At 50.2% G+C, this 71,486-nt stretch overlaps 2 protein-coding genes, 1 long non-coding RNA gene and 1 other non-coding gene across 5 annotated transcripts; 1 reads left to right on the top strand and 3 right to left on the bottom strand.

Annotated features, from left to right (window-relative positions):
* Positions 1 to 34,570: 34,570 nt before the first annotated feature.
* Positions 34,571 to 45,077, bottom strand: LOC133357812 (uncharacterized). 2 transcript variants are annotated; one of them, XM_061575949.1, is made up of 4 exons: positions 44,780 to 45,077; positions 38,849 to 39,367; positions 37,150 to 37,425; positions 34,571 to 36,651 (listed from the first exon to the last, which is right to left on the bottom strand). In XM_061575949.1, exon 4 carries the CDS (start codon positions 36,600 to 36,602, stop codon positions 35,388 to 35,390), a length of 1,215 nt encoding a protein of 404 aa, XP_061431933.1. In that variant the 5' UTR covers positions 36,603 to 36,651; positions 37,150 to 37,425; positions 38,849 to 39,367; positions 44,780 to 45,077; the 3' UTR covers positions 34,571 to 35,387. Both variants share the same exon structure in this region, with proteins under 2 accessions (XP_061431933.1, XP_061431934.1).
* Positions 44,505 to 62,566, top strand: LOC133357813 (dual specificity tyrosine-phosphorylation-regulated kinase 4-like). The gene is made up of 11 exons (XM_061575952.1): positions 44,505 to 44,630; positions 49,424 to 49,526; positions 51,757 to 51,905; positions 52,116 to 52,249; positions 52,499 to 52,645; positions 53,149 to 53,287; positions 54,184 to 54,265; positions 55,029 to 55,201; positions 55,996 to 56,056; positions 57,050 to 57,167; positions 60,733 to 62,566. Exons 1-11 carry the CDS (start codon positions 44,586 to 44,588, stop codon positions 61,199 to 61,201), a joined length of 1,620 nt encoding a protein of 539 aa, XP_061431936.1. The 5' UTR covers positions 44,505 to 44,585; the 3' UTR covers positions 61,202 to 62,566.
* Positions 47,688 to 47,760, bottom strand: TRNAR-CCU (transfer RNA arginine (anticodon CCU)). The gene has a single exon. It is a non-coding gene; the product is annotated as a tRNA-Arg (tRNA).
* LOC133357815 (uncharacterized) lies at positions 56,519 to 57,621 on the bottom strand. The gene is made up of 3 exons (XR_009756996.1): positions 57,540 to 57,621; positions 57,028 to 57,215; positions 56,519 to 56,567 (listed from the first exon to the last, which is right to left on the bottom strand). It is a non-coding gene; the product is annotated as an uncharacterized LOC133357815 (long non-coding RNA).
* Positions 62,567 to 71,486: the final 8,920 nt, after the last annotated feature.

The following is a 71,486-nucleotide window of genomic DNA, read 5'->3' as shown; positions in this document are numbered from 1 at the left end:
GTTTGAGTCTATGGGTCTCTGTGTGGGTGTATGGGTCTATGTGTGGGTGTATGGGTCTATGTGTGAGGTTATGGGTCTCTGTGTGAGTCTATGGGTATCTGTGTGAGTCTATGGGTGTCTGTGTGAGGCTGTGTGTCTGTGTGATATTTCATGGGTCTATTTGCAAGTATATTGTCCCAGTGAGTATTTGGGTTTCTGTGTGAGTCAATGGGTGTCTGTGTGAGGCTGTGTGTCTGTGTGTGAGTCTATGGGTCTTAGTGCAAGTATATTGTCTTTGTGTGAGTTTATGGGTCTCTGTGAGTCTATGGGTCTCTATGTGATTATATGGGTCTTTGTGCAAGTATATTGTCCCTGTGTGAATCTATGAGTCGATGTATGTCTGTGTCTCTGTGTGATTCAATGGGTCTTTGTGAAAGTATATTGTTTCTGTGTGAGTCTATAGGTCTCTGTGTGAGGCTGTGTGTCTGTGTATGATTCTATGGGTCTTTGTGCAAGTATATTGTCCCTTTGTGAGTCTATTGTCTCTGTGTGAGTTAATGTCCCTGTGCTATTCTATGGGTCTTTTTGTAAGTATATTGTCCCTGTGTGTGTCCATGGGTCTGTGTGTGTATTTGTGTCTCTGTGTTATTCAATGAGTTTTTGTGATAGTATATTGTTTCTGTGTGAGTATATGGGTCTTTGTGTGAGTCAATGGGTGTCTGTGTGAGGCTGTGTGGTTGTGTGAGATTCTATGGGTCTATTTGCAAGTATATTGTCCCTGTGCGAGGCATTGGGTTTCTGTGTGAGTCAATGGGTGTCTGTGTGAGGCTGTGTCTGTGTGTGATTCTATGGGTCTTAGTGCAAGTATATTGTCTGTGTGTTTCGATGGGTATTTGTGTGAGTCAATGGGTGTCTGTGTCTCTGTGCGAGTCTGTGTCTCTGTGTTTGCCAATGTCTTCCTGTGATTCTATGGGTCTTTGGGCAAGTATAGTCTTTGTGTAAGCTATGGGTCTCTGTGTGAGTCTATGGGTCTCTGTGTGTGTCTATGGGTATGTGATGCCGCCGCCACGAAGCCGTTCGGCAGGCGCCCAATCCCCGACCTCGCCACCACCAAGCAACGGAGCCGACCCCGCGTCCCCCCCACCTCACCTCACATGAACACACCCGCACGCATTTTCCCCCACCCATAGAGCTGGAAGGGGAGATCACCTGATCGGCCGGTTTTTATCCGAGAAACCCTTATCGGGATTAACTCTCACGGTTTCCGGCGATCAGGGAATTGGACGACCTCCCCCGTGCTACGTTGCGCCGCGGCGCTGCGACTGGCCTTAGTGTGGTCGCGGCGTGGGGCATTCGGCCACCGCAGTTGAGGCGCATTTCCCCCCACACACACCCCCACGGGTCGACGAGACAAGCAGGGGAAGGACGGGATAGCATGAGTAGCAGGACCGCAGGGGCTCTTGCGCATAGTCACGGAAGGTTGGGATGGTTGCGCTTGAGCGCGCAGGCCCCATTGTTAGGGAGGGTAAGGGATTAATTGGGATTTACGCCGCGCACGCCGCACACTGATTAGCATATCAAAAGCGCCGTGGAGGCGCCGCGGAGCCGCCGTGCGCATGCAAGAGGTGCGCGAGCCATTGTTTGGAGTTTGCGCCGCGCGGGTAGGACATTGATTGGCGTGTCAGGGGCGCCGCGGAGCCGCCGTGCGCGTGCAGGAGGTGCGCGAGCGATTAATTAGAGTTTACGCCACGCGGACAGAGGATTAATTAGCATATGCGCCGCTCATGAGCGGAGAGCCTTCGGGAGTACGGGACAGAGAATAAAAGGGATCGCAGCAAGGGAGAGGCTCTCACTTCTCTTCAAGAGGCACGCGTGCAAGTCGGCTCCCAGCTCTGCCCTCCGGACGTCCGCGTGACGTGTCGCGACGGCATAGAGGAAAAGCCACACGACGCCGAATACTTTTAACAGTGAGTAAGAAGGTGAATTAGAATCATAGCAGATAAATCGGGAATAGGTATAAAGGTATCAGCGTAGGCCAGCCTCGTCGACTCACTGATTTAACATCTAATTCGCAGGTAGCAGATAATAAATCATTAATAGCGAAGCGTGGTCTCGCGTGATCTTGTTGAGCAGTGTGTCACGTGGGGAGCTGCGTGTGTGTGCGTGCGTCCACCCCGTGTGCGATACAGGTGCGCGATCATAACGCGAGTAGTCAGGGGTGAGCGTAGTGCTGCGGCTCGCCTCGGGGGAGCGCTGCGCAGAGTGGCGCGAGAGTGGGTGTCGCGTGTGTTCACTCCGTGTGTGATACAGGTGCGCGATCATAACGCGAGTAGTCAGGGGTGAGGGAGTGCCGCGGGGAGCTGTATGCGTGAGTGCGCATACGTTCGTTACGTGTCGGATACGGATGCGCATTGGTAACGTGGTTATTCGACGTGGAGGCGAGTGCCGCACAGGGCTATAGACGGGCACACGCTCGCAGCGTGCGAGAGCTGTACGTAGCGGTGTAAAGAGGGGAGTGTGCCGTCTGATTGATGATGCTGTGCGCACGTATGCTCGCAGCGTGGGAGCGCGGCGCGAGGCTGTAACAGTAGGGGCGTCGTGTTCGAATGCCGGCGAAACCGTAGCGGGTAAATAAGGAGGTGGGGTAACGTAAATGGAATAGGGGATGCAGGCGGGAGGGACCCCGGGGGCCAACGGCCCCCACATAATGGTGTCAGAAACGGGACGATCCCCCGCACCCCCAAGGGAAAGAGGCCCCCCAACCCAGATTAAAATCAAATGCACATTTACGGGCAAAGGAATTCCATCATGGAAATCGTTTGCCCGCAGCATCAGGGGGGCTAAAAAGGTTAATGGGTGGACAGATGAGGAGGCGTTGCAGCAGTTAGAACTACATTTAGACGGAAAGCTGACTTTGTGGAAGCTTTGCCCGCAAGCGCTCAAACTCATTGGGAGGAACTAATGTGCCAACTCGAAGAGCGCTTCGGCAAGTATGATGAGGAGGAGGCGCAGGCGGCATTAGAGGCACGCCGCCGCCAACCCGGCGAAGATTTACGAGATTACGCCGAGGACGTACGCATGTTGACCCAGCTCGCGTACCTGGAGTATGAGTCAAAAATAATTGAGGGCCTCGCCGCCGGGAAGGTCCAGCGATATTTGGCACAAACCCGTGGTGGCAGCCAAATGTCGACGGTGCACGCCTCTCCTTTGACACCCTCGTCAAGCGTGCGCGCAAATGCGAGAAACTCTCGGGTGAGCGCACGCAGCCTCGAGGGAGGGGACGAGAGTGCGCCGTAGCGAGCCTACTCTCCGACGAGGAGGAAGAGCTCGCCATCGCATTAAGGGGACGGGCAAGGGAGCCCCAGAGACCCAGCGAAACAACTCCAGGGTGGGTAGCTGGGTTACAGACCGGCATGGGAGACATTGCTGGCTAGGTACACCAAATGGACGGTAAGATAACCCAAGCACGCGAGAAGCAAATAAAATGTGAAGGCCCTCCAGTCTGAGATGGGGGAACTACACTCCACAGTAGGGGGGCTGACCGGGAAGGTATCCCAATTAGAGTCCGAGTTGGAACAACTGCGTACAGGGAGAGGGAGCGGGCATGGGACCCACTACGGAGCCGCCACCCCTCCCCGGACGTGTTATGTGTGCGATCGGCGAGGGCATCTCAGGAGGGACTGTCCTCAGGTCGCCCGAGCTAGACAAGAGCTAAGGTCAAACACTAAGGCCCCCCTAGAGAGGGGACCACCAGGGGGTGAAATCGACGTAGCCCCGACACAAATAAGCTGTGAGAATAATGGCGAGCGAGTGATCTCCACACAGGTTCCAGCAACAATGCCCACAGAAACGGTGACTCCTGGCGACTGGCTACGGGAACTGGTGGCGGGGATCACGGGGGCCACGTCGCTGGTGGAAGGGGAGGTAAACGGAATGCGTACCCGAATCCTGCTGGACACGGGGGCGGTGGCCTCGCTCGTGAGCGCAGCGCACTGCAGCGCGATCGGGGTCGACGTGCGTCACCTGCAGGCCCCAGACCGCGCGCTGCACACGGCGAGCGGAGCCGGAATGGGGTTGCTGGGGAGAGCCACCTAGAGGTCCGCATAGGCAGCCAGGTGTGCACCCAGGAGTTCTACGTGTCGAGTGCGTTGTGTCACGAGTGTATTGCAGGTACCGATCTCTTAGAAAAGCTGGGACTCAACGTGCAACCCCGCCAGCGATGCGCCACCATGGAGAGCAACGGCGAGCGGATTCCATTCCTGGGACGAGAACCAACGCGCCCCCGCTTCGCACCTGTGGCCGCTATCCTGGCGATGGCAGTCACCATCGGGCCGCTCACCGAGATGCTGGTGCCGGTGGCAACATCCCCACTGACCCGCGCTCGACCATCAGGGGAGTAATGCTAACTCCTCACCCGGAGTTGGCAAAACAGTATGGGGTCGTGGGATCCGCCCACGTTGGTAAACGCAGATGGGGACCGATTGTTTATGCGGATGTTTAACCCGCACAATACCCCAGTGATACTGCGACGGCGCACCCCGATCGCCACTGTACACCCCCTGCACGCACGCCACTCTGACGAATCGGTGTTCGCACTCTGGGCTGAGGACCCCGGTCGTCCTGAGGGGGACCAGGACCTGGCCTGGCGGTCGGCCCGACTCCCCGAGCCGAGGTCGTCCCCCTGCTCGATGCGTTACATGTGCCATGGGTGGATTTACCTAAGGGAGAGGCCGATCGGCTGCGCGAGTTACTGCGGGAGTATGCCGACGTGTTCAGTGAACACGACTCGGACGTGGGTCGGACCGACCTTGTTAAGCACCAAATTGACACCGGTGCAGCCCGACCCATCAAACTCCCTGCGTACCGAGTGGGCGCACCAGAACGCACCCAGATCAAGAGGCGGTTAGGGACATGCTTCGCGATAACATAATTCAGCCGTCGGCGAGCCCCTGGTCAGCCCCGGTGGTACTAGTAACAAAAAGGATGGGTCAACCCGGTTCTGCGTCGATTACCGTAAACTGAACGCAGTCACGCTCGGCGACGCCTTCCCCATACCCCGCATCGACGACACTTTTGACAGCCTCGCCGGAGCGCGATATTTTTCCACCCTCGATCTCGCGTCCGGGTACTGGCAGGTGGAGATGGCGGAGGAGGATCGGCCGAAAACGCCTTCACCACCCCGATGGGACTATTCGAGTTTCGAGTACTCCCGTTCGGACTCACCAATGCGCCCGCGACGTTCCAGCGGCTGATGGAGTTGGTGATGCGGGGCTTGCAATGGGAACAGTGCCTGATTTACCTGGATGACATGATAGTGTTCAGTAGATCTTTGTCTGAGCATTGGTCCAGGTTACGAGAGGTGTTCCAGCGACTGCGAGCGGCTCATCTCAAGCTCAAGCCACGTAAGTGTTACATCGCACAACGCGAGGTGGGGTACCTCGGGCATCGCGTCAGCGAAGCAGGCGTGCGCACCGATCCGGAGAAGGTACGTGCCATAGTGGAGTGGCCACGGCCAAGGAATCTGACGGAGATCAGATAATTTTTGGGGCTCGCCACCTATTATCGTCGATTTGTAAAGGGATTCAGCGAGATTGCACGCCCCCTCACCCAACTCACCTCCCCTAAGCACCCCTATCAGTGGATGGGGGCCTGCCAGACGGCCTTCACCACTCTCAAAGACCACCTCACCCACGCCCCCATCCTCGCTTTCCCCGATTTTACCACCGATTTTATTTTGGACACCGACGCCTGCAGCAGCGGGCTGGGCGCGGTGTTGTCACAGGTACAGGATGGGACGGAACGAGTCATCGCGTACGCCAGCCGGACCTTGAGTGGGGCCGAGCTGAACTATTGCGTGACCCGCCAAGAGTTGTACGCCGTGATTTTCGCATGTAAGCAGTTCCGGCCGTATTTGTACGGCAGGAGATGTCGCGTACGCACTGACCATTATGCTCTGCAGTTCCTTGTTACATTCAAGGAGCCGCGGGGGCAGATGGCCCGGTGGTTGGCGCAGTTGCAGGAGTACAACCTGCAAATCGGCCCGGACGCATGCAAACGCGGACGCCTTGTCGAGCGGCCCACGGTGTACGCCGAGACAAGGGCGGAGGAGGCCTGCCCGTGTTTCACGGGGGGACGCTGCCGGCAGGCAACGGACCCCCGAGAGGCCGCGGCCACTGACCCCCCCCCAGCGAGAGAGGAGTGCAGTGTGCGCCACAGAGACCCTCACAGGTGGCACTGAGGATCCCGTCGACCGCCCGGCAAGCGCGGGACCCGCGGCTCGGGACCCGATCTGACGGATCCAGGAGGACGTCGGCTGCGCCTTCCCGGGCCTGAACGACGAGCAGCTGAGACCGACCCAGCAGCGAGATCCCGATCTGGCGGCAGTGGAGGCGGCACTGCGGGAGGAAAAGAGCGCCCTACCAGGACCCTGGAGCTGGTTTGTATGCCCGGTTGTGTGTGCAGAACGGAGTCGTACGGGAGTTAACCGAGGCCGGCCAGCCGGGGTGCATCTGTGTTCCTGCCCAGGTGCGACTCCGCTGCTACGGCTGTGCATGACCACCCACTCGGGGCCACGATGGGGAACGACGCACTCGAGAGACCCTGCGTCGCCAGTATCTCTGGCCAAATTGGCACAAGACGTGGCGGCCTGGGTACAGGGCTGCCGCGCCTGTCAGCAGTGCGGGCCGAAACCGGCACGATACCAGGTACCCCTAAGGCCGTTCCGCGTCAGCCCGCACGAATCAGCTGGTCGGGATCGATCTACAGGGGCCATTCCCTAGCGATCCCATCGAGGCAACCGGTATATCCTAGTCGCAGTAGAGTATTTCACCCGCTACCAACCGACCGTAGCAGTGGCCATCCCTGATAAACTGGCCTTGGTGGTGGCCCGGGCTTCGTGGAAACATTACGTACTTAAGCACGGGATCCCAGAACGAGTCCTCACCGACCAGGGTAGCGAGTTCGAGGCCGAGCTGTTCCAGGCACTGTGCCGAGGAATTCGGAATCCAGAAGGACCGAACCACAGCGTACCACCCCCAAGCGAACGGTATGGTAGAGCGCATTGAATCAGACCCTAGCGGGGAAAACTCAAACGTATGGCGGCCGCAAATCAACGGGATTGGGACGAACACCTCCCCTACGCCCTTTTCGCCCTTTTCGCCTACGCCACCACCGTACACACGTCGACGGGACAAACCCCGTTTTTAATGATGTTCGGCCGGAGGAGGAGGCCGCCGCAGGAGCTACAGAGGACGGAACCACCCGCCCCGAGGCCAGCCACCAGGTCCGGACGGATCCCCCGGACCCCGCAACGTTTCCTCGTGGGCGCGGCCCAAGCAAGGTGCTCCAGTCAACCCGGGACGGGGACTGGCACCTCGGGGGGCTATGTGATGCCAGCCGCACGAAGCCGTTCGGCAGGCGCCCAATCCACCGACCTCGCCACCACCAAGCAACGGAGCCGACCCCGCGTCCCCCCCACCTCACCTCACATGAACACACCCGCACGCATTTCCCCCACCCATAGAGCTGGAAGGGGAGATCACCTGATCTGGCCGGTTTTTTTATCCGAGAAACCCTTATCGGGATTAACTCTCACGGTTTCCGGCGATCAGGGAATTGGACGAACTCCCCCGTGCTACGTTGCGCCGCGGCGCTGCGACTGGCCTTAGTGTGGTCGCGGCGTGGGGCATTCGGGCCACCGCGGTTGAGGGGCATTTCCCCCCACACACCCCCCACGGGTCAACGAGACAAGCAGGGGAAGGACGGGATAGCATGAGTAAGCAGGACCGCAGGGGCTCTTGCGCATAGTCACGGAAGGTTGGGATGGTTGCGCGTGAGCGCGCAGGCCCCATTGTTAGGGAGGGAAAGGGGATTAATTGGGATTTACGCCGTGCACGCCGCACACTGATTAGCATATCAAAAGCGCCGTGGAGGCGCCGCGGAGCCGCCGTGCGCGTGCAGGAGGTGCGCGAGCGAATTGTTTAGAGTTTACGCCGCGCGGGACAGAGGATGAATTAGCATATGCGCCGCTCATGAGCGGAGAGCCTTCGGGAGTACGGGACAGAGGATAAAAGGGGATCGCAGCAAGGGAGAGGCTCTCACTTCTCTTCAGAGCACGCGTGCAAGTCGGCTCCCAGCTCTGCCCTCCGGACGTCCGCGTGACGTGTCGCGACGGCATAGAGGAAAAGCCACAGGACGCCGAATACTTCTAACAGTGCGTAAGAAGGTGATTTAGAATCATAGCAGATCAATCGGGAATAGGTATAAAGGATCAGCGTAGGCCAGCCTCGTCGACATCACTGATTACATCTAATTTCGCAGGTAGCAGATAATAAATCATTAATAGCGAAGCGGGGTCTCGCGTGATCTTGTTGAGCAGTGGTTTCGCGTGGGGGAGCTGCGTGTGTGTGAGTGTGTAGTGTGGTATGTGACGTGCGCCGGCAAGTGATGGATCACGGGCGCGGGGTTGGGCAACGGATGTGGGCGTGGCATGGACGCGCGCGCCGGTGGTGAGGCGCGCTCACACAAGCTGGAAAAGAGGATCGTAGCGAGTGTGCAGGTGATTGGTCCAGATAAGTGGGTACTCTCAGCGACGTCCGCAGGAGGGGTATAAAGGGGGACGCGCGAGAGCACTCGTGGTCAGTGTTAACCAGTTGAAGACCGAAGACGGGGTGGAGGAGGTAGGGCCCTGTGTGGCTCGGAGCCGAGACTGGGGGGACCGTAGTCCGACGCCCGTGTGGGTCGGGACGGTGGTACCCAGAGCCGAGACGGGCACCCCGGCTGGGTGTGTCCCGGAAGGCTACAGGGCGTAAGAGCCCGTGTCAGTACAGCTGAGTGGGTGTTGGTCACCCGTGTAGCTGAGTGGGTGTTAGTCACCCGTGTAGCTGAGTGGGTGTCCGTGTAGCTGAGTGGGTGACCGTGTAGCTGAGTGGGTGTTGGTCACCCGTGTAGCTGAGTGGGTGTCCGTGTAGCTGAGTGGGTGTCCGTGTAGCTGAGTGGGTGTTGGTCACCCGTGTAGCTAAGTGGGTGTTGGTCACCCGTGTAACGAAGTTGTAGCTGAGTGGGTGTCCGTCACCCGTGTAGCTAAGTGGGTGTTGGTCACCCGTGTAACGAGTAGGGTGTTAGTCATCCGTGTAACTACAATTTGGCGAAATAAAGAGTGTGCTACCCGTGAAGTCGTCTCCTGCCGAGTTACTACTTTACAACTGGCGTCAGAAGTAACCTGTCTTCAAGGAGAATGGACACAAGGAAGACTTCTCGTTCCCACGTGCAAGACCGGGGAGACGACGACGTACCGGTGACACCACCCTCGGGAGGAGGAGGACGAGGAGTTGCCGCCGATGCAGCACTTCGCGGAATGGCCGATGCTCCGCCCGCCTCCGACACCAGCCTGCAGGACGCACACTCACCGCCTGGCGGAGTTGCTGCTCGCCGCCGCTGCGATCTTGGCGGAGATCTCCGTTCCAGTGGCCGGTGGAACGCCTGCGGGGTTGGAAGAGGCGGCGCGACTGGAGGGTTCCCGCCATAAGGCGTTTCGCGCCAAAAGTTTGGGAGTGGCGCCATTTTTGAGGGGTCCGCCTCCGGTTGGCGGGAAACGCGGACACCACGTGGCCAGAGGTCTCCACACAGCGCAGCCCGCGTCATCGGCGAGCGCCGGAGCTCTCCATTTTGCGCCTGCAGAGGGAGCCGACATTTTCTACAACCACAGCGGCGCGCGGGAAAATCGTTTCCAACGACGACGACGACGATCGAGTTCTCCAGCAACGATTGCCCGCGCTGTCGGTGTTCAAGGCGGACGGGGGCGACTGGGGAGCCTTCCAGCGACGGTTTCATCGCGCATCAAGAAATGTCGGGGTGGTCCGACACCACTGCCCTGCGCGCGCTGCCAGCGATGCTCGACGACGACGCGCTTGCGGCCTTCACGTCTGCCCCGAGGTCGTCCCGCTCAACGCTCCAGGCCGCGCTGCACCTGTTGGCCAAGGTGTTCGGGCCGCCCTCGACCTGTCGCCACCAGTTCTACGATCGGCGGAAGGTGGTTGGAGAAACAACGCTCGCCTATCGCACGGCGCTGCTCGCCCTGGCGGATTCAGCTTTTCCCCGCATGGACAAGGAGGGGAAGGACGCCATGGTGACGGAGCAGCTGCTGGCGCTGGCTCACGGATTGGGAGTTCCCATTAATACGGCGGACGAGATGGACATCTGCTCCCTGGGGATTGCCACGAGTATCCACGCTTACGAGGTCCTACAGCGGAAGCCGACGGTCGTCCTGCGCATCGGTGGAGAACGGGGCAACCGGCCGCCACGATCATCGGACCTCAGCCTGCTGTGCCTCGGGAGGAGGCCTTCGCTGGTTCGAGGCCGGGGGAGTGGAGACCGGGAGGTCGTTCGCCCACACGCTCCTCCCGCAAGCTGGAGCAACCGAAACCTACGACGTCCCTCGTCGTCTGCTACAACTGCGGCCTTCGGGGCCACGTCGCGGCCGGGTGCCGGGCCCCGCGTCAACGCACCGCGGGACCACGTCCGGACGACGACCAGGGACTCAAGACATCCCAACTGAACCCGGCAAGTCGCGGCACCTCACACGTTCGGTCCACACGCACGGCACGTTCGGGTCGCCGCTTAGCGGTGGGGGGACCGTGTATGGGCGCCGGGGGTTCGGTTCGGCGAGAGGGGTCCGCGTACGGCCCGAAGGCAGTCGAGTGGTCCGAATTGGCCCACAGGATTGTGGCTGCGTCGGCCGGGTCGTCCGTGGTAACGGGGTACATTGACGGGGTTGAGGTCCGGGTGCTCGTGGACACGGGTGCATCGGCCACTATTATTTCGGACCTTATTTATAATATTCTTCCCGTACAATGTCGACCACTTCTGCCGGTGGACGTACCATTTTACGCGGCAAACGGGGGATCTTTGGGAATCATCGGCCAGATTCGGGCGAATATTTGTATTGGCGACATTAAATTGGCGGGTCCTATTTTTGTATCATCATCGTTGGCCGTTCCTTGTTTACTAGGCACGGACTTTCTGTCTAAAATGCCCATAAAAATTCTCATAGACCAGGCCTGCATTGAGCTTCCGTCGGGTCGGCGGGGTTGAGTTTTGAAGAGTCCAAATAAGATACGCACGGCTTGTGCGACGGTGCAGGCGCTGGCAACCCGGACTGTACGGGTGCCCCCGGGATCGCAAATGTTGGTACCCCTTCGGTTGAGAAAACCCCTTGGGGCGGATGCGGGGGCGCAGGGAGTTCTATTGGGGCCGTCTAACAGGGCTAAAGGGGACCTCGGCTTAGCGGTGGCCCAGACCATGGTGAGGGGGGACAGTGAGCCGTTCGTTGTGGTCCTGAATACGGGGTCGCGGCCGGCCGTGATTACGCAGGGAACGGTGCTCGTTCACGCCGCGCGCTACCCGTCGAGGAACAGCTCGTTGCTCACGCCGATTCACATGTCGATACGCATCCCCAAAGTGAGGAGGGGACGGAGTGGTTGGACGCGTTGTGTGCCGGGTCCAGTACCTTGTCCAGTGTGCAGTTGGGTGCATTGAGGGCTTGCTGCTCGAGTTCGCTGACGTGTTTAGCAGGCACAAGTACGACATTGGCTGCACAGACCTGTTGCGCCACCACATAGAGACTGGGGACGCGGCCCCTATTCGACAGAATCCCTTCCGGCTCAGTCCAGCCGAGAAGGAGCATGTGCAGTCGGCAGTAAATGACATGTTGGCGGCCGACATCATTGCGCCCTCTTCCAGTCCGTGGGGTGCTCCTATCGTCTTGGTTAAAAAACAGGATGGATCCCTGCGGTTCTGTGTTGATTTCCGCCGCCTAAACAAAATATCAATGGCCGATGCGTATCCGCTCCCCAGGATGGATGAGTCGCTGGATGCCTTGGCAGGAGCACAGTTTTTTTCGACGCTCGATTTGCTTTCGGGATTTTGGCAATTGCCCCTCGATGACGAATCAAAACCTAAAACCGCTTTCCGGACACCGGGAGGCCTATTTGAGTTCAACCGATTGCCCATGGGTTTACATTCCGCTCCTGCCACGTTCCAGAGGCTCATGGAATTGGTTTTGTCAGGCCTTCAATGGACACCTGTTTGATTTACCTCGATGATATCATCGTTTTCAGCCGAACTTTTGAGGAGCACCTCCAGCGACTGAGGGCAGTGTTTCTCAGGATGCGTTCCGCGAAGCTTAAATTTAAACCGGCTAAATGTTTTTTGCTTCGGGAATCGGTCAGGTATTTGGGCCATATCGTTAGCCGTTCGGGGATCTCGACGGACCCTGCTAAGACGCAATGCGTCGGCTCATGGCCAACACCGACCTCTGTTACTGAAGTCCGCAGCTTCATAGGATTTGCCTCCTATTACCGTCGTTTTGTCAAACAGTTTGCCACCATAGCCAGGCCCCTGCACGCCTTGACGGCTAAAGGGGTGCGGTTTCACTGGGGGCCGGAGGAGGAGGCCGCGTTCTGCTCCCTTCGTGACGCCTTGGTGCAGGCTCCCCCCTTGTGTTACCCCGATTTCACGCAACCGTTTGTGCTCGACACGGATGCCAGTAACACGGGTATCGGGGGAGTGCTCTCACAGGTGGTCGGGGGGGTTGAACGGGTGGTCGCCTACGGTAGCAGGGTTCTGTCCCCCGCGGAACAACGCTACTGCGTGACACGGCGTGAATTGCTGGCGATTGTGTTTTTTATACAGCAATTCAGGCCGTATCTGTATGGCCGTCACTTTACGGTTCGCACGGACCATGCGGCTCTCCAATACGCTATGCGGGTGGCGCAGCCATCCGGCCAATTGTCCCGATGGTTGGAGGTCCTTCAGGACTACCAATTCACGACGATTTACCGCAAGGGGTTGCGCCACTCGAATGCGGATGCATTGTCACGGTTGCCGACGCGTACGGAATGCGCATGTCAGTTGGGATCGGCGCGGTGTAAACCCTCTGTCGCTGTCCCCGCGGAAGTGGTGCTAGCCGCCACGGATACTACGGGGGTCGACGCCCCCACGGGGAGGGACTCGCTGTTAGCATTGCCTCTCATCGAGTGGGGCCGTCTGCAAATGGCCGACAGCTCCCTACTCGCGCTACGTCGGAAGGTTAACGTTCCCGAGGGCGGGGAAACGCGGGTCGGTTCCTGGGTGTGCAGACAGGGCCTCTTGATGAAGTGGGACTCCATGTCCCGGCGTCACATGCTTGTGGTGCCGGTTGCTGTACGGGGGAAGGTCGTCCTGGCTGCCCATGAACGACTCATGCATCTGGGGTTTCACAAAACGCTCGCCCTCATTCAGCGAGACTACTATTGGCCTGGGATGGGCAGTGACGTGGCGAACATTCTTAAGGGGTGTGTAGGGTGCGCTAAAAGAAAACCGCCACCAATAGCGGCTAATCCACCGCTTCAATCCATTCAAGTTTCGCGCACGAACGAATTGGTCGCGCTAGACATCTTGGGGCCCTTTCCCACTACACCTCGGGGAAATAAGTTCCTGCTGGTTGGCGTAGAGTACTTCACCCGCTGGCCCATGGCGTGGCCACTCGCCAACCAGTCGGCTGCGGCAGTGGCGGACGCCTTTGTCCAAGGTTATGTTTTGGACAAAGGCGCCCCCGAACGCTTGCTGACGGATCAAGGGAAAAACTTTTCGAGTTTTTTGTTGCGCGAGGTGTGCGACCTGTTGGGTACAAAAAAAGTACGTACCTCCCCGTACCACCCGCAGACTGACGGTATGGTTGAACGTCTGAACAGGACGATTACGTCTATGCTGTGCCAACAGGTATGCGACGACCAGGTGGATTGGGACTTACAGGTACCGGGGGTACTAGCGGCCTATCGGATGGCACCCCATGCGGCGACGGGGTTTTCTCCATTTTTTCTGATGTATGGGCGGGAGGCTGATCCGGCCATGGACGTCCAACTGGGGATTTCACAGCCACGTGCTAAATCAAAATTGGCAGACCACATTAAGTTTAACATTGCCAAATTGGCTGAGGCGCGAGAGGCTGCGAGATTGAATTCATGCTCTCGGCAGATCGCGAACGAGCGATTGCATGAACGGAAGGTGCATACGCACAATTGGGAACCGGGCGATAAGGCCTGGCTGCATTGTCCACACGCACCGTTGGCTACGTCCCCCAAACTGTTGAGACCATGGAGGGGACCGGTGGAAATTGTGCGGGTTGCACGACCCCAGAGTATACAGATTAAATGGGGAAAACGCCGTGGTACGTGCACCCCTCCCGACTGAAACCCTACGCGGCGCCGCGTGACCCCGGGTTGTGCCGTGACGACCGAGCGTGTGATGTGACCGTCGACTCGGGGAGGGATGTGTCGCAGGTTGATCCTCACGTGTCTCCACCTGACCCACCCCCAGGTGTCTCGGACCTGACGGCTGTTGACCGTCGGGAACCGGAACCCCGCGGCTCGCGCGGAGCCCCGATGCCTGGCCCATGCCTTCCTGAACGGCCGGCGCCGCCGGATGGCCAACTGCGTCCTGTGCCGTACGACGGTCCGGCAAGGCGGACTCGGGCAAGGACGCAACACTTTTCATGAAAAAAAAAAAGAAAAAATGTTTTTCTTTTTTTTGTTAAAGCCCGACTTCGTTGCCGGCTTCCCCCTCTGCCGGGGTAATGTCCCGTTCAAGGGACGCTCGGACATTGGGACGCTGCATGAGTCGGAGAGAAAAGAAGAGAAAATGATTAAAGAAATTTTTTTATTGTTACTCTTTCCGCATACACAGTATCGTTGCCATTCGCCGGATTGTGCATGTTGTTCTTGTTGCGGGTGTGGCGGTTGCTGGGTTTTGCGGATTGCGGTGTTCATGTTGTGTTGTTAGGGTTTGTGTTATGTTACGGGGCACACGTGGGGGTGAAGGGGTGTTGTATGTTTTATTAGCAGCCGGGTCGGCTGCGAGCTATGTGGTAGGGGGTGATGTAGTGGTGGTATTGACGTGCGCCGGCAGTGATGGATCACGGGGCGCGGGGTTGGGCACGCGATGTGGGCGTGGCATGGACGCGCGCGCCGGTGGTGAGGCGCGCTCACACAAGCTGGGAAAAGAGGATCGTAGCGAGTGTGCAGTGATTGGTCAGATAAGTGGGTACTCTCAGCGACGTCCGCAGGAGGGGTATAAAGGGGGACGCGCGAGAGCACTCGTGGTCAGTGTTAACCAGTTGAAGACCGAAGACGGGGTGGAGGAGGTAGGGGCCCTGTGTGGCTCGGAGCCGAGACTGGGGGGACCGTAGTCCGACGCCCGTGTGGGTCGGGACGGTGGTACCCAGAGCCGAGACGGGCACCCCGGCTGGGTGTGTCCCGGAAGGCTACAGGGCGTAAGAGCCCGTGTCAGTACAGCTGAGTGGGTGTTGGTCACCCGTGTAGCTGAGTGGGTGTTAGTCACCCGTGTAGCTGAGTGGGTGTTGGTCACCCGTGTAGCTGAGTGGGTGTTAGTCACCCGTGTAGCTGAGTGGGTGTTGGTCACCCGTGTAGCTGAGTGGGTGTTAGTCACCCGTGTAGCTGAGTGGGTGTTGGTCACCCGTGTAGCTGAGTGGGTGTTGGTCACCCGTGTAGCTAAGTGGGTGTTGGTCACCCGTGTAACGAAGTTGTAGCTGAGTGGGTGTCCGTCACCCGTGTAGCTAAGTGGGTGTTGGTCACCCGTGTAACGAAGTAGGGTGTTAGTCATCCGTGTAACTACAAGTTGGCGAAAATAAAGAGTGTGCTACCCGTGAAGTCGTCTCCTGCCGAGTTACTACTTTACATGTGCGTCCACCCCGTGTGCGATACAGGTGCGCGATCATAACGCGAGTAGTCAGGGGTGAGGGAGTGCCGCGGGGAGCTGTATGCGTGAGTGCGCATACGTTCGTTACGTGTCGGATACGGATGCGCATTGGTAACGTGGTTATTCGACGTGGAGGCGAGTGCCGCACAGGGCTATAGACGGGCACACGCTCGCAGCGTGCGAGAGCTGTACGTAGCGGTGTAAAGAGGGGGAGTGTGCCGTCTGATTGATGATGCTGTGCGCACGTATGCTCGCAGCGTGGGAGCGCGGCGCGAGGCTGTAACAGTAGGGGCGTCGTGTTCGAATGCCGGCGAAACCGTAGCGGGTAAATAAGGAGGTGGGGTAACGTAAATGGAATAGGGGATGCAGGCGGGAGGGACCCCGGGGGCCAACGGCCCCCACAGGTATATGTTTGAGTCTATGGGTCTCTGTGTGGGTGTATGGGTCTATGTGTGGGTGTATGGGTCTATGTGTGAGGTTATGGGTCTCTGTGTGAGTCTATGGGTATCTGTGTGAGTCTATGGGTGTCTGTGTGAGGCTGTGTGTCTGTGTGATATTTTGTGGGTCTATTTGCAAGTATATTGTCCCAGTGAGTGAGTATTTGGGTTTCTGTGTGAGTCAATGGGTGTCTGTGTGAGGCTGTGTGTCTGTGTGTGAGTCTATGGGTCTTAGTGCAAGTATATTGTCTTTGTGTGAGTTTATGGGTCTCTGTGAGTCTATGGGTCTCTATGTGATTATATGGGTCTTTGTGCAAGTATATTGTCCCTGTGTGAATCTATGAGTCGATGTATGTCTGTGTCTCTGTGTGATTCAATGGGTTTTTGTGAAAGTATATTGTTTCTGTGTGAGTCTATGGGTCTCTGTGTGAGTCAATGGGTGTCTGTGTGAGGCTGTGTCTGTGTATGATTCTATGGGTCTTTGTGCAAGTATATTGTCCCTTTGTGAGTCTATTGTCTCTGTGCGAGTTAATGTCCCTGTGCGATTCTATGGGTCTTTTTGTAAGTATATTGTCCCTGTGTGTGTCCATGGGTCTGTGTGTGTATTTGTGTATCTGTGTTATTCAATGGGTTTTTGTGAAAGTATATTGTTTCTGTGTGAGTCTATGGGTCTCTGTGTGAGTCAATGGGTTTTTTGTGAAAGTATATTGTTTCTGTGCGAGTCTATGGGTCTTTGTCTGAGTCAATGGGTGTCTGTGTGAGGCTGTGTGTCTGTGTGAGATTCTATGGGTCTATTTGCAAGTATATTGTCCCTGTGTGAGTCTTTGGGTATTTGTGTGAGTCAATGGGTGTCTGTGTCTCTGTGCGAGTCTGTGTCTCTGTGTGAGATTCCATGGGTCTATTTGCAAGTATATTGTCCCTGTGTGAGTCTTTGGGTATTTGTGTGAGTCAATGGGTGTCTGTGTCTCTGTGCGAGTCTGTGTCTCTGTGTTTGCCAATGTGTCTTCCTGTGATTCTATGGGTCTTTGGGCAAGTATAGTCTTTCTGTGAGTTCATGGGTCTCTGTGTGAGTCTATGGGTCTCTGTGTGTGTCTATGGGTATATGTTTGAGTCTATAGGTCTCTGTGTGGGTGTATGGGTCTATGTGTGGGTGTATGGGTATATGTGTGAGGTTATGGGTCTCTGTGTGAGTCTATGGGTCTCTGTGGGATTTTTTTCTCTGTGTGTGTCATTGGGTCTCGGTGTCTAAGGGTCTGTGTGCAAGTATATTGTCCCTATGTGGGTGTATGGGTCTCTGTGTGAGTCTATGGGTCGCTGTGTTAGTCTATGGGTCTTTGTGCAAGTATATTGTTTCTGTGCGAGTCTTTGGGTTTCTGTGCGAGTCAATGGGTGTCTGTGTGAGGCTGTGTGTCTGTGTGAGATTCTATGGGTCATTGTGCAAGTATATTGTTCCTGCGTGAGTCTTTGGGTTTCTGTGTGAGTCAATGGGTGTCTGTGTGAGGCTGTGTGTCTTTGTATGATTCTATGGGTCTTAGTGCAGCCGTCCTCCCCTAATTAGCGCGAATAATCGAGAGTCTACTGTACTTGGCTCCCATTGCCACTGCTTTGCAGCACTGAGTAATGAGCGAAAGCCCACGAGCACAAGGGGACAACATTCACAGGGCCGCACAGACAAGTCACGTGCCCCAACTTTCTATACTGCCACCTTTCAGCCCCATGAGTTTACAGGCACGTGCCACCACCTCGGTCAGATCAGTAAATGCAATCACGTAAAATTGTCCATTGCAATGATTGATGTTGATTGACGTGGCTCTGTTGCTGTCCCCTTTGTGGGCCGAGTCGTCTGCGCGGGAGCAGGAAATTGTTATCATTGAGCACGCGCATCGATCTATCGTGAGTTCTACAATTTTAGTTTAATTCATTAACCAACTCAATTTTCTTAACTTAAACATAACTTATACCACTATACTTTAGTGGTTTTTGGCATAGAGATCCACGGAAGATGAATATTTGGGATTATCCACGATTTTGAATTATCCGTGGCCATCCTCCCGGTCATTAGTGTGGAAAATGGAGAGTCTACTGTAATCAACAATCCTTTTTTGGCCCAATATTGAATAATCCTTTGATAAACACATGCTTGGTTTGGTTTTTCCAAGCTAAGTCCCAAATAGCAATAGGATTCATACCAACCCCTCTTGTACATTTGATCACCTTTTCAAGTTGCTGCGATCCCCAGTCGGTCGCACAGAGGTGATGCGTAAAGTAAAGGCCGACCGAAATTCGGTTTCGGTGCCGAAAGTTGGCAAATGGCCACTTTCGACATACGTTCGGTTTCGGCCGAAAGTACATTTTTTACTTTCGGTTTACTTTCGATTTCGGCCGAAACTGATATTGACTTTCGGTCAACCGAAGATCTATTTTTAGAATATAACGCTAGTGCTACGTTTATCTCTCTGCCTATCGGCCGGTCAGTCGGCGCTAGGCAATCCTGCGATAGGCTGCAAAAACACATCAGCAGCAGCTTGGGAGCGAGGTTACAGCCGCAACGATGGTCTGTTAATGTCAACAGACGGCAGCCTGCTTTTGCATCCGTGGGTGGAGTCTCTTTGGCGGGACGACAACAAAGTGCCGTTGTTGTCTGTTCCCAGCCGCCTGCCCGCCTTGGCTTATGTGTTGCGTTCTCTTCAGTCTACACGCGTGTTGATACCGAGATTCGAAGTCTGACAATATTCTTCTTGGTTCTTTCGGTAAAGTCACTTAGAAGGGAAGTAATAAAATAATAAAAATAAAACATAATAAAAAAAATGAAGAATTCTTCACCTGAGGACAGCTGCTTGCGTTGTGGCCGAAACGTCGTGAGAATTATTTTATTATGTTTTATTTTTATTTGTTTATTATTTCCCTTCTATGTGACTTTACCAAAAGAACCAAGAAGATGAATCCCTGCAGTCACGAAAGCTTTCAATCGAAATCTGACAATATTGTTATTCAGTTAGTTAATAGTTACGTAGCGAATTAGTGATAACAAAATTACGAATCTGAGTGAAGTAGAAAATTAAACTTAATAAACGGAGCAGTTAATCACTAAAGTCGATTCTGATGCAAGAAACAGCAACCTGCTGGGCGAGAATGCGGAAAAACTGGTATTTCTTAACTACAACATTCGTTTGTTTAGATATAATCACTAAGTAACACCTAAAGATTTGATATTTAACGACTCTTACTGCAGGCCCTGAATGATTAGTTCTAGATACATGTTTTATTAAAGTAGCATTGCATCATGACCTATATATAAAAAATGAAAATTTGTGAATGTGTCTGTTCAAAATGTTTAGCGTACTTCCCGACATGCAACAAACTTTAAATTTGCCATGTGGGTACTTTCCATACTGTACACCATGCATACACTTTGGTATTATTTTTTTGGGGGGGGGGGGGTGCAATAATGCATATATTTTGCACGGCAAGCGAGCTGTGATGTCACATCTGTCATGTCACCCGCGCATGTGTAGCGCTTAGCGCTACGAACATGGCGTGGTGCTGGCCACCCACCCCCTCGTGTGCCATGCCGGCCTTCATAGGTACTCGCTAACAGCACTTGCCCCCTACAGTCTCACAGGCTACATGGTGGATTTTTGTCCTTATCCTGTGTGTATGTAGGGGGGGGCAGCGACTGCGTAGCGATTCGCGCGCTGCGCTACGAACCCGACGACCCAAGTTCAATTCCCACTCATTGCCACCGACGGTGACGATTATTTGAACTGGTCCTGGGCCTCCCCTAGGTCGACTCAGCCTCAAACGAGTAAGTGGTGTGTCAACATCGCCACTGGGGAGACAAAGGCAGCCGGCCATGGTGAATCCAAGTCCCGGGCGAAGCCGGGTAGTAAAGCTAGTATTTCATAAATCTTGTGTTCGGTAACTTTGGTTATAAACCTTTCTGTTTTGGTCTCGGTCGAAAGTGTAGTTAAACTTTCGGTTTCGGCCGAAAGTGAAGTTCAACTTTCGGTTTCGGCTTCGGTTTCGGCCAAAAGCCAATATTTAACTTTCGGTCTGGTTTCGGTTTGGGCCGAAACCAGAAATTCAGTTTCGGTCATCCTCTAGCGTCAATGCTTCAGCCTACAACACGCCATGGCAACGTAACTGGTACTGGGCAACTATCTGAACGCTGGAATAAAAAAAACCCGTCTTTCTTGCAACCAAAAACGGCAGGATGGATATGCATGGTGTGCATGCATAATGTGAATGTATGTCTGTTGATTATCCTATGAATAACCCAACCGATATTGGATATCCATTGTAATTTATATGCATTTATAACCTCCCCCCCCCCCGGCCTTCGGCCTAATTGCCCCACAAGTGAGACATCACATTTATCTCTTGAGAAATCCTCCTGCTTCGCTCTTAACAACCCTGGCTATCGCCTGTTGATGTGAGTTGGAATTACTGACAAAACGTCGTACTCGAATTGTAAATTTTATTTTATACCTACGTGACTTTACCAAAAGAACCAAAGAGTATTGAATTGTAAATGTTGGGGGTTTACTGTCGAACACACCAGTGTGCTGAACTAGTAACGAATTAGCACGTTTTGATTACGTGACAAACCTTACTACAGTAATTGGCTGTGTTGGCGGTGGCGGGTTTAACGACACATTCATATTTACGTCGTCTAACCCAAAAACCTCGATTATGGATAATGGTCGTGAAAGCTTGAGGTCTTCTTGGGGTAAACAAACTTCTACACTATGGGGACCTCATTTGCCAGTAAAAATATGATAATTGGTTCTTTACCCTTCTATCTGGCAACAAAACTGACACCTTTTTGCAAGGAGTCATGTTTGCATAGACCGCAATACCTGCAGTCATAAATACAAACAAAAGACATAACTCTGATGATGTGCACTGTCCTTGAAGTTGATTGGTCCACACCCGAGACAGCTTTCCTTCGAGCCTAGTCTCATATGGGTTGGACCAGATGACGCCAAAAGGCGCCTTTTGGCGTCATCTGGTCCAACCCATATGAGACTAGGCTCGAAGGAAAGCTGTCTCGGGTGTGGACCAATCAACTTCAAGGACAGTGCACATCATCAGAGTTATGTCTTTTGTTTGTATTTATGACTGCAGGTATTGCGGTCTATGCAAACATGACTCCTTGCAAAAAGGTGTCAGTTTTGTTGCCAGATAGAAGGGTAAAGAACCAATTATCGTAAACAAACTTATGAATATTTATGTTGAACTTCTTTCGCACCGTACATAGCCAACTGTGCTAATCGGAGGTGTGGAAATAGAAAAAGCCTTGGTTGGAACGCAGCTAAAAGGCCTGGTGACAGAAGTGACCTGTCTGCTATTTTACATCTCTAGGTTTCAATCAACTCATTGCCCAGCATAAATTTTAACGTGAACTCGACTACGGGAACAGACCTGAATCTGACCGTCAGAACGGAGGCTTTGGATTCGGGCCGTGGCCCAGGTGCAGTGGTTTGTGCTGTACAGAGCCCTCGACAAGATAGGTGCCAGACACCAGCGCCGCGGCCGCCCTGCGCGAGCGGCCGCTCAGGGTAGAGCGGCCGAGGTTTCCCACCAAATCGCTCCTCCAGCATTTCCTTCAGCCTGCACGCCCCGCACACACAGGCCGCAACGCGATGTCCACACACAATAAAAAAAATGCCACACTCCAAGTGCTATGAGGCTCCATCCACACGGTGGCGCTGCTACACAAAGCAATGAAGCACGGCTGTTACGAAGACTTAGGGAGTTTAGTCATTTGTGGAATTGTTTTTTTAACTTGTCATGGGACCTTGTTGTCAGCATCGAAGTATAAAGAATAACAATAAGTTTTACCCTTTCTGGCAATAAAACATGTCTTAAGATGTTCAAACACTAAATAGATCACGTTACATTTTTCATGAATGGAAAACTTGTTTCTCTAGTCCATACCACGAGCCACTGGTCCAACATTCCTCGTAACATTCAGCAATTCCCTTTCTGCCACGCAACATGCTGCAGGTCAACGTTTTGGAGGGCTTTGGCTCTGCATAGGCTATTGAGGCCCAGAGTCCTGGGCTGGGCAACAGTCGAGACCGCCGCGGGTCATTGACACGGAGCGGCCCCAACGAGTCACAACGCCGCTAGAGTGAGTGAAAGCTCGCCGCGCCATCTGAACGAGCCACGTTCCACATGGTCAGGGCTGTCAACGTTCTTGCCCAACTCACGGCGGCTCGCTTTGACGCTGCTGAGCACGCTTCCACGCATGCTCGGAATGGAGGCGGGCCGTTAACGCTCCGTGTAGAGCAAACTCTAGCGCTTCCATGTAACTCGGCTGTCTGCGCCGCGATCTACAATGTTAGCTGGAGTGCAGACTTACTGAGGATCTGATAAAGCAATCTTGAGCAATGCCACTATGTATTGGGCCTGCCTGCATTGCACCTGTGCACGTTGCGCCCACGCGAGTGGTGCCTGTATGCTTGTGGGTAGGGGATGGGTGAGGTTTGTGGGTAGGGAGTAGGGAAGGGTGAGGATTGTGATAAGGGAGTGGTGAGGGACGAGGCTTGTGGGTAGGGAAGGGTGAGGCTTGTGGGTAGGGGGTGGACACTGGGAACTGTGGGTACTCTGTGCCCGCCCTATATAACTTTATCTGCAGCGTGTTCCGCAGGCCGCGAAGGGAATTTCTGAACCTTGTGAATGTTGGACGGTGGCTGGCAGTATAGTGTCATGGTGGCGTGGTATACAGGAGGGCGTGGGTTCCATCCCGACCCTGACGCCTGCTGTAAATTTGGAGTTTGCATGTTCCCTCCGCAGTCGCGTGGATTTTTCTCTGGGTCCTCTGGTTTTCCCCTCTACATTTAGATTCAAGATGCCTTAATAGTATTTGGCTAATTAAAATTTGCACATAAGCCCCTTCGTTGAACTATTATTTGTAGTGAAATGAGAGCGTAAATGGGGTTTGCTGCTGGGCTCTGGCCCAATCACACGGCCCGGGTTATTGGGGGGCGGAGCCCGGTATGGGGGGCGTGTGGGAGGGGCCGCCGTTCACCTCGGCTCCAATTGGAAGCGAGGTGAATGGGGGTGGAGCCAGCAGGGCAGTATGGGAAGGCCGTATCTGACGATCCGGAAGGGGAGGAGTCAGGGTCACGTGGGGGAGAGGATAGAAGTGGGAGCTCGGAAGAGATCGGGGGAGTTGCGGAGTAAAGAGGCTGAGCCACGTTGGGTGGTGAGAGGAGATCCGCGCCATCGGCCACGTGGCCGAAGGACCTTCAGCACGCCGTCGGCCAGCGGAGTGCGGGAGTGGAGGAGCTAACGGAGGAGCGTGCGTGGGCGCGCGCGAGGAGACGCTGGTCCCGTCAGGACTAGCGGGGTGTGAGGAAGAGTGGAGGAGCCGATGAGGTCGCGCGTGCGGGGCGCGCGCTAGACGACGCTGGTCCGCGGACAGGACCAGCGGGGTGCGGAGAAAGAAACTAAATAAAAGGCCAAAGGAGACCAACAGTGACCAACGGAGTCTTTTATTACAGTAGCCAGGTCACTTCTGAAAAATAGCTATATAGTTCAGTAGGCACTTAAAATAAAAAAAGTTTAGTTTATAGCAGTTAGTATAAAAAAAGAGAAATGCAATAAACATGTCACCACGCATTATCGCGCACACGGAGATGAGCCGAGCGGCCGCAGAGGCGAGGGGGAGAGCGGTCATGCTCACGTGGGTAGGAAATTTCCAAGCGCTTCGTCGGGCTGCAGGTAGGAGGCCGGGGACCTGACGAAGGAGACGAAGGTGTGAGTAGGCGTCATCGCAAAACACCAATACCCCCCCTAGCCACGGGGCTGGACACAACACAGATACCCCCCCTAGCCACAAGGCTGGACACAACACAGATACCCCCCCCCTTGCCACGGGGCTGGACACAACACAGATACCCCCCCCTTGCCACAGGGCTGGACACAACACAGATACCCCCCCTAGCCATGTGGCTGGACACAACACAGATACCCCCCTAGCCACGGGGCTGGACACAACACAGATACCCCCCTTGCCACGGGGCTGGACACAACACAGATACCCCCCTTGCCACGGGGCTGGACACAACACAGATACCCCCCCTTGCCACGGGGCTAGACACAACACAGATACCCCCCCTTGCCACGGGGCTGGACACAACACAGATACCCCCCCCTTGCCACAGGGCTGGACACAACACAGATACCCCCCTTGCCATGTGACTGGACACAACACAGATACCCCCTTGCCACGGGGCTGGACACAACACAGATACCCCCCCTTTCCATGCGGCTGGACACAACACAGATACCCCCTTGCCACGGGGCTGGACACAACACAGATACCCCCCCTTGCCATGGGGCTGGACAAAACACAGATACCCCCTTGCCACGGGGCTGGACAAAACACAGATTACCCCCCCCCCCCCTTGCCATGGGGCTGGACACAACACAGATAACCCCTTGATACTGGGCTGAGTGCATAAGCAACTGAAGTAGAATTGTGTTAAATAAAGTACATACAGTAAAAAAACTCATGAAATAAACTTAAATGAAGAAAACTAGCAATAGAAACATGGGGAAAAACAAGCTCTCAGCATATAAAACAAGCAATGACATAATGCTACGAAATGAAAGAATTACATAAGACGACAATAAATGCCTTAACCCTCGTGGAGCTCAAGCGAGGCGTAAGGTTGCCCCTCGCCTTACGTCTCGCTCCACGGTATTCATCCGCAAACCTCACTGTGCTGCAATATTTGCGCTTACGTAATTAACGCAAGAATGTCTGAATATCGATGTTTTATTGTTACGTGATTTATGGAAGCATTCCCATTAGGTTAGATTTCCTCAAGTTAGATCTTTCGCAACCTGGGGACTGTCTGTACATGAAGGAAGATTCGCATTGCCGTTTACGACAGATGCTGGTTAGTGAAGAGCATTCCAGATTGTAGAATGCCGTATAACAATATATTTTCCTGTATTTTAATACATCTTTACTTTCCAACGATGTGCTGTACTAGTCATGAATTGGCATGTTTTGGTTACGTGACAAACCTTACTAATTGACCGTATTGGGTGGTGCCGGGATTAACGACATTTATTATATTTACGCAATCTAACCCAAAAACCTCGATTATGGACATTGGTCGCGAAAGCCTGCTACATATTCAACTGACAGCTTGGTAGTGTACCATTAAAATGTCAAGCGGCAACATTTTCAAAAAGAGAAAGCGTACAAAAAAGATGGCATCATCGTTTGTCCCTCTCCGATTGCTTGCCAAATACAAGGAAACTATTGCAAACGTGGCAGTGAGTAAAACTCGTAACTGCAAATCACAGACAGAAGCAAGCGACATCTTGTGTCGTTGACTCGGATTCATCCATTCTGGTCCCTTGCAAAATGTTTTTGACAATGCCTGAAAAACTTCGCTTTCACTGTTAACAAATAAATCTTTGGCTCATATTTGCAGGTTGTTTTATCCACTGCAGTAGCACCCAGTTACACCACTGGGGACTTCACACGAGACCAGCCGAGAGGCGTTTTGATAACACGTTCACATACAAAAGACAAAGATCCCCCGTGTAGCCTTAACAGACTGTTGGGGCAAGTGCCGATAGTGAGTAGCATCCATGAAGGCCGGCACGGCGCGAGAGGGTGTTTGGCCAACATCAAGCCCGGCCGCCTTTGTCTCCCCAGTGGCGTTGTTTACACACTGTACCAGGTACTCATTTGACGCCGAGTCAACTTTAGGGGAGGTCCAGGACTGGTTCATATAATCGTCACCAGTGTTGGCGGCCATGAGCGGGAATCGAACTCGTGTCGCCGGGTTCGTAGCGCAGCGTAGCGCTAACCGCTGCACTATTGTGCACATGCAGGCAGATACAAACACCCTGACATACACACTCGTACACAACGTGGCCATACGACTGTCGTAGCTGTACCTTGCAGGTCGGGCACACAAACTCGCAGCCCGCGCGTGCCTTTGTCCTGCAGGCATGCTCCACACAAGACGCGTGTCCGCACACCGGCAGCAGGTAGGGGCGGCTGCGTGACGCGTCCCAGGCTCCACTGGGAAACAGACATTTTTTAAAATCCCAACCAAGGCATGGGATCAGAACAAGTGCTAAGGCAGCACCTGACGCGCAAAGACAGCGTCGACTTTTCCCATTTGAAAGCGGCCACTCCTCGTCATCATCACAGATTAAGGGGTCTGTAATTATGACGATAGACCTGATTTTCATTCAATCAGGTCTATAATTGAATGACAATCGTAGACCTGATTTTCATTCATTTAGGATTTTCTTTGGACGTCAGCTAATAAAGTAGATTATCGATTATTCGTGCTGACAGGGAGGACAGCCGCGGATAATTCAAAATCGCGGACATTAGATTACTTTTATTTAAACTATGAACTTCATACATTAACAGTACATCTAGCAACTAATTTACCTGGTGGTATTGGAAACAATTCTTACATGCTTGTGTTGAACCAATGCCGCTTGAAATGATACAACAGCAGGCGTTGACGATGAAAAGCGTAAAAAAACTATTCTGAGTTTATTGTCCCTTATTTTATGGCCTGCTCAGATCTTCTTTCGGGGACTCAATTAGCTACTTTTAGCTCTGAACATCAAGCGTAGCGAGTGAGCCTCTATGAAGGCCAGCAGCGTGCTGTTAGTGGTCGTGTAAGCAGAATCACAGCCGTCTTTGTCTCCCGAATCTACACTCGCAATGAACCGAGTACTCATTTAAGGCCGAACTGACCTAAGGGAGGCTCCCAAGAATGGTTTATATTTCGAGTTGCCGCTGTTTCTCCCCGTCAGAAATTAAATTACCTTCACGCATCTTCATGTGGCGTCTCCTTGAGACGACTGTAACTGCACGAGCTAAAGGCGCGTCTTTCTGTAAGCGCCACACTGCCTTACGCGAGACTTCAGTTTTACATTTTCCATCATCTACTCCTTTAACGGATGTAGAAATTTAAACTAACTTCTTTCGCACCGTACGTAGCCAATGGTGCTAATCTGATGTGCGGAGCAAGAACAAACACTAAAACACAAAACGCACGCGCATGTAGGCCGTGCTATAAACAATTACCTTTGATTTCCTGTGCGGGCAAGGACGATACAGTCCACTAAAACTACGAGCACGCGGCACACCACCAGTGGCCACGTCTCCTGCCGCGTGTGCAGGCGGTGCAACTGCACGGGCCCACACGGGCGGGGAGTTGCTGCAGTGCCATGCCACGTGGAGCAGAGGGGGGCATTGGCAGGCTTCATTCTTGTGTTTCTTGCACCAGAACCAGACTCTCACACAGAGACCCAGATACTCTCACACAGAGACCCTCACACAGAGACTCTCACACAGAGACCCAGAGACTCTCACACAGAGACCCTCACACAGAGACCCAGAGACTCTCACATAGAGATTCTCACACAGAGACCCAGAGACTTACACAGAGACCCAGAGACTCTTACATAGAGACCCAGAGACTCTCACACAGAGACCCAGAGACTCTCACACAGAGACACAGAGACTCGCATACAGAGACCCTCACACAGAGACCCAGAGACTCTCACACAGAGACCCAGAGACCCTCACACAGAGACCCAGAGACTCTCACCCAGAGACTCAGAGACTCTCACCCAGAGACTCAGAGACTCTCACCCAGAGACTCAGAGACTCTCACCCAGAGACTCAGAGACTCTCACCCAGAGACTCTCACACAGAGACCCTCACACAGAGACCCAGAGACTCTCACACAGAGACCCTCACACAGAGACCCAGAGACTCTCACACAGAGACCCTCACACAGAGACCCAGAGACTCTGACACAGAGACCCTCACACAGAGACCCAGAGACTATGACACAGAGACCCTCACACAGAGACCCAGAGACTCTTACACAGAGACCCTCACACAGAGACCCAGAGACTCTCACACAGAGACCCATAGACTCTCACACAGAGACCCAGAGACTCTCAAACAGAGACCCTCACACAGAGACTCTCACACAGAGACCCAGAGACTCTCACACAGAGACACAGAGACTCGCATACAGAGACCCTCACACAGAGACCCAGAGACTCTCACACAGAGACCCAGAGACCCTCACACAGAGACCCAGAGACTCTCACCCAGAGACTCAGAGACTCTCACCCAGAGACTCAGAGACTCTCACCCAGAGACTCTCACACAGAGACCCAGAGACTCTCACACAGAGACCCAGAGACCCTCACACAGAGACCCAGAGACTCTCACCCACACCCAGAGACTCTCACACAGAGACCCAGAGACTCTCACCCAGAGACTCAGAGACTCTCACCCAGAGACTCTCACACAGAGACCCAGAGACTCTCACCCAGAGACTCAGAGACTCTCACCCAGAGAATCAGAGACTCTCACCCAGAGACTCTCACACAGAGACCCAGAGACTCTCACCCAGAGACTCTCACACAGAGACCCAGAGACTCTCACCCAGAGACTCAGAGACTCTCACCCAGAGACTCTCACACAGAGACCAAAGACTCTCACACAGAGACCCAGAGACTCTCACCCAGAGACTCAGAGACTCTCACCCAGAGACTCAGAGACTCTCACCCAGAGACACTCACACAGAGACCCTCACACAGAGACCCAGAGACTCTCACCCAGAGACTCTCACACAGAGACTCAGAGACTCTCACACAGAGACCCAGAGACTCTCACACAGAGACCCAGAGACTCTCACCCAGAGACTCAGAGACTCTCACACAGAGACTCACACAGACTCTCACACAGAGACTCAGAGACTCTCACCCAGAGACTCAGAGACTCTCACACAGAGACTCAGAGACTCTCCACAGACCCAGAGACTCTCACCCAGAGACTCTCACAGAGACCCAGAGACTCTCACACAGAGACTCACACAGACTCTCACCCAGAGACTCTCACACAGAGACCCAGAGACTCTCACACAGAGACTCAGAGACTCTCACCCAGAGACTCAGAGACTCTCACACAGAGAGACCCTCACACAGAGACTCACACAGAGAGACTCTCACACAGAGACTCAGAGACTCTCACCCAGAGACTCAGAGACTCTCACCCAGAGACTCAGAGACTCTCACCCAGAGACTCTCACACAGAGACCCAGAGACTCTCACCCAGAGACACTCACACAGAGACCCAGAGACTCTCACACAGAGACTCACACAGACTCTCACACAGAGACTCAGAGACTCTCACCCAGAGACTCAGAGACTCTCACACAGAGACCCAGAGACTCTCACCCAGAGACCCAGGGACTCTCACACAGAGACCCAGGGACTCTCACCCAGAGACCCAGGGACTCTCACCCAGAGACTCAGAGACTCTCACACAGAGACTCACACAGACTCTCACCCAGAGACTCTCACACAGAGACCCTCACACAGAGACCCAGAGACTCTCACACAGAGACTCAGAGACTCTCACCCAGAGACTCAGAGACTCTCACACAGAGAGACCCTCACACACAGACTCACACAGAGAGACTCTCACACAGAGACCCAGAGACTCTCACACAGAGACCCAGGGACTCTCACCCAGAGACTCAGAGACTCTCACACAGAGACTCACACAGACTCTCACCCAGAGACTCTCACACAGAGACTCACACAGAGACTCTCACACAGAGAGACCCTCACACAGAGACTCACACAGAGAGACTCTCACACAGAGACTCAGAGACTCTCACCCAGAGACTCTCACCCAGAGACTCAGAGACTCTCACACAGAGAGACCCTCACAGAGAGACTCACACACAGAGACTCTCACACAGAGACCCAGAGACTCTCACACAGAGACTCTCACAGAGAGACTCACACAGAGAGACTCACACAGAGAGACTCACACACAGAGGCCCAGAGACTCACGCGGCAGCGACTCCGTGAGCAGTGATGGCGGCGCGAGACCGCGCGCGCTGGGTGACACCACGTGGTGCTGACACCACGTGCCGAGTGCGCGCGCCGAGTCACGTGGGGGCGGGCGGCCATCTTACCTGGGGACAGTGCTGCACTGTAACAGTGGGGAGCGGCGGTGCAGCGGTTAGCGCGGCGCTTTGTGTAAACATCGTCACTAGGGAGACAAAGGCGGCCGGGCGTGGTCCTGGCTACCCACTCCCTCGTGTGCCGTGCATAGGTGCTCGCTAACAGCACTTGCCCCAACAGTCTGTTCAGGATATACGGGGGATCTTTGTGAGTGAGTGAGTCTGTGTGAGTGAGTGAGTCTGTGTGAGTGTGTGAGTCTGTGTGAGTGTGTGAGTCTGTGTGAGTGTGTGTGAGTGTGTGAGTCTGTGTCAGTGAGTGAGTCTGTGTGAGTGAGTGAGTCTGTGTGAGTGAGTGAGTCTGTGTGAGTCTGTGTGAGTGAGTGATTCTGTGTGAGTGTGTGAGTCTGTGTGAGTGTGCGAGTCTGTGTGAGTGAGTCTGTGTGAGTGAGTGAGTCTGTGTGAGTGTGTGAGTCTGTGTGAGTGAGTGAATCTGTGTGAGTGTGTGAGTCTGTGTGAGTGAGTGAGTCTGTGTGAGTGAGTGAGTCTGTGTGAGTCTGTGTGAGTGAGTGAGTCTGTGTGAGTGTGTGAGTCTGTGTGAGTGAGTGAGTCTGTGTGAGTGTGTGAGTCTGTGTGAGTGTGTGAGTCTGTGTGAGTGAGTGAGTCTGTGTGAGTGAGTGAGTCTGTGTGAGTGAGTGAGTCTGTGAGTGAGTGAGTCTGTGTGAGTGTGTGAGTCTGTGTGAGTGAGTGAGTCTGTGTGAGTGTGTGAGTCTGTGTGAGTGAGTGAGTCTGTGTGAGTGTGTGAGTCTGTGTGAGTGTGTGAGTCTGTGTGAGTGAGTGAGTCTGTGAGTGAGTGAGTCTGTGTGAGTGTGTTAGTCTGTGTGAGTGTGAGTCTGTGTCAGTGAGTGAGTCTGTGTGAGTGTGTGAGTCTGTGTGAGTGAGTGAGTCTGTGTGAGTGAGTGAGTCTGTGTGAGTGTGTGAGTCTGTGTGAGTGAGTGAGTCTGTGTGAGTGTGTGAGTCTGTGTGAGTGTGTGAGTCTGTGTGAGTGAGTGAGTCTGTGTGAGTGAGTGAGTCTGTGTGAGTGAGTGAGTCTGTGTGAGTGAGTGAGTCTGTGAGTGAGTGAGTCTGTGTGAGTTGTGTGAGTCTGTGTGAGTGAGTGAGTCTGTGTGAGTGTGTGAGTCTGTGTGAGTGAGTGAGTCTGTGTGAGTGTGTGAGTCTGTGTGAGTGTGTGAGTCTGTGTGAGTGAGTGAGTCTGTGAGTGAGTGAGTCTGTGTGAGTGTGTGAGTCTGTGTGAGTGAGTGAGTCTGTGTGAGTGTGTGAGTCTGTGTGAGTGAGTGAGTCTGTGTGAGTGTGTGAGTCTGTGTGAGTGAGTCTGTGTGAGTGAGTCTGTGTGAGTGTGTGAGTCTGTGTGAGTGTGTGAGTCTGTGTGAGTGTGTGAGTCTGTGTGAGTGAGTGAATCTGTGTGAGTGTGTGAGTCTGTGTGAGTGAGTGAGTCTGTGTGAGTGAGTGAGTCTGTGTGAGTATGTGAGTCTGTGTGAGTGAGTGAGTCTGTGTCAGTGAGTGAGTCTGTGTGAGTGAGTGAGTCTGTGTGAGTGAGTGAGTCTGTGCGAGTGAGTGAGTCTGTGTGAGTGTGTTAGTCTGTGTGAGTGTGAGTCTGTGTCAGTGAGTGAGTCTGTGTGAGTGTGTGAGTCTGTGTGAGTGAGTGAGTCTGTGTGAGTGTGTGAGTCTGTGTGAGTGAGTGAGTCTGTGTGAGTGTGTTAGTCTGTGTGAGTGTGAGTCTGTGTCAGTGAGTGAGTCTGTGTGAGTGAGTGAGTCTGTGTGAGTGAGTGAGTCTGTGCGAGGGAGTGAGTCTGTGTGAGTGTGTTAGTCTGTGTGAGTGTGAGTCTGTGTCAGTGAGTGAGTCTGTGTGAGTGTGTGAGTCTGTGTGAGTGAGTGAGTCTGTGTGAGTGAGTGAGTCTGTGTGAGTGTGTGTGTTGTGTATGTGCACGTGTGGATCACCACACAAATGTTGTGAAACTCCCCGTGGTCGCTAAGGTCGCCATCTCCTGGCCTATCCAGGGTCTGGAAGCGCAGCAAGCGGAGACATTTCCATCTCGAGGGGATTTAATGTTTCCCCCTCGCACGCGTTGGTTCTCTCCCCTCACATGCATACTCGCTCTTGAATGGAACTGGGCAAACATATGCCATGCAATGGGGCCCATTGCTTCAAACATCGCCCATGATATATTTTCCTCTTAAGGCAGCCGTGGTATTAACGAATGTGTTCAGTGAGTTTTATTTGTGCACCACTGCCAACGCGGTATCGACAAATTATCCCAATGTAGGACCACAGAGCTTGGGGATATTGTTGGTCGCGCCGGTTTCTGGCTGGCTGCAACACCAATGCACAACATACAGCACTAACATACAACATGTATGTTGAACTTCTATCGCACCGTACGTAGCCAACCGCGATAATCGGAGGTGCTGGCTGCTGGTGAAGAACAACAAACTAAACACAAAAAGCAGTTCTAAAGAAATGGGTTGTCAAAGACATTTAAAAGTGCAGAGCTCCAATGGCTTCCAAATATCGGAAGGAAGAGCGATGGCCGCAGAAGCGCATCTGAAAGCGGCACGCGATGAGGTGCCCGCACCCCTCCTGACCCCCCCGGGATGCACCCCAGAGCCCCCCCCCAACCCCCCTCGGACCCCCTCGGCGAAGACAGCGCAGAGTGCCGCAGCTGCCTCGCCCGCACTGTGGCACTGCAGTTGTACCACGTGGCCACACGGCGGCGGTGGAGATTACTGATCGGGCGTCCGTGTTGGTGAGCTCATTGAGACGAGCAGGGGTCCCCAACCCCCGGGCCGCTGACCAGTACCGGTCCGTGGCCTGTTAGGAACCGAGCCGCACAGCAAGAGGTGAGCGCCTCTTTCCCGCACTGCGCACTTGTCTCAGTCAGCTTCTTTGAAAAGGGGGAAAGACCCAATCATGACCCCCCCCCCCCCGTCCGTGAAAAAATTGTCTTCCATGACACCGGTCCCTGGTGCCAAAAAGGTTGGGGAGCACTGATTTAGAGGACGTCCATGTTGGTTAGGTTATTTAGAGGACGTCCATGTTGGTTAGGTTATTTAGAGGACGTCCATGTTGGTTAGGTTATTTAGAGGACGTCCTTGAATTACGTCACGCACCTAGGGGGGGGGGGGAGTCAGACATTTGTGACGATGTGTGACGAGGGGGGGGGGTTGAGAAATGTGACGTCACATCAAAATGCGTAACTTTAAATAAATATAGTCAACACGTTCTACTTAATTAAATATACTTTTAATAAATGTTTTATCCTACAACATCATAGTGCAGTGGCACATTAAATACGCACTACAATGACAATACTTTAAAGCTATTTGAAGCGTGTTTTATTTTTTGTGGGGGGATGGGGGGCAGAGCTTTGTGACGTCATATTTGAGGGGGGGGGGTCTGACTTTTCGTGACGCCGTGTGACGAGGGAGGGTGGGGTCAAAAGTCGTCCAAAATCGCGTGACGTCATTTATGGACAGCCCCTTAGGTCATTTAGCTCATGAGGTTTGGTCTCATTGCCACCTCCACCATGAGCAGAGGCCGCGGGTAGAGGCCACGCACCGACACTCGGGGCAGTCGTCCCAACTGTTGAAGTGGCGAGCTGCCGGCTTGGACAGGAAGGCCATTGTCCGAAGCGTCGCCTGTATGTGTTCTTCTTTAAAGGCCGCCGGGTTATTAACGAATGTGTTGATTTTGTTTAATTCGGGATTGTGTTCGTGCGCCACTGCCATCGCAGCCAGAGATTCACCCAGGAGAGGGTGCCGTGTATCCGTGCACTCCAGTGACATCCGCAGGGCCAGGCTCGAGCCAGTGCGTGACAGAGTTATTTGCTGAACTTGATCCATGTCTATCAGAGTGGGTCCCTGCCAAGAGGACCTGGCAATTCATCAGTGTTGGTTCAAGCAAGCCTGACTGCTGATTAGTCACCAAGTGTCCAATCCTCACCAGGATGCTGCTTGTGTTGAATCAATGATGCTGCTGAGATCTACTCTCAGAAGGCTGACGGGATGAGTAGAACCACTCGCATTGTTTTTGTGGAGATACGGCTATGAGGAGGCAGTTATTGAGAGATGTCAACTACCTCGCCTGGTATACAGGGAGACGTGGGTTCGATTCCGACCCCGACACCTGTATATTTGGAGTTTGCGTGTTTTCTCCGTGGTCGCGTAGATTCTTCTACGGCTCCTCTGGTTTTCCCCTCCACATTGAGAAACATACGTTTCTAGTATTTGACATTTTCAGATGATGAGCCACTTCATTGAGATATTATTTGTGACCAGGTAGCTTCTGAAAAAGAGCTATTGGACCAGTGGGCCTTACCTGGTAAATAAAAAGTTTAGTTCGGGCCACCTCCCGCACCACGCTTGTGAGCACAGGGACACCGCGTGCTCACCTCCAGACCGCATCACCAGCTTATACCTCGAGCTCACACCTTGAGCTCACGCCTTGAGCTCGAACTTTCAGTTCACACCTCCGGCTCATCACCTTCTGCTGAGCTCCACCAAGCACGCTCGGCTCAGGTTCTTTAATCACGAATACAGCAGCCGCGTTGTACAGACTCCACCAATATTCAGGGACATCTCCACCGCCACTCAGGGACATCACCACTGCTCAAGGACATCTCCACCACTCACAGCAGGGGCAACGGACACCACCGTTGACATTTCACAGATGTGATTGAGATGGTCAGCTGTGATTTCAGGTGCATTTTGATGACTCCATGAGAACCGTTCTTGATCTGCTGAAGTAGCAGCGATAATCCTCGTGCCACTTTTTTATTTCGTCCCAGAGCACCCTGCACCGACCGGGTCGTGACAGTGACAGCAGCAGTAGCGACATCGTGGCGCGTCACTGACACGGCTAAACACACATGAGCGGAGATGTAGTGGCGGCTGCAGGCAAAGCGCATCCCTCACATGAACAATAAATCAAGCTACACTCTAGCCCACAGATATGTCAAAGACAAAGATCCCCCGTAAAGATTTAACAGACTGGCATGCGAGGTAGCCTCAGCTAAATGAGTACCAGGCACTAATTTGAGACTGAGTCGATCACTGGTGTTGGCCATGAGCGGAAATTTAACTCCGGTCGCCGGCTTCGTAGCGCAGCACGCTAACATGCAAAGGGTGCAGCGATGTTGTAATGTTATTTATTTTGTATTATTTCTTATTTGGGGTGGTGGTGGTGTTGGTAGGGGTCAAGGTGTTTATAGAGTTGGCGTTTGTAGGATAGGTAACATTGATAGGACTGTTGTTGGGAAGAGTGATGGTGTCGGTTGGGGTGGTCGTATTGGTAGGAGTCATTGTGTTGGTAGGATTGGTGCTGGTAGGGTTGGTGTTGGTAGGGGTAGTAGTAAGAATAATGGTGTTGGTAGGGTTGGTGTTGATAGGGTTGGCGTTGATAGGGTTGGTTTTGGTAGGAGTGGTGGTGTTCGTCGGAGTAGTTGCGTTTGGTCAGGGTAGCGGTGTTGGGAGGGGTGGTAGTGTTGGTAGGTGTGCGGATTCTAAAGGTGGTGGAGTTGGGAGGAGTGGTGGAGCAGGCATTGATCCGGGCCATGAAGAGTGGTCTCTTTGCCCTCATGATCACGAGGCGGGACTCACGCTCAGCTGGGGTGATGATGTGGGAAGGAGTGGTGGTGAGGGTAGAGGAAGTGATGTTGGTCAGGGTTGGGTTAGTAGAGGAGGTAGTGTTAGTAGGTGTGTGGTTGGTAGAGGTGGTGGAGTTGGTAGGAGTGGTGGAGCAGGCATTGATCCGGGCCATGAAGAGTGATCTCTTTTCCCTCATGATCATGAGGCTGGACACATGCTCAGCTGGGGTGATGTGGCTGGGAGTGGTAGTGAGGGTAGAGGAGGTAATGTTGATAGGCGTGGGATTGGTCGAGGTGGTGGAGTTGGTAGGAGCGGGGGAGTTGGTGGTTGAGCTGGTAGGGATAATTGAGCTTATTGTAGTGCAGCGGGCATTGGTGCGGGCCATGATCATGAGGTGACACCACTCACGCTCAGCTGGGGTAATGGTGTCGGTCCTGGTGGTGGTGAAGGTGGAGAAGATGTTGTTGGTAGGGTTTGTAGGGGTGGAAGAGGTGGTGGTGTTAGTCAGGGTAGTATTGGTAGAGGTGGTGGTATTTGAAAGTGTGATGGTGTTAGTCGAGATAGCAATGTTGGTCGGGGTGGGGTTTGTCATGGTGGTGTTGGTAGGAGTGGTGCTGTTGGTAGGAGTGCTGGTGTTGGTAGGAGTGGTGCTGTTGGTGGGTGCGCTGTTAAGTGTTGGTGAGCTATTCATCATGGAGCAGCCATCCAGCTGAGTCTTGAGGGATCTGTGAGTCCTCTTGATTTTCATGGGGTGGCGCTTGCCCCGAGCCAATTTCCACATGGATCCTCTCATGTGGCGGCTTCGATAAACTCGTCCACGTTGCGATGACTTCTGTTTAAAACTGGAAACAAAATCAGTATGAGAGGCAAGAGATTGCAGTCTCCTTCTTCCCCTGTTGGTCACATCCACTCAAATATTTTTTTTCACTTGCCATCTACCACACCACCACCATTGATTGAACACGGGTGTTGTACTTGCCTTTCAGTCGCAAATATCGGACAACTATTTGTAATCCACAGCATGAACAATGTGTGTGCTTGTAATAAATGTGTGCGACTTTGTCGAGGGTGTGAGTGTGATTTTTATTGTTTGGTGTTGTAACGTTCTAACCTGCCTCTCCTGGACATCTGTGAAAAATAGCTTAATAGCTCATCGGATTCCTCCAGTATAAATATTCTGATTCTGATTTGTGTCATATATGCATGTGAGATTATGACATTTGCCTGAGTGATCTATATCCACGATGCCTCTCTGGGTGTGGTGTCTCTGTGTGTGTCTGTTGTGGTGTCCTGCTGATTCTCTATGTGACAATGAAGCCAGCACACTCTCTCTCTCTTACCAGTTGATTCTTCCGCCAGACTCTTAGGCTGGTAATGGTGATCCCCGTGCTCTCCACGTGGTAAGTGATGGCCACCGGCCCACTGTGCAGCATCTTCATCAAGGTCGTCCACCTTGAGGGAGACGGGTATTCTCCATCTTGCGGAACCGTCATCCAACAGCCTAAAGAAGAAGCTGCTTGAGGTACCATTTCGGCCAAGTTCGACCGAGCCTTTTGTTTCGGGAGGTTGGTGGTGTGGACGGCCATCGCTGGCATGGCAGGAGGTCGCGGACGCCACTGTTGAAAACATTGCACAAGTATTTGTAATGTACAGCACGACAACAAGTATCTTTCCCTCTCTTTAGTTCAGCCTTGACTAACAGCTGGATTCTCGGCAATAAACAAAAGTCATTGGTCACGTGCCATGGCCCTGCGTAGTTTGATCCTCTGGTTTTTCCCTCCACATTTAGAAACATTTATTTCGATAATTTTGATTATTTTGCTGCTATGAATGTCCAAATGATGTCACTTTGTTGATCTATCATTTGTGACCAGGTTCCGTCTGAAAAATAAGTTAGTACCTCAGTGGGCTTTATATGATGGGGGTGGTTTAGTTTTATTTGTTTGTTTTTGGGTGATTTGTTAACCTTTCATGTACTTTGCACTATTATCATGTTTTTGTAGTATTTGTTATTGTAATGTTCTTACCAGCCCCGACTGGACATCTGTGAAAAAGAGCTTCATAGCTCATCGGATTCCTCAACCATAAATAAATAGTATTATTCTGACTCTACTGGCTGGGGAAATAGTTCTGTCCGCACCAGGGCAACTCACCAACGCCGCACAAGGACAGCTGAGTCCACATGTCCCAAATGCCACACTGCCAGTAACAAAAAACACCCTTAAAGTTGCAGTGGATAATATTTAAGCATAATTAATTGAGCAAGGTGTTTGCGACTTTGTCTAGGATGTGTGTGTGGATGTCATATATACTTGTGTGTGTGGTGTATGTGTAGGGGTGTTACGGGAGGGTGAACAAACACACGAGGGGTGGTTATGCCCGCACGCGGAAGGATGCTTATATTCACGTCCGCATCGGTTAGCCCTGGGGGGCTGTAACGGCGCTGTGATCTCCCACGGCCCCACCCCTCGTGGGGGAGTTGCTATATAAGGCGGTGAGCCGGTGGGCACGGGGTTCAGTATTCAGCCTAACTAGTGAAGAGTGAAGACCGGCTAGATAGGCCCTGGGACTCCCCTGGATCGCTGTCCTTCTAAGGACCGACCAGGGCAAGCCAGTGGCGTGGCCCTGAGAGCCCAGAGCCTATGCTCTTATAAGAGCCGGTCTGGTGGCTAAGGGTGCCGTGATCCTAGCTTGGCCAGAGCTGGATCAGCTAGCCTCCCCTAGCTCTCGAGTGGAGGACCTGGGAGTAGGCTATCCGGGCTAGAGTTAATGGGGTCTCCCTGTTAGACGGGTGAAGGGGCCGTTACCCCTTCGAGTGTTGTATACATTGGCCTGTGCTGAGTGAAACATTATAATAAATAAGTGTGCCTCCGACTACGTCGTCTACGTCTCATTGAACCTACTACATATGCGAGTGAGATTCTTATATCTACGCGAGTGATCTGTACGCGTGATACGTCTCTGCGTGTGGTGGCTCTGCGTGTGGTGTCTGTTGCGGTGCCACGCTATGGTCTGTGTAATCGTGAAGCTGGCACTCACCACTGCATTCTTCAGCCACACTCCGAGGCTGAGGAGGGCGATCCCTGCACTCGCCACCTCGTAGGCGATGGCCACCGGCCTGCTGTGCAGCATCTCCATGAAGGTCTTCCACCCTAAGGGAGCTGGGTCGTCGTCTTCTCCTCCTCCTCCTTGGGGAACCTCCACGCCATGGCTGGGAGAGGAAGCGACTCGAGGCTCCCTCTTGGCTTCGTGATCTGCGAGCCGGTCGCTGATGTGGACAGCCACGGTCGCTTTGGCGAGAGGTAGAGGCTGCCCGGCCTGTGGCGGTTGGACCTCCCAGGCTCCCCCCAGGTTAACCAGCCAGTTCGGGGAGAAATTCTCCTCCGTGAGCCCAGACGTGAGGAACGCGTAGCTCGTCACGAGCAGCGCCACGAGGGTGCGTGAGGTACTGTGCAGCCCATGAGCCTCCATGGTGACTGCTCCGGGAGAGGCTCCAGGAGGCTTCGTGCAGAGAGGCGCTCCTCAGCACGCAGCTCGCAGCGTGGCTCCAACGGCACACTGGGCGGAAGCGGATATGACGTCACGGCCCGAGGACGGATGTATGTTGTGTCTCATCTGTGTGTCTGTATGTCTGTGTGTGTGTGTGCGGTACCGATCCAGCTCCTGACAAAGGAGTGGCAGCCTCTCCTCCGCAGTGAGCGTTCGAACATTCCACGTGACCATCCATAGTGGCTTTCGTTGTTTCTGGAGGAGCCCCGAGGGTGAAGATTTAATCTCCTGGCTCCGCCAATTGGGGTTTGGCCAGGAGATGTTATAGACGCCTGTCCCCCTGGGGCCTCCGGCACAAGCTTATTAGTTACATATTTATGTTTAATTCGTAGTTTCGTGGTAATAAATTGAAGGTGGAGGGGTTACCAGCCCATCGCACCCGTCCAGAGCCCCCGTTTAGCCACTGTGGTGGTCACAGATGCCATGAGGGGAGAGGCCAATGGGCATTGGCTCTCCCCCCACAGCACTGTCCACGACAGTGTTGCCCATCCGGCACCGCGAGGAGGTAGGGGGTTGTTTTGCCGGACAGTGATGGGGCAGTAGTGGAGAGAGTGGAGAGTTTCCCACACCTGGGCAGTATGCTTATGACCGGCTCCAGTGTAACAGCAGAGGTCTCACTCCGAATCAGTCAAGTGGCAATATCTTTTCATCGGTTGCGTAACGCTGTGTGGAAGCTGCCTGGTCTGTCGCTCCGCACGAAGCTTCAGGTTTTCTCGGCCACAGTCATTCCCTCCCTTCTCTACGCTTGCGAAACGTGGACCACCCTAATGGAGCATCTTTGCCGGTTGGAAACATTTAGGCTGGCCTGCCTACGATCCATCCTGGGTTTAACCAGGCTGGATTGTGTGAGGAGCTCACAAATCCTTGAAAGATCTGGGCAAAGTCCCATCGGTGAGCTCCTCCGGCAGGCAAGGCTGCGTTGGCTGGGTCATGTAGCCCGCATGCCCAGCCACCGCATGCCTAAACAGCTTTTGTTTGGCCGGATTGAGGGGGCTAAACGGGCACAGCACGGGCTAGAGAAGAGATGGAGTGATGTGGTACAGGAGGACGTGGAGCTGAGTGGACTTGTCGATGACTGCACTGTAAAAACCGAGACTGGGGTTAATTAATGTTTAGTAAATATATAGGAGTAGCCTATACATAAAAATAATGACTATGTGTAGTTTAGAATCACATTGAGCTGAATTCAACACATTTCTATTAGTTATTAATTGTATTTTACTCAGTTTTGTTCAAATAAAATCAGCCATCAATAACTGAGTAGAATTTAATTGTATTTTATCAGGAAAGTCAAAAATGCCAAAAATTGATTAATTTTACTAACCGGGAGGTTTTTGAATTTGATAACGTTACACTCCCGCCCAAACTCGAGGCATTTTTTCGCGCCACGTGCACGTCAACCATCTTCTTCAACAGACACGTTTCAGGGACCGCCGTTCTCCCAAAGGTAAGACATGTTTTATTATTTTAGCGAACAATTTTTTAACAAAGGTGTGGTACCAGTTGAACATTGTTTTATGTTACTGCATGTTACCAGCATGCCAATTTAACTGGCTGTAACGTATATCAGAATTAACTAGCACAACGTTAGGCCTTTGGAAGTCAGTCTGATTCGACTAAAAGCACGAGACTATAATTTTTGTTCCGCACACGAAAAAGTAACATGCGTGATTAAAACTAGACTATATTCATTCGGATCACAGCGTGTACCGAACCAAAAGTCCCGTACCTGCCGTTACACCTCCAGTATATTTTATCTTGGTGTTGATGTACGTACAGTATGCTAACGTTAGCTAGCTTGCCACCAGTCAGTTAGCGTCACCTTTACGTTGTGGCTAGCTTGTTGTGTAGTTGCTAGCTAGCTAGATGATGTGAGTGACAAGAAGTTGATGTGCTAAATTTGAGCATGAAAATTTGAATATTAAAAATAATAAAGAATTATCTTGTAAATGCGATTCTATTGTCCTCATGTGATTAGAGACCTGGTGGCCTTGCATCTGATACATGGACCTTTGTCTGCCTCAGGTTTTTGCTTATGGAATGGAAGTGTAAGATCTGCAAGTCTTTGTCTGCCACAAAAGGGATATCTACTAAAGCATTACAGACTACAACACGCAACATTTGGTCGTGGGCAATCCCAGCCATGCCTATATGACAGTTGCCCTTGCACATTTAAAACGCAGAGTGCCCTTCGCACACATTTGTCCAGATACCATTCAGATGAAGAAAGTCTACGGTCAGGAAACATCTCTGCTTTTAAGTGTTTAGTTTGCAATGCTTGTTGTTCTATAGAGAAGGACTACTTTCAGCATATTGGAAATCATCTGAAGAGCCACAAAACTGTCTTTTGTGTATTTGAAGGATGCAGCTTTCAGACAAATATATACAATACATTTCTAAAACACAAAAGCAAAATACACAAATCCTATTCTTTGAGTGATTTTAAGAAAGATGTGTATGAGAGTCGCCATAATCAGACTGTTGACCATTCTGATTTACCAGAGGCCAATGATGGTGAGGGCACTAGTTTAGATTGTGATCAGGAAAGTGCATCATACTTAGTTCTTCAAAGAATTGGCTCACTTCTGCTGAAGCTAGAAACCATCTATAATGCCTCAGTGAAGTGCATTGATGCCTTGGTTGAAGACCTTCAGTTCATTTCATCTTCAGTATCAGTTGCAGTTGTTAGAAACATACTAGATTCAACATTGAAGGTAAATAAATGCATTTTTGACCAGGCCATCGTAACTGAATTGTCAGCAGTTGTGCAACTTCCATCCCATTAGTACAGCACTTGGAGCAGGTGGTCCACTTGGTTCGGCTTTTAAGAGAAGAAAGTAGTTTAAGGTGCATTTCCAGTGTGTTGATAGCATTGAATATATTATTGATACTGAAAAGAACAAGACCTTTCAATATGTGCCTATTCTCCAGACTTTGCAGGAAGTCTTGAAGAATGAAGACATTGCAGAAATAATTTTATCCAGAAAATCAAATAGTACTGGATATATTAAGTCAATTTTTGATGGAAAATCCTTCAAGCAAAACGTATTTTATGCTGGGGAAGAAACAAGACTGTCTATAATCCTTTACGTTGACGACTTTGAAGTGTGTAACCCACTAGGAACTTCGAGAAAAAAAAACACAAAATAACAGCTGTTTATTGGGTTTTGGCAAATGTTCTAACAAAGTTGCAATCTGCATTAACGTCAATACGCCTAGCTTTACTTTGCAAAGCTGTTGATGTCAAACAGTTTGAATACAGAGCAGTTTTGGAACCACTCTTGAAGGATCTTGTCATTCTAGAACAGGAAGGGATTTTCATTTCCAGTGTTGGAAAAAACATTAAAGGGACAGTACATTGTGTTGTAGCTGACAATCTCGATGCACATTCTATCAGTGGACTAGTTGAATGTTTCACGGGGCCGTACATCTGTAGATTTTGTCTTGGACATTCTTCAGAGTACCAGACACACGAAGTGCGGACCGGAGTGTTTCCACCTCGGACAAAGAAGGAACATAGTTTGCATGTAAAAACTGAGAGAAAATCCAAATGTTACTCATTGCTTTGGCGTAAAGCGGTCGTGTCCATTGACTGATAAATTAAATCACTTTCATTTTGAGTCTGGGTACCCACCAGATGTACTACATACATGACCTTTTGGAAGGCATAGTCCCAAGGGAACTAGCATTGTGTTTTCAGATTGTCACCAAGAAGAAGTACTTCAGTTTGACTGAGCTTAACGAGTTAATAACTGAGTCTGACTGTCAAAGTTCTGCGTTATAGGCCTATACATCGGATAGGCTATCAGAGAATGCACTGATTTGTTATTGAAAGCTATCTTTATTTTTGTTTAATGTTTCTTGGGTGTTCTAACATTGTGCTTTCTTCTGATGTGACGCTGACCTAGGCCATTGCAAGTGTTTGTTCTAAAGGAATAGATGTAAGATGCATAGAACATCTGTAGGCTGTGCTAGTTTACTTGTTAGAAAGCCATGCTTTTACTGTAATTATGCATGTTAAAAAAGATAGGTCCACCCGGATTGTGGATTATGGCTACTAGTATAAGTACAGGGAATGCAAGTCAATTCACGTGATGTTTTAATCTCTTTTAGCTGTTTGAAAAACATATTGGCCCTTAGGATTTCAATTTGCGCATGTAAAAAAGAAATCATATGAAAGTTTTTTTACAGATTTTTTTAAAAACATTGTCGTAATTTAAATGCGTTAAAAAGACTAAACCTTGAATCACATCCAAAAAAGTAATCTGTGCCTGTAATGCCCACAAATTATAAATACCTCCAGTATTGTATCCCTATTGTACACATACATGATTTCTGTCTTTGTTTTGTACTTGTAATATGTTGGATAAACATGTTGAGACAAAATTGCACGAATAAATGTTAACCTGCTGTTCCTTTTCATGGTTCTTATCTCTTTCATGGTGATCGGTTGACTTAACGTAAGTGAATTGTGGCACCACGAAGGCACGATATTGGGTGTATTAGAAATAGAAAAGTTATGGCAACAGACATTCAATATAAGTATTTTATTTAGTAAATCCAAATCATTTTGATCCAGATATTTAATAAGCTTATATCAATTTCACCCAGACAATTAGTAAATGTAAATCAATTTCACCCAGATCATTAATAAATATTAATCAGATTCCACCAGATATTTAGTAAATCTAAATTACCATTGCTCAGATATTAAGTAAATATAAATTATTTTCCTTGTAAAATCTATTTGGATTTACACAATTTTTTTAGGCTATATAACTCATCATTTGGAATCATATTACTAAATCCAACACATTGTAACTGTTGCTTTTATTACCATGTACTTATTTTTTATTATTATTTTTTAGTTAATTTATTCAACACTTTTTATTCAAAGTTGTAGTGCTTAAAATCTACTCAATTATATTACGTGTCACTTTGTTGCCATAATTTTTTTAAGTAACAATGTGTCACATTTTTTACAGTGTGGTACCAGCGGTGTCAAGATCGGCCTCAGTGGAGGAGGCTCGTGAAGGACGCTACTGGGCAGTTGGAGGCAGTTGCCCTCCAACACCAACGAAGGACGGAGGAGCGACGCTCACAACAACGAGCGGAGTGCCGGGTGGCTAAAGCACAGCAAGTTGGCACAGTAGGGGGCACAGGTGGTGCATCAGGCAGCCATCTCAGTCATCTCAGTCAGTCGAACCGTGGCACCTGGGTCTGCCCCATGACCTCCTGCCAGCGGGCGTTCGACACTTCACGTGGCCTCAAGGTGCACATGGCCTGGCACAAGCGTCGTGGTGACGTCACCGCCACTTAGTGGCGAATGGCGGTTGTTGTTGTGTGTCTGTGTGTGTCTGTGTGTTTGTGTGTGTCTGTGTGTGTGCGGTAGTGTAGTGATTAGCGCGCTTCGCTACGAACCTTGCCACCCAGGGTTCGATTCCCGCTCACGGCCACCAACACTGGTGTCGCGTGCCGTGCCGGCCTTCATCGGTGCTGCTCGCTACGGCTACACGGGGAGGCCCAGGAGCGGCTGAGGTAATCGTCAGCAGTGTTGGTGGCCGTGAGCGGGAGTCGAACTTGGAGGGCAGCGTGGTGTTCACCGCAATAATACTGCCCGCTCCCCGACTGGTACACGGTACGTACAGTGCAGGGTGCACAGAACTCGCGGCGTCTCTCACACGGTCCGGGTCTCTGCGTGGAGAGCGGGAGACGAAGGCGAGGGTCACACAGGGTCTCAACACGAGTCACGTCACATCACAGACTCATCCTCACCGTTAACCAACATCATCAACACAAACCCACATCATTAACACGGACCCACATCATTAACAAGAAACTCACATCATCAACACGAGCTTACATCATAACCATTCACCCACAACACTGCACATCTGTGAGAAAAAGCTGTATAGCTCATCAGACTCCTCCAGTATAAATATTCTGATTCTGACATGAACTCACATTGTCACCACTCACAACACACCACCACTATCAGTAACACCACTAACACCACCATTCCTCCTGCCAGTACACTACACAGACACACACACGTCCTCACCACTCACATCACCATTCACCCACAGCTCCTCACCTCCTCCAGAGTCGCCGCGGGGCCCGGTGAGCACGCCCTCGTGACGCAACAGCCCGTAAGCCCCCCCCCCCCATACCCCCCCCCATACCCCCCGCCCCCCCCCCATACCCCCCGCCCCCCCCCATACCCCCCGCCCCCCCCATACCCCCCGCCCCCCCCATACCCCCCGCCCCCCCCATACCCCCTCCCCGCCCCCCCCATACCCCCCGCCCCCCCCATACCCCCCGCCCCCCCCCATACCCCCCGCACCCCCTCCCCCCCCCATACCCCCCGCGCCCCCCATACCCCCCGCCCCCCCCATACCCCCCGCCCCCCCCATACCCTCCACCCCCCCATACCCCCCGCCCCCCCCCATACCCCCCGCCCCCCCCATACCCCCTCCCCCTCCCATACCCCCCGCCCCCCCCATACCCCCCGCCCCCCCCATACCCCTTCCCCCCCCATACCCCCCGCCCCCCCCATACCCCCCGCCCCCCCCATACCCCCCGCCCCCCCCATACCCCCCGCCCCCCCCATACCCCCCGCCCCCCCATACCCCCCGCCCCCCCCCATACCCCCCGCCCCCCCGATACCCCCCGCCCCCCCATACCCCCCGCCCCCCCCATACCCCCCGCTCCCCCGATACCCCCTCCCCGCCCCCCCCCATACCCCCCGCCCCCCCCATACCCCCCGCCCCCCCATACCCCCCGCCCCCCCCATACCCCCCGCCCCCCCCTTACCCCCGCCCCCCCCATACCCCCTCCCCCCCCATACAGCAGCCGTCTTCACCTGAAGACGGCTGCTTGCGTTGTAGCCGAAACGTCGTGAGAATTATTTTATTTTAATTTGTTTTATTTTTATTATTTTATTACTTCCCTTCTACGTGACTTTACCGAAAGAACCAAGAAGATGGATCCCTGCAGTCACGAAAGCTTTAAATCGATACTCACTCTCACTCAATGTCACTCTTTCACTAAAACACTCACTAACTCTTACACTCACTCATACTCACTTTCCCATTTACTCTGACGCTTACTCAAATTCACGAACTTTTTCACTCAAGTCTCACCAGTCACACCACAAATCGTTGGGGGGTCACGTGGCCACTCGTTGAGCGGGAGGGGTCTGAGGGTCTGACGCAACAGAGATAGGGGCGTGGCCATAGCCGTGGAGGTGTGACGTCACTGCACGCGTGTACGGAGAAGGTGCAGAGGAGGTAACTGCAGTAGCAGCACAAAGAGCCGAGCTCTTGTTGCGATTATTTACAGGGATTGGAAAAGAGCAGGAGGCACGGTGAGACTCCATATCACACTCACCCTCTCACTAACTCACTCGCACACTCTTAAAGGCACTCTCACATTCACTGTCTCTTTCACTCACACTCACTCTTTCACTAAAACACTCACCAACTCTCACACTCAATCACTCTCACTCATACTCACTCTCACTCATACTCACTCTCATACTGACTCTGACATTCACAAACTTTTTTGCTCAAGTCTGACACGCACAGCACGAATCGTTGAGCGGTCACGTGGTCACTCGTTGAGTGGGAGGAGTTTGAGTGTCTGACGTAACAGAGATAAGGGCGTGGCCATAGCCGTGGAGGTGAGTGACGTCACTGCACGCGTGTAGTGAGACGTGCAGAGGAGAAATTGGCAGCAGTAGCAGCAAAAAATTAACCTGTAAAAACAAAGTTTTTCACTATAAATCCTTTATATGCGTGGCATCGGTTTTATTTTATTATTCATTTCTGTTTTTCTCGAGTAAGAGTTTCATTTTTATTACATTGGTATTTTAAATGAAATATAAGGAAAGTCGTATATAAGGATTATAAGTTTTTCAGTTTTTGTATGATTGTTTATATTGTACATTTTTGTTGTTTTCTTGTGTTAGTGAAATATTTTTTTTCCTAAAAAGTGGAAAATTTTGGAAAAAATGTTTCACAAAAATAAATTGTCACGCACAACGAGTCTGTGCAAAATGTCAGCTCGATTGGATCACGGGAAGTGGATTAAAAAACGACCGAAAGATTTGCACGGTCGTAAGCGTGCAAGCAAGCAAGTGAACTTAATATGAAGGATTTAAAAATGGATACGTATTTCCCCCTTTCGTCCCCTCTGCTTTATCAATGTTGATTCCTGTCACCAAAGTACACTGATTTCACACTCTCTTCGATCGGCACAGTACCACCTTCGCTTATCATCGTCAGATTCATAAACTTGACGTCTACAAAATGAACAACTTTTTCTCAGCTACCCCAGGTGGGACTCGAACCCACAATCCCTGGCTTAGGAGGCCAGTGCCTTATCCATTAGGCCACTGGGGCTACATGTAGCATGATGAAAGGGTAAAAACCTATTACTATATTTTGCCACTGGTAAAGAGGTCTCATAGTGTAAATGCTTACCCCGAGCTCTCAATACTCTGATAGTGCACTGTCTTTGAGTTGTACGCCTTTTGGCGTCATCTGGTCCAACACCAATGGAGACTAGGCTCTAAGAAAAGCTGTCTCGGGTGTGGACCAATCAACTTCAAGGACAGTGCATATCATTATCATCAGAGTTGTTTCTTTTTGTTCGCATTTTGACTGCTTGTGTTGTGGTTATTGCAAACATGATGCCTTGTATAAAGGTGTCAGTTTTTGTACCATTTGAAAGGGTAAAAACCTATTACTATATTTTGCCAGTGGTAAAGGAGGTCTCATTCTTTACGGGGAGTGGAGACGAGGAGGAGGGAGCACAGTGAGACTCACGCTCACTCACTCGCACGCTGTCAGACTCGCTGTTTCACTCTCAAACTCTGTCTCACCCTCACTGTAATCACTCTCACATACTCTCTCATTCACTCACTCATTCTCTGTCACATGCACTCTCTCACTCTCCCACTCACTCTCACACTAACTCACTATCACACTCACTCTCTTACACTCCCGCTCAATAACTCACGAGTATTTACTCTCACGCTCACATTCACTATCTTACTCATACTCATTGTCTCACTCGCTCACCCACATGCACTCTCACACACACTCTTACTCTCCCGCTCAATAACTCTTACATGCATTCACATTCACACTCACTAACTCACACTCACTCTCTCACTCACTTTATCATGCTCCCACTCACTCTCATTAACTCCCCCACTCACTCATTCTCACATTCTTTCATGCTCACTCACTCTCTCACTCACTCTGTCTCACTCGCACTTACTTACCATCACACTTACTGTAACTCTCTCATTCACGTTCACACACATTCACTCTAACACTAACTCTCTCACTCTCCCATGCACTCTTACAACATCAATCTCACACTTTCACACTCATTCTCACTTTCACACTCCCTCACACACTGAATCTCACACTCACTAACTCTCAAATTCACTCACATTTACTCTCAATCACTCATGCTCACACACTAACTCTGACACTCATCTTCACACTATCTCACTCTCAAACTCATGCACTCTCACACTCACTCTCACTATCTCACTAACTCTAAAACTCATGCAGTCTTACACTCACTCTAATACTTACAAACTCTCACACTCACGCTCACTCACTCTCTCATAATCACTTTATACTTTCATGCAATCAGTAACACAGGGTTGGCATCGTACCCACAACTTCCTGCATCCAGGCGAGGGAGATAACATCTTAGTCTACATTATTGGAGGACTAGTCAACTGGTAGACTAATAGTCAACTGGTAGACTAACAGTCCACTGGTAGACTAATAGTCCACTGGTAGACTAACAGTCCACTGGTAGACTAACAGTCCACTGGTAGACTAATGCACAGGGACAAATGCCACTGGGAGTTCCCAATGGCTGGACCACGTAGCAACTTCGCCCCATATTGCCAAAGCCTGGTCTTCCTCACTATGGAACCCAGGGCCCTCAGCGATGTTGGCTCATTGCTCACTTGCTGCACTTTCCTCAAAAGATTGCTGAAGGTTATACCGGGTGACCTGCATCTTTGTCTGTGTGTAGATGGCCAAGGCTGAAGAGAAGGTGGGCTCCAGGAGCAGCATGCAATGGAGTGCGCTGCCCACATCGGACAGCATTGCCATCGCCAGTAGTAAAACCCCACGAGGTGATAGATATGATCAGAGAAGTCATGGTGGGGGACGTCATGGTGGTCACAGTTGAAAACAAAAACAAGCATGTGAATGGCTATGGAATAAAAATGTCGCGAGGCAGGGTGGCACAGCAGGAACACTCCTCGTGCATTTCTCTTTGGAGTCGGGATGATTTCCCCCTGCTCTGCATGGGATTCCTCCGGGTTCGCCATTTTCCTCCCACAGCTAAAGAAAATTATTCAAACATCCCAATGCAAAAAAAAATTTGTGTTAGTGATTATATGCAGTCCAGGGACTCAGTGGAGCTTTCTTTGGTAAACAAGCATCGTATATTTTATTATCATTTCAGCAGGAAGGGCCCAATAAGTGGATAGGCTATGTTTCTTGGGTGTCCTACGATCGTATGGATGTTAAACAAGTCTTCATGACAAAAGCGCGGTTTCATACAGTGAGGGAAATAGTATTTGATCACCTGCTGATTTTGTACGTTTGCCCACTGACAAAGAAATGATCAGTCTATAATTTTAATGGTAGGTTTATTTGAATAGTGAGAGAGAGAATAACAACAACAAAATCCAGAAAAACGCATGTCAAAAATGTTACAAATTGATTTGCATTTTAATGAGGGAAATCATTATTTGACCCTCTCTCAATAAGAACGATTTCTGGCTCCCAGGTGTCTTTTATACAGGTAACGAGCTGAGATTAGGAGCACACTCTTAAAGGGAGTGCTCCTAATCTCAGCTTGTTACCTGTATAAAAGACACCTGTTCACAGAAGCAATCAATCAATCAGATTCCAAACTCTCCACCATGGCCAAGACCAAAGAGCTCTCCAAGGATGTCAGGGACAAGATTGTAGATCTACACAAGGCTGGAATGGGCTACAAGACCATCGCCAAGCAGCTTGGTGAGAAGGTAACAACAGTTGGTGCGATTATTCGCAAATGGAAGAAACACAAAAGAACTGTCAATCTCCGTCGGCCTGGGGCTCCATGCAAGATCTCACCTCGTGGAGTTGCAATGATCATGAGAATGGTGAGGAATCAGCCCAGGACTACACGGGAGGATCTTGTCAATGATCTCAAGGCAGCTGGGACCATAGTCACCAAGAAAACAGTTGGTAACACACTACGCAGTGAAGGACTGAAATCCTGCAGCGCTCGCAAGGCCCCCCTGCTCAAGAAAGCACATATACATGCCCGTCTGAAGTTTGCCAATGAACATCTGAATGATTCAGAGGACAACTGGGTGAAAGTGTTGTGGTCAGATGAGACCAAATTGGAGCTCTTAGGCATCAACTCAACTCGCCGTGTTTGGAGGAGGAGGAATACTGCCTATGACCCCAAGAACACCATCCCCACCGTCAAATATGGAGGTGGAAACATTATGCTTTGGGGGTGTTTTTCTGCTAAGGTGACAGGACAACTTCACCGCATCAAAGGGATGATGGACGGGGCCATGTACCGTCAAATCTTGGGTGAGAACCTCCTTCCCTCAGCCAGGGAATTGAAAATAGGTCGTGGATGGGTATTCCAGCATGACAATGACCCAAAACACGGCCAAGGCAACAAAGGAGTGGCTCAAGAAGAAGCACATTAAGATCCTGGAGTGGCCTAGCCAGTCTCCAGACCTTAATCCCATAGAAAATTTGTGGAGGGAGCTGAAGGTTCGAGTTGCCAAACGTAAGCCTCGAAACCTTAATGACTTGGAGAAGATCTGCAAAGAGGAGTGGGACAAAATCCCTCCTGAGATGTGTGCAAACCTGGTGGCCAATTACAAGAAACGTCTGACCTCTGTGATTGCCAACAAGGGGTTTGCCACCAAGTACTAAGTCATGTTTTGCAGAGGGGTCATATACTTATTTCCCTCATTAAAATGCAAATCAATTTATAACATTTTTGACATGCGTTTTTCTGGATTTTGTTGTTGTTATTCTGTCTTTCACTGTTCAAATAAACCTACCATTAAAATTATAGACTGATCATTTCTTTGTCAGTGGGCGAACGTACATAATCAGCAGGGGATCAAATACTTTTTTTCCCTCACTGTAGGTGGTGATACCAAATTCGTTATCAGTCTGTTCTTCACATGTTACAGGAATACGGAACTGGTTAAAAATGCAATGAAAAAAAAAACACGACCACATTGCTTAGTGAACAAATTAAAGAAACGAAAATGTTTTATTTGACAAAGCAATATTATAATAGGACAATATTAATCATCATTGTTCTTATGTTTGCAGAAATCTTGAAGCTCTTTGGGGATTTCCTGACCCCCACCGAGAGAAGCGAGTTCCTCAACGTGAATAACATCTGGTATTTCGGAGTCCATAACAAAGGCTTTGGCACTCAAAACCATGGCTACGATGATGTCTTCAACCATTATGTCTCGGTACGACTCTCCTCAGGTCACGTAACACGTGGAGAACACACAAAGTCTGCACACTGACAAACACCATAATACTCTGCAGAACAGGCGGACAACATACCCTACACATTCACACTAACTCTTACACATGCCACACATATATTGCATCCATACTCAGTGACTGAATGAGCAGTGATTGGATCAGTATACTTAGTTGATGTGATTGCACCGCAGGTCGAGCATGAGCATCTCCATTTCCGATATGAGGTGCTGAAGAAGGTGGTCGGACCTTACAGCCAGATCTTCAAATGCCATGACCACAAGACCAACACCCGAGTGGCTGTGAAGATGTGGAGACAGTCATTCAGGTAAGACTTCACAATGTCTTGCATGGAGAAGGCAGGACAGTAAATCAGTTCCATATTTACGTGGGTAGTGTTATGGTGCTCATATGTGTGGGTTTTCTCTGGATTTATGTTTAACTTCTTTCGCGCCGTACGTAGCCCACTGTTAATCGCAGATGCGGTGAAGGACAACTGTCTTTGAGAGCGAGCGACAAACTGTTACAAGGGTCAATTATTGTAATTAATATGAAGCTGTGGATTTCCGCTGTTTAGTGCCGAGGAAGACCACAGCCAGTGGATGGAGTACCACATCTTGCTCCAACTTCAGGGCTGGGCCAATGATGATGTCAACGTTGACAGAATCCTCGACTTTTTCACCTTCAGGGGTCACAACTGCCTCGTCATGCAGCTCATACCGAAGTACGTACCCTGCTGTCTGAGCGGAGACATGTAAAGCTGGCTGCTCCACTCCATTTTCTTCTCCAGCCTTGCTAATTTTTCGATAGCCACACCGACAACCGTCAGTGTGACGGCAGTGGTAACACTCGTGCATCATTCCAAGAGCTTGGGTTCGATTGCTGACTCGGATAAGTGTCTGTGTGGAGTTTGTTCTCCACTTGTTCTGCATGGAATTTATCCCCATTCTCCGCATTCCTCCAATAGCGAAACACTCGCACATAATTTAATTGGCATCGGCCAAATTTGCCAGTGCTGAGAAAATACCTTAAAAATAACTCAGTTGGGATTACACAAAGAACAATGTCACCCCGACAGGAGAAACTTGGCAGGACCCTCAGGAAAAAAGTGTTTACATTTAGTGAGGCTTCCATGGATAAACGAGTATAATAATTGTTGATAATTTTTATTGCTTACTCAGCCCTTTAAAGGATGGCACTGACTTTGTGTTGTTGTCTCCTTAACAGAAGACGTCTGTTAAGTGCCATTGATTGCACGGCACCCCAGCACATTGAGATGACAATGGTGAAACTCTTCACCAAGTCCATCCTCAAATTCCTCATTCATCTCCATGCCAAGGGAATCGTGCATGGGGATATCCAGCCGGTGAGTGGACACCAGGTTCCGCACAACTGCAGCATTAATTTGAGTTCCCGTTCGGGGCTCGTCTTCGTAGAACCTATACCCATTGATCAAAGCGTTAATGCATCTGCTCTGTCCAACTGTCAGTAGCTGCGGGTCATGATAACTGTCGTACAGAGGGTTATATATGGGTGAAACTTGAGTTTAAAGTTGTGTTGCTATTAGGGACTCGCACTAGAGAAAAGCAGACATGTCGAAACAAAGCATTGCCCAAATCATGGAGACACAAACCAGTGCAAGTAAAAGGATGCTTTGAAATTAAGCAACTGTGCTTTAACCTGACAGCTGCCCACCTGTTTCCATGCTGCTCATGCGCATGAGAATGCGTTACCAACTTCATGCATGTGCCTGCTTCTGCCTAACTAACACTCACAGCTACAAGCTCCGTTCGGCCCTCTTGTAACAATCGTCATACAGGCATGATAAGAGCGCCCTCCTTTACGCCGGGCACCCCAGAGTGCTCTATATGAGATTAGAGATTGGAATAATCTCATCTAAATACATTTGAAAGGGCACCCCAGTGGCATCCGTCAGAAAACATTCTCTTGAGTTGCGATGAATAACCTTGGCAAAAGCGTGTCATCTCAGATTCCCCTTTTAATATTTATTGTGGTATTTTGCTACATGACCAATCTGCTGCAGGCTGAATAGTTGTGCATGCCTGTAATCCAGCACTGTAGAGCCGCAGGTTGGTGGATCACACCAATGGTGTGAAACATCATCTGTGGCCCCTCCTCGTGCCTCGGAGTGGTTCTCTCTCTTCCAGATAGAGTGAATACTGCATGGCATTGGCGTATTACAAGTTGACATTATTTATCATGACCTCTGAATGTGAATATCTTCTGCTGCCTATCGTCTAGAGGAACATGTCGATTAAAGAGCCTGGGGCAAGGACCATCCGGATGATGAGTTTTGAAAACAGCTTTTTGGTGGGACGCCAACGTGAGTCGTGAGTGTGTGGCTGAGTATGAGAATGTGTGTGTATGCAGTTCAAGGAACGGTAGTGTAGTGGTTAGCACACTGCATTTCGAAACTGGTGACCCAGGTGAGAGTGGCGATTTTCTGAACTGGTTGTGAGCCTCCCCTAGGTAGACTCAGGTCTCAAATGAGTACCTGGTGTGGTGTGTAAACAATGCCACTCAGGAGACAAAGGCATGGTGCAGGCCACCCACCCCCCTCAAGTGTCGTTTTGGACTTCATAGGTGGTCACTAATTGCACCTGCCCCAACAATGTCTAAGGCTACACGGGGGAACTTTTCTTTGTTTATGCAGTGAGGAACCGTAGTGTTGGGGTTAGTCGACAGCACTACAATCCTGGTGACTGTAGTAAAATTTGCGTTCATGAATATCTGAACCAGTCCTGGGCCTCCCCTAGGTCGACTCAGCCATAAATGAGTACCATGTGCGGTGTCTAGGCACCACCAGTTTAGAAGACAAAGGTGGCTGGGCGTGGTGCTGGCCACCGATCTTCGTGTGTGTTGTTCAGGCCTTCATTAGGTGCTCGCTAAAAGCAAATGCCAGATAAATTTGTTAAAGCCTATATGGGGACGTTTTGTGTGTGTGCACACGTGTTTGCGTCTCTTCACCTGTGTGTGCATGGTTCTAGACCTATGGGTGAGTACATGTGTTTGTATACATGTTTTTTCGTGCCTGTGTGTTGCTGTTAAAGGCTATATTGGTTATGTTTGTATTTTGTAATTCACAGGTTCACAGATTTTTGGTTCCCCTGCGTACCTTGCCCCAGAGGCATACCTGGGCCACATGTCATCTTTCCCGGTTGACATGTGGGGGCTGGGGTGTACAGTGGCCGAGTTGGCTACCGGGCGCATCCTCTTTCCGGCCATCAACAAACACGACCAGCTCCCGTGTTATATGGAGGTATTGCCCACACAGCAGTAACACTGACAATTCCGTTATTGAGTGATCAATTTCATGACCAATTTGCTCTTGAAATCGCGCAACTCAGTCATTGCTTCTAACCATGTTTTTCACTTCTCATCGAGTATTTCCGCATCAAGGGTATTAAAATAATATTCAGAATTGGTATGACCAATTGAACATGCGACAGGAAATACTTCCTTACAATTCCCTGAGCAGACCACTTGAGTCGTCTCTTCTGTGAGAAAGAGGCGTACGACTGCTCGCGACTGGTTGCATGGTTGTCCACACACAAGCTACTGAGTTGCATACAACCGCATGATAGAACCAATTACTCAGGCGTAGACCTGTCAAGGTAACTGTGAGCGGAACGCATAGATTTTTAGAGCTGGTGTTATGACTCGTGATAGATTATTGCATGAGGCCACGGATTGGCCAAATGTAACCCTACACCACCTGCAAATAATTTGAATTGTCAGATGAACGAGCATTTATCGCGCCAATTATTGTTGTTTCATCTCAACTGCTTGTAATGAAGAAAATTCTCACAACCATATAAGCAATTTCAAATGACGCCACGGGACCCATTACCTCCGCTGTGAATGAGGCAGATGGTGCATAGTATTTTGTGGTTTAATACCGCAGTAAAGACCAGGGCAGTCACTGGGATTGATCCGTGAACTTCTGCAACGTGCGGCGTTCGCGGTTTTGCTGGGCCATGCCAAACAGAACTTTCCACACAAGTGTGTCAATACTGTATGGGTGATCATTGTCTCTGTGTGAATTGTGTGTAGATCCTCGGGATGCCGCCTCAGAATTTGATTGATGACGCGCCTGAGAGAAACAAGTACTTTGGTGAGTGAAGGGGCGTGCGGGGGAATCGCGTTAAGTTTGAGGGGGAGCTGGGTCCGTTAAGAGTCTAGTGGGGCATTACTTTGTATATTCAACTACTTCCACATGTGTTTTGGCAGTCAATATGATTCGTAATGCATTTTTGGGGAAGGGTTAGGCCTCATGGTGATCTGCCCAAATTTGTGTCATTAAGGTTCTCCAACCACCCGACAAAGGCAAGCAAATTAAAGTACCATGAGTGCAAGCGATTAAAGAGATGCCAGTTGTGATTATAATCCTAATTATTTTTGTTGAATCACCTGTAATGTGAAGGGTAATGTTCAAAACCACGTTTAACAATGAGATCAGACGTTTTTGGGATGCTGCAGAGGCGAGGAAACGTTACCTCCCTCACCTGCAATGCAGAAGATCGTAGTGTAGATCCCCAGCCTGGTTGCTGTACATTGCGGGAACTTATCTTCTCCCTTTTGCCTGGTCGCCTCTTAAAAAGAGGCAATAGTTCAGTGGGCTTTACCTGGTAAAAAACAATGTTTTGCTTGAAAGAGGTTAAATCAAAGTTAAAAGAGCTTTTCTTTTTTACCTCTAGGATCTATCATAGTTAATACTTATTGAATGCACTTGGTATTTGCACTATCATTCTTAGAACGCAAAGCTATCACAAAGGATGGTGCCTGCTGTGTTTCACACACACCGTCTGCAGTCATTTTTCAGTAGCGGGCGTAACACCAGCATGATAATCTTATGACTTCACAAGGTCTGTAACGTTCTACTTTAAACCAAACAGCGCAAAGCATCGTATGGTTATTACTGAAGTAATTACTGAAGTAATAACCATGGCGGCTTGCAGAATTTGAACCATGAACTTCTGCAACAAGCGGTCAAAGTACTCCCACTGGTCTATGTCATAGCACTATAAGATTGTGTTTCTGCGCTGTGGGTGTACAAGGGTGCTGTGGTTTGTAATGATGTTTTACCTGGTCTGCATCATCCCTGCAGATGGTTCGGGGATGCCTTTGATGTCCGGACAAAGCAGGGTCCCAGGCAGTCACTCCCTATACCTGGCACTCGGGAGCCAGGACTCGGAGTTCCACGACTTCATTAGCCGCTGCCTGGAGTAAGAACCCCCCCCCCCCCCACAGAGTGGTTTTTCCCAGTCAGTCACCTGGTAAAAAGAAAAGAGTTTAATAGTTTAGCATCACTGGCGAATGCTCCTCTTTGATCACTAGCTCCACTCTCTATTCTGATTATTCTTTATCTTCCAAGCCATATATCCCATTAGACAACCTTGTCCATAGACTTGCATGTAAAAACATGCACTTGCATAGAGACCCACAGACTCACATACACTGACATGGTCCATACACGTGTAGTGACTCAGTCGGAGACAGGGTTCTTAAGGGACCTTCCTTATTCCACACGTCAGGAAACCACATGTGCCCCGCGTGTCTACGCGCTAGTCACACATCCATGTCCTTGACGGCACTACCTAGATGGAGCAGTCTGCAGGCTGTCTAGCTAGCGGCGTCAAAGGTGGTCGGAGACTGCGGCGACGAAGGTGACGATTGGCGACAGAGCGTGGGGATCCACTTCCAGCAACAGCCCCGAGCTCTCGTCCCGGGCCCCCTTTTATCCCCCTGGCGTGGCCTCGCCCCGCCTCGCTACGCCCTCTTTCTCGAACCTACTAGTGGGTTCTCAGGCTTCCAGATCGATTTCTTCCTGGGCTTCTTTTTAGATCTCCCGCTGCTGACGTGTACTGCCCCCTGCTGCCAGTACCGCTTTCTTGTCAGCAGCCCGCGTTATTACACTACACGTGTATAGAGAGACCCATAGACTCTCATACACTCACATGGTCCATACCAATACCGCCATTTGCCCCTAAGTGATGGTGATGTGACCATGACGCTTGTGCCAGGCTAGGTGCACTTTGAGACGTGGAGTGCCTAAGGCTCGCTGACTGTAGGTCATGGGACATACCCAGCGGGTGCCATGGTTTGGCTGACTGAGATGACTGACACATGCACCACTGTACCTCCTACTGTGCCAACTTACTGAATTTTAGCCGCCTGGCGCTCCACTAAGTGTTGTGAGCATCATTCCTCTGCCCGCCGAGGGCGGCTGTCTCCACCTGCCCAGTAGCGTCCTTCATGAGCCTCCTCCAGAGGCCGATCTTGACACTGCAGGTAGCAGTCTTCGGCAAGTCAACTCAGCTCCACATCCTCTCGTACCGCATCAGTCCATCTCTTCTCCAGCCCGTGTCGTGCCAATTTATCCCCCTCGATGCAACCAAACAGAAGCTGCTTGGGTATGCGGTGGCTGGGCATGCGGGCTACATGACCGAGCCAATCCAGCCTTACCTGTCGGAGGAGCTCACTGATGGGAATGTGTCCAAATCTTTCAAGAATTTGTGAGCTCCTCACACAATCCAGCCTGGATAAACCTAGGATGGATCGAAGGAAGGCCAGCTTAAACGTTTATAACAGGCACAGATATTCCTTTAGAGGGGTCCACGTTTCACAAGCATAGAGAAGAGAGGGCATGACTGTGCCCGAGAAGATCTGAAGCTTCGTGTGGAGCGACAAACCAGATAGCTTCCACACAGCATTGCTCAGCCGATAAAAAAACGACGCCCAACTGCTGATTCAGTAAGACCTCTGCTGTCGAACCGGAGCTGGTCATAAGCACACTGGCCAGGTATGGGAAACTCTCCACTCTCTCCACAACTGCTCCATGACCAACGGGGAGCTGAGGGGGTGGAGTGTTTGATGGTACAAAATACCCATGCAGGTGCTTAGTGTTGGTGGGGCTGATGGTGAGGCCCCACCTCTGAGTGGCAATCTCCAGGTTCAGCAGTAGTGCTTCCAACTCCTCCTCTGAGTGAGCAGCAATCACCAGATCAGCATACATTACATGGTTGACCAATAGCGAGCCATTACTCGACCCCACCCAGTCTCCCATTTTCTCTGTACCAGATGGAAATTTCTCCGGTACAGCCATCAAAGGCTCGACAAACTACATGGACGAAAAGATGTTAAATAATGTGGGATGCAGAGGACATCCCTTTCGCCAGGGGCGGTTTCTTCATTAGGGCGATTGGGCGACGCACCACCAATGTCATTCAACCACAGAGTCACGCTAGCCGTCACTGCAGCCTCTGGATATAGTCCAATCAGCGTCATGTCACGTTCTGTGGAGTACCGCCTCTTTTGGGGCGATTTCACTACGGCTGAGAATCGCCCCGAGTGGCCCCATAGACTTACATTGAAAGATGTTTTTTTTCGAACGGGGGCGCTCCAATGCATTATCTATGGCTTCCGGGAGGGCGAGCCCTAGCGTGCTTACGTCATCATACGTGCTTACGTCATCATACGTAAGCACGTTTCATCCAACAATATAATTTATCGCTACCTAGTGGAATCTTTAATAAAATAAACTTGAGTGGTTTGTTTTAATAGTGAGTATATAAACAAACAAGATGTATTGTAAGAGTCACTTTATTTTTCATTAATATTAAAGAAGTGAAGTTGCTGTTAATTTATTCATTGCATGGGTGGACCTTATCCTTATCAATCATCCAGACATTTGCCCCCCCTGAGAGATTTTGCAGGAGCCGCCACTGCCTTTCGCACCCCAAGGTAAACAGGGAATGGCTCTGACTTCTGGCCACGTAGCTTTACCTGAGGTTGGCCACCATCATGAAGGCCCTTAATGTCCACACACTTACATAGAGACCCACAAACTTGCATACACTTACATCAGCCATACATTTACAAATAGACCAATAGACTCACATGTACTGACATGGTCCATACACATATAAAGACCCAGACTCATACACTTATATGGTCTCTACACTTATAGAGACCCATAGACTCACATACCCTTACAGAAAAGCCCTTAAAAGGAACATATATCGATATATGTATATCATGTATGTGGAGGTGGGCTCGTGAAGTATGCCACTGGGCAACGCCAGGCTACTGGGCAGTTGGAAGCATTGGCCCTCCAACAACAATTGAGGGTGGTGGAGCGATGTTCACAATGAGTGGAGCACCAGGGGGACAAATACATCAAGGTGGCACAGTGGGGAGAACAGAAGGTTCATCTGACAGTCATCACCAATAGTGGAGGATTTCTGTTTCTCTTTTTTTAATATATATAGTCAGGTCCTGCAATTTTTTAAAATCAGGGCTCTATGACACAATCAGCCACTATTGAGTCATGACATAGCCAACATCGTGGTGTATTTGATTATTGCAACTCACTAGTCTAAGGGACGTCTGGAAAAAGCATTAGGAAGCTGCAGCATGTACAGTACAACATTCTTTGCAAGATTCAACCATGTCCGTCCAGTGTTCACGGAGCTGCATTAGATTACATTTACTGAACGAATATATTTTAAGGTCGCACTCATTACACACAAAATTCTTACCACAAATGAGCCACAATATCACTGGGAAATTCACTTTTAACTCTAGATTGAAAATTACATCTTTTTATAACTCAGTATTGAATGTAGTTTGTTGTCCTTCACCCGCATCTGCAATTGGCTATGTACGGTGCGAAAGAAGTTTAACATACACACTTAAGTTAATGGACACAGTGAGAGAAAGAAATGCACATAAATCCTTACATCATTATCACCCTTACCACGTGTGCCACATATTTCTGTGTCTCAACAGATGGGATCCAGCTCTGCGGATGACACCAGCAGAGGCACTGGCGCATAGCTGGCTGAGGGATGAGGAAATGCCGAGGGATGAGGAAATGCCGAGGGATGAGGAAATGCCGAGGGATGAGGAAATGCCGAGGGATGAGGAAATGCCGAGGGATGAGGAAATGCCGAGGGATGAGGAAGTGCCGAGTCAGTGTGTGCCTCTTGTGGACACATCAATCCACGCAGAGGCATCCGCCAAGGAGGAGACGAGACAGTGGGGTGAGCCCCTGCAGAAAGAGAAGAAGCAGTCACGTCTGGTTAGTGCGTACAGGGCCGTATGCTCATTCTTCCGTGGCTTTAAGAAATGCACCGCATGCGACCGTAATGCTCATCCTGGGCGTGTACACATTCCACACACCGTATACACACGCTCGCCTAAGCGAATGCATGGGCAACTTCCGGTGCTAGCGTCAATATCAGATCCCATCTACTGAGTTTTTTAACCCCACATAAATACAGTAAAACCGCTCTTAACGACGGTAATTGGTTCCATGAATATGGTTAGTAAGTAATTTGGTAATTAAGCAAGTACAGTCGACCCTTACACATCGCGGGGATTAGGGGTGCAGGCCCCTCGCGATCTGGAAAAACCGCATAAAATGTTTGGTCCCCTTGGCGAGCGAAGCGAGCACCTCCAGTTACTAAACTTTTTAAGTTATCTCTACATGTTCAGTCTTTGCGTGTCGTCTGATGGCTTTTGCGTTCTTTTAGAAAACTTTAACTTTTTACAAAATGTAACGTAAAAAAATGTATTGTGTATATTTATGGTATTAAAAGATACAATAGATTAATGTTATACAGTACTGTACATATATTTTATGCATTTATGAGTTACTAAACTTTTTGTGTCGTCTGCTGACCTTCGCATGTCATCTGTGGCTTTCGCAAAACTCCCAAAAACTCCCCAAAAATTTCCATTTAATTTCTTATGCCGACCCCGCGATATATTGAAACCGCGATGGGGAATGTCGTGATGCAGAAGGGTTGACTGTAATTTAGTCATTAAGCAAGCATAGGAAAGACATGTTAAAGGCTTAATTTGTTTCCATAGCATCAAAAGTTACACCTTTTCCACCCAAAAAACGTATTTTATAATGTTTAAAAATTTTATATTAGCAAATAAAGTTACTAACAACATGATAAACACAGAATATTTGAAAGAAACTTGGTTAATTAATTCATTAATATTGCTTTGTAATAAAAAATCAACAAAGTTGCATGATAAAGCGAGACAAATACAGCAATACTGTATAGAGTAAAACACAGTCTGCGATGACACGCGAGATGCGTATGTAGGCTGAACAAAGACTGAGGTGCATGGGTAGCATCTAGAAGCGCCTTGCATCGTGATGTTATGCCGAGGCAGCCATACAACCGCTTATTTCTAATCGCACGGCGTAGTTCTGTTCACTCAATCGCGTTATTAAAAGAATGTGTTCCTTAATACATTATTAGCGTCATCAAAACACGTTATAGCAGAACTGACTGTACACACTATACACTACACACGCCATACACATGGGACTAGCTCATTAGTGTAGTTAGCCCTACGCTGGGCCCTGCCATCCTGGTTTTCATCCGGGCAGTCCTCAGAGGATGACCTCGCCACGGTTTCCAGGACATGGAAGGGCATAGCTGAACCAGCATTTGAGAGCTGAGGTGGCCTGGTGATATAACAGATGAAGCCAAAAAGGGCAAGTACCAAGGCCACCTGTTAACAGTTAAGATTCATCTTATTCATAGTTGTATAATTATCATTGTTGGTTTAAAAGACGTAATAAAAAAGAAAATATTGGTAATGTCGACTCAAACTCGTCTCTATGTCATGCAACTCGGAGTTCACATGAGGGGGGGGGGGAGCGGGGTTTGGGTCTGGCCTTCACCGACTCCCCGTTGAGACCCACGGTGGGACTTGTGCCTCCTCATCATGCATAGAACAGTTCCACTCGGTGTGGACGCTGATGCGCAGTGGCCCCGATGAGTCACTATCGGGCATGGTCTGATTAAGGGCCCTTTCAATCAATCAACTCAGCCTCCCAACTTGACTACCACTGTGATGTGTTTCCACACACCACGTGGTGCAGTGTTCTCCTCTGGTCCAACAGTGTCCATTCCCTCTACCGCACCTTTAGGCCCCAGGTGCCTCTCAAGAACCTCTATCAGCTACACAATGCAATCATGAAGCCTAGAAGCCTCACGCAACGCCATGAACGTGTGGTTAAGATGGTGATGGCTTTTATGTCCACACGTGGACCTCCAATTAGTACGGTTGGCTACATATGCTGCAAAAGAAGTTCAACATACATACGTGGGCAGAGTCAACCGGCCCTTTATGTTCATGCAGGGCGATGGATACTCACTTTAGTTTGGTAAACTTAGCATTCCACCCACTCCGAAAAGGCAAATACGCACAGTCCCACATCTGATGCTCTGTAACACTCGGCTTGCTATCAAGGCCGATGAAGACAAAGCATCAGAGGGCCTCTCTGAATCACTTTAACCATTTGTTCTTACAAGTGTAGGACTCGTACTGACGCGACAGCTTTGTCTTTCTCGTTCTTTATTAACGCGTATAGTTCACATCTCCATCGGCATCACCCAATGTCCCTCCATTCTCTTCAACGCACAACTCCCCATCAACATCACTCAATGTCCCTCCGTTCGCTCCGCTGGCTTCGCTCGCTCTCCCTCTGCTCCTCTCCTCCAGCGACCTCCCTCTCTGCTCTCTCTCTCTCTCCAGCTCAGTGGCTCTTTGTTCTCTCTGCCGTCTCACTCCGTCGTAGCTTCTCCACCAAGGTCCGTTACTCCGCTGCTATCCTATACTGTATTCTCTTTATCCGCTGCTACCCTACTGTGTCTTCTCTTTGTCCACTGCTACCGTACACTCTCTCTGTCCACTGCTACCTTATACTATACTCTCTTGTCCACTGCTATTGTATACTATACTCTCTTGGCTGCTGCTCCGTCTCTTCCTCTATCCGTCTCTTGTCCCAGGCACCAACCAACCCCCGTTTCTCCCCACGCTCTGCCTTTATCCCTGAACCAATTCCCTTAATCAATTAGACCATCCCCCGCTTCGCCCCTCGCCCCCAGCCTCACGTGATGTTGTTATTGTAGACATCGAGGCGCCAATTCCCAACACCCATCCCTCTCGTCCAATCACCGGCCTGTGTCCTCGATTACCCCCGAACACCTGTAGGCCCCCCTTAATTACCTTACCACCTTAATTGGTACAATAACAACAGTATGTCGCCCGCTCCCTGTGTCCCCGTTTGCCCTCACTGTCTGCCGCGTGCCCATATCACAATCCGACGCGTGTTTCTCAAGTCCTACACAAGTAAAACTCTGGACCGGTTTTAACATTCAGTGTCTCACCAAGAGTCAGGCTTGCTTGAACCATGTTTTCAGTTCTAACAACACTCGGGACCGGTTTTGACTTTCATTGTCTCATCAGCAGCATATTCACCTTCATCAGGCTCAATCGAGCCTGACTCTGCCGCTGATGAGAACCTGAACGTTCAAACTCGTGTGAAATGTGATTCTCATCGGGCCCCAGGCCCATGGTGTAAACCAATGCAGCCTCCAGTTCTTAGCATCCAATCTGCCTCTCTCCTGGCTTCTCTGTGCATGTGCTATGAAAAGAAGGCAAGTCCATTTCCCAAAAGGTCGCCTATTGTGCCTATTGTATATTTTAATCCAGTCAAAGCCTCACATGCTACGCTATTATTGATGACATGGAGAAGGGTCATTGCCAAAAAAGTCACCTGCTGAGTTCATTGGTTGATTACGTCATCAGATTGAGAGGGGGTGGCTTCCCTCACGTGAAAAGATTGCAGAACACTCAGTGCAAGAGAGAGACACAGAAACAGACACAGCGACAGAAACACGAAGACACAGAAACAGAGACACAAACAATAACACAGTGACACAGAGACAAAGACAGAAACAAAGGTACAGAAACACATACAGTCAAAGAAACACCGCAAAAAAACACGAAGAAACAAAGATACAAACACTTAAACAGACACAAAATTAGACACAGACAGAATCACAAAGACAGAAACACAGACATGCACAGATACACAGATGTAGTGGAGGTGTATATCTCCTTCTATTCTACTAACATGGTCCATCCAGCACTCACCCTGGATGCAAACAGGACCCTGCGGGGTGGGCTGGTAGGAACGAATAACCAAAGAATATAAACATAATGTATTATTACACTTGTTTAGCCAGGAAAGGCCCACCGAGTCTAAAGGTTTTTTTAGGGTCCTGCCAAGTGTTTGCAGTAGGGGGCGATGTTGCTACACCTAATGACGATACGAAGGGAGAGTTTGAGGCCTAGTTGTAGGCTTTAGGCCTAGCTGTAGGCTTTAGGCCGCTGTGAGTTAATTGTTAATTTAAATGATTAAATTATTTATGTAAAAACTTTAAATGTAAATGTTTCTATTTAAAAACATCAGGGAATGTAACATTGTTAAACATTAACTCCCTTTCACACACGCGGGGGTACGATACGAAGGGAGAGTTTGAGGCCTAGTTGTAGGCTCTAGGCCTAGCTGTAGGCTTTAGGCCGCCGTGAGTTAATTTTTAATTTAAATGTTTTTATTATTAATGTAAAAGCTTTAAATTTAAATGTTTCTATTTAAAAACATCAGGGAATGTAACGTTGTTAAACATTAACTCCCTTGCACACACGCGGTGGTACGATACGAAGAGAGAGTTTGAGGCGTAGTTCGAGGCTTTAGGCCTAGCTGTAGGCTTTAGGCCGCTGTGAGTAAAATTGTTATTTAAAAGTTTTAATTAAAAGCTATCTCAGGGAATTATAAGGGAATGTTACACTTGTTTAGCCAGGAAAGCCTCATTAATTTAAATGTTTTAATTAAAAGCTATCTGAGGGAATTATAAGGGAATGTTACACTTGTTTAGCCAGGAAAGCGTCACTGAGTCTAAAGGTTTTTGTAGGGTCATGCCAAGTGTTTGCAGTAGGGGGCGATGTTGCTACACGGACGGACGGACGGACAATATAATCTATTGTAGGCTGGTTCACTTCGTTCCTACCAGTATAACCCATTTTTATTAACTCCAACACCACTCAGTCTGACAGTTGCGGCATCCCTAATCCTGAATGGCCAGGCGCATCGGAGTAACAAGGGGAAATAACACAACTAACTATTTACCACAAGACGCCCACACGGTTGTACGCACCTGCCATGCCAGTCCCACAGAGGTCCAGTCTGTGATTTTTCGCTCTTAAGAACACGAGTAGCCAGGGCACAGCGTGAGCAGAACAGGCCCAGGGTGGAAGGTCATGGATGCATGTGAGCAGGGGGTGTGTGGAATCTGCCAAGGGGAGTCACGATGTCTCAGCGCATACGACTGGGAGCACACAGTGGCTATGAACGCCTGACAACCTGATATCTTAGGCCAAGTGTCTACCGTTATGCTGACAATGCAGAAACGTGTCAAGCGGCTTTGTATCAATATTCCTGGGATTCCCCGCTCCACGTCCCACAGGATCATGGTTCCGAGGTTAGCAGAGTTAGCCTAATAAACATAATAAGCATTGTTTACAGTTACTACGGATCGTTTTCACACTGGGACTCACTGTCACAAGTTCGAGTTCAATTTGATATCCTGGACCTTGCTGATCACTGTCCTTTGTTGCTCCTATATATCCTGTTACTGGGATCACGATCACTCTGTCTCTCCTCATATCCCTGTTTGTCTCTCTGTGTATCCTGGTGCTTCCCTGTGTGTGTCTGTTTCTCCATGTCTTCCTGTGGCTCTGCGTATTTACCTGTGTCTCTCCATGTCTTCCTGCGTGGCTTTGTCTCCCTGTTTGCTGTCTCTCTGTCTTTGTGTATCTGTATCACAACGTTGATGTGCCTCTCCGTCTCGCTGTCTCATTGTCTCGCTGTATCACTTTTTCTGTGTGTCTGATTCTATCTCGGTGTTTGTCTAACTCTGTATCTGCGTCTTTGTCACTGTCTCTGGGAGGGAGACAGCAACCTTCAACTGGTCTTCCTGTTAAATGAAGTTTCTCAATGGGAAAGCGAATGCGAGGGAAGCTGATCATCACACATTTTTACAAGCCACCAAATGACCTCTGGCCCGATATGCAATGCAGCCTTCAGTGCACCCAACCGTCAACATTGACGACTTCAACAGCCAACACTACATGTGGGGGTATTCTAACAACAACACTGCACAAGGACAACTGTCAGATTGGTTCTCCATGCACGACCTAAACATGGTGTACAATGCAAAGCAGTCCGGCACATTCAGTTTCATCAGCTAGAAAGACTACTCGCCTCATCTTTCATTTACGAACCACAATAGCAATGGCCGACTGCTGATGCGCTCCCGACAAGTGCTGCCCATCTTCTCCCAATCCCAATATCGCCCAAGTCAACCGGTTCTGCAGAAGGTGAGTGAGTGCAGTTTGTATGATCTCCCCCTGTTCTGCAGAGTGAGATTGAATGAGTAGAGTTTGTAACTTCTCTGTCTTATAAAGATTCACAGTGGAGATTGTATGATCTTCCCCAGTTCTACAGAGTGAGTGGAGTTTATTTTCTCTCCCCATTTTGCAGAATATGATTGAGTGAATGGAGCTTGTATGATTTCCCCCTGTTCTGTAGTAAGAGTGTGTGAGTTGAGTTTGTATGATCTACCCCTGTTCTACATAGTAAGAGGAAGTGAGTGGAGTTTGTATATTCTACCCATACGGGGTAGATCCGTGTGATGTAAGGAAAAAGTTTAGCTGGACGCATATTATATTATTTGCGACAATTGTAATGTATGACTTACTGTTAGTATTTTATTTTTCGATTTAAAGCTTTCGTGACTGCAGGGATTCATCTTCTTGTTTCTTTCGGTAAAGTCACGTAGAAGGGAAGTAATAAAATAATAAAAATAAAACATAATAAAACAATTCTCACGACGTTTCGGCTACAACGCAAGCAGCCGTCTTCAGGTGAAGAATGAGACACTACCAAACTAGGAGCTTATATATAAGCTGCTATATATAAGCTCCTAGTTTGGTAGTGTCTCATTCTTCACCTGAAGACGGCTGCTTGCGTTGTAGCCGAAACGTCGTGAGAATTGTTTTATTATGTTTTATTTTTATTATTTTATTACTTCCCTTCTACGTGACTTTACCGAAAGAAACAAGAAGATTACTGTTAGTAGCTCAGAATATTGGAGAGTATATTTAGTATACTGATGATATTGATGTAGTTTATATTTTAGTTTTTTTACGTGGTGGTCTGGCTGCTGCAGCACCTTACTATTGTAGTATGGTTCAAGGAGACTTGGACGACGTAGTCGGAGGCACACTTATTTATTAAACACAGTTGTATTACAGGCCGAGATATACAACACTCGAAGGGGTATCGGCCTTTCACCCGTCTAGCAGGGAGATCCCTCTATCTCTACCCCGGCTAGCCTACTCCCAGGTCCTCCACTACAGGGCTAGGGGAGGCTAGCTGACCCAGCTCTGGTTAAGCTGGGATCACGGCACCCTGAGTCACCAGACCGGCTCTTAGAAGAACATCAGCTCTGGGCTCTCGGGGCCACGCCACTGGCTTGCCCTGGTCGGTCCTGAGAAGGACAGCGATCCAGGGGAGTCCCAGGGCCTATCTAGCTGGTCTTCTTGCTTCACTGGTTTAAGCTGAACACTGAACCCCGAGCCCTCCGCCTCACCGCCTTATATAGAAATTCCCCCCCTGAGGGGTGGGGCCGTGGGGGATCCCAGCGCCATGTTAGCCCCCCAGGCTAAACGGTGCGGACGTGGATGTAAGCATCGCCTCGCGTACGGGCATAACCACGCCCAGTGTGTTTGTTTGCCATCCGTAACACCTCTACACTATTAAAAATTCCTTCCCTTTATTACTGCTACTTCCTCCCTTTGTTGCTGCTAATCCTACATAATGCACGGGCATAATATGGCTTTGAGACCCCCCCCCCCCCACCTCCCACGCATTCCACAAGTAGTGACTAATCCCATATCTGCATTTACCATGAATATGCTAAATTCATCTTCATATGCAAATTCCTTTGTCAAGGCGCCCTTCCCCCTCTAAACCAGCTTAAATATACGCTGCCAAGCTTGGTGGTGCTCATTCAGACGCTGTCTTTCCGACAGACCTGTTCTTCACCTGAGGACGGCTGCTTGCGTTGTGGCCGAAACGTCGTGAGAATTGTATTTTATTATGTTTTATTTTATTATTTTATTATTTCCCTTCTACGTGACTTTACCGAAAGAACCAAGAAGATATTCTACCCCTGTTCTACAGTGAGTGTAGTTTGTATGATCTCCCCTTGTTCTACAGTGAGAGTAAGTTAATGGATTTCGATTTAAAGCTTTCGTGACTGCAGGGATTCATCTTCTTGGTTCTTTCGGTAAAGTCACGTAGAAGGAAAATAATACAATTATAAAAATAAAACAATAAAATAATTCTCACGACGTTTCGGCCACAACGCAAGCAGCCATCTTCAGGTGGAGAACAGGTCTGTCAAGTAGACAGAGTCTGAATGGCACGCCCCAGGCTTGGAGCGACTATTTATGCTGGGATGGAGGGGCGAAGAGCGTCTTGACAAAATAATTTGCATATCAAGAGGAATTTAGCATATTTATGGGAAATGCAGATATGCGATTAGTACTACTTGTGAAATGCGTAGGAGGTTTGGCGAGGGGTTTAAAGTAATTATGCCCGTGCATTATGCAGGATTAGCAGTATCAAAGGGAGGGAATAAGGTTAGCATTAATAAAGGGAAGGAATATTAATAATATGGCGCCGCAGCAACTAATATGCTTATAGCCTATACATTGTAATATTACACTATGTTTTATTCTACCCACCCAACTGTATACCACACTGGTATATATTCACTATAAAATTACGATACTATATATTACCTTATACATTGTATTAAACATTACACTTTAACACTTATTTATTATACAATATGCTATATACTATACCATTGACCGTCGCGTGAAAGGTACTAAGAGGAAGCAACGAAATATGTCAATGGGAGAGTGGTGATAGGAAGCTTGCAGCGGAGCAAAGAATCCATTCTCTGCGGAGAATACAAGATATATATAGTCAACTAGCGGTTAGTACCCGGCGTTGCCTGGGCTAAAAAGGCATAAACATGTAGTTACACACGCAAATCCATTGATACACAAAAATAGAGTTACACGCACAAATGGACTCGCATATACATACATAGACTGAACAACAACAACCGCCATTCGCCACTAAGTGGCGGTGACTTCACAACAACGATTGTGCCAGGCTATGTGCACCTTGAGGCCACGTGAAGTGTCGAACGCCCACTGGAAAGAGGTGATGGGGCAAACCCAGATGGCACAGGTCGACTGACTGAGACAACTGGCTGATGCAGCACCTGTGGCCCCTACTGTGGCAACTTTCTGTGCTTTAGCCACCCAGCGCTCTGCTCGTTGTTGTGAGCGTCGCTCCTCTGCCCTCCGTTGTTGTTGGAGGGTGACTGCCTCCAACTGGCGAGTAGCGTCTTTCAGGAGCCTCCACAGTGGCCGATCTTGACACGGCTGGTACCAGTCATCCGCAAGTGGACTCAGCTCCAAGTCTTCCTGTAGCACATAACTCCATGTCTTCTCCAGCCCGTGCCGCACCCATTTAGTCCCCTCGATCCGGCGGAACAAAAGCTGTTTAGGCATGCGGTGGCTGGCCATGCGGGCTACATGACTCAGGCAATGCAGCCTTGCCTGCCGGAGGTCACCGATGGGACTTTGTGCACATCTTTCAAGGATTTGTGAGCTCCTCACACAATGCAGCCTGGTTAAAGCCAGGATGGATCGTAGGCAGGCCAGCCTAAATGTTTCTAACGTGCGAAGATGTTCCATTAGGGGGTCCAAGTTTCGCAAGCGTAGAGAAGGGAGGGAATGACCGTGGCCGAGAACACATGAAGCTTCGTACGGAGTGATAGACCAGGTAGCTTCCACACAGCGTTACGCAGCCAATGAAAAGATACTGCAGCTCGACTGATTCGAAGTGAGACCTCTGCTGTTAAACCGGAGCCGGTCATTAGCACACTGCCCAGGGAAACTCTCCACTGTTTCCACAACTGGCCCATCACCAATTGGGAGTTGTGGGGGTGGAGTGTCCGATGGTACAAAATAGCCAGGCAGGTGCTTCGCTTTGGTTGGGCTAATGGTAAGGCCCCACCTGTTGGTGGCAAGCTCCAGGTTCAGCAGCAGCACCTCGAACTCCTCCACCGAGTGAGCAGCCATTAGCAGATCATCGGCATACATAACGTGGTTGAGCAATAGGGAGCCATCCCTTGACCGCACCCAGGCATCGATCAGCCTCCCATTGTATCTGTAGCAGATGGGAATTCTTCCGGTACAGTCATTGAAGGCTCGACGAACTACGTGGTCCAATGTGGGAGCCAGAGGACATCCCTGTTGCACCCCACGGTGTAAAGGGAATGGCTCTGACTCACGGCCACATAGTTAAGACGCGGGGCCGCTCACCATCATGAAGGTCCTTAAGGATGGTGATGAGTGGGTTCGGGACTCGGAAAGAACGAAGAGCAACCCAGAGGCCAGGCCTACTGATGGTATCATAGGCCTTGAGCAGGTCAATAAAGCACACGCATGGACTAAGATGCACACATGGACCTACAGACATGCAAAAAAATAGAGTTACACTGACTAACATGGAGGCATGC

The sequence above is a fragment of the Lethenteron reissneri genome, chromosome 60, assembly GCF_015708825.2.
Source record: "Lethenteron reissneri isolate LAM-NWPU_2019-01 chromosome 60, ASM1570882v1, whole genome shotgun sequence".
NCBI lineage: Eukaryota > Metazoa > Chordata > Hyperoartia > Petromyzontiformes > Petromyzontidae > Lethenteron > Lethenteron reissneri.
The sequence above is the reverse complement of the archived record's forward strand: the minus strand, read 5'-3'. Positions and strand labels throughout refer to the sequence as shown.

Bases quoted from the DNA above. Each gene is read 5' to 3' on its own strand.
- LOC133357812 (XM_061575949.1), bottom strand. From the start codon at position 36,602: ATGAGAGGATCCATGTGGAAATTGGCTCGGGGCAAGCGCCACCCCATG.
- LOC133357813 (XM_061575952.1), top strand. From the start codon at position 44,586: ATGACCTCCTGCCAGCGGGCGTTCGACACTTCACGTGGCCTCAAG. The intron at 49,527-51,756 runs GTGATAGATATG...TTATGTTTGCAG, and splicing joins CAGTAGTAAAACCCCACGAG to AAATCTTGAAGCTCTTTGGG. The intron at 53,288-54,183 runs GTGAGTGGACAC...CCTATCGTCTAG, and splicing joins TGCATGGGGATATCCAGCCG to AGGAACATGTCGATTAAAGA.